At 39.2% G+C, this 51,993-nt stretch overlaps 1 protein-coding gene across 3 annotated transcripts; it reads right to left on the reverse strand.

Annotated features, from left to right (window-relative positions):
* Positions 1 to 16,557: 16,557 nt before the first annotated feature.
* Positions 16,558 to 47,740, reverse strand: LOC124153633 (fatty acyl-CoA reductase 1-like). Of its 3 annotated transcripts, XM_046526926.1 has the most exons (11): positions 47,600 to 47,740; positions 47,313 to 47,478; positions 38,072 to 38,131; positions 29,501 to 29,737; positions 28,636 to 28,893; positions 26,119 to 26,264; positions 23,795 to 23,904; positions 21,430 to 21,655; positions 20,105 to 20,377; positions 17,851 to 18,111; positions 16,558 to 17,426 (listed from the first exon to the last, which is right to left on the reverse strand). In XM_046526926.1, the coding sequence occupies exons 3-11, from the start codon at positions 38,093 to 38,095 to the stop codon at positions 17,330 to 17,332; spliced, it is 1,632 nt and encodes a 543-aa protein (XP_046382882.1). In that variant the 5' UTR covers positions 38,096 to 38,131; positions 47,313 to 47,478; positions 47,600 to 47,740; the 3' UTR covers positions 16,558 to 17,329. The 3 variants fall into 3 exon arrangements, with proteins under 3 accessions (XP_046382882.1, XP_046382884.1, XP_046382883.1); XM_046526928.1 differs by lacking the exon at positions 38,072 to 38,131; XM_046526927.1 differs by lacking the exons at positions 38,072 to 38,131; positions 47,313 to 47,478; positions 47,600 to 47,740 and adding an exon at positions 33,973 to 34,121.
* Positions 47,741 to 51,993: the final 4,253 nt, after the last annotated feature.

Consider the following 51,993-nt stretch of genomic DNA (forward strand, 5'->3'; position numbering starts at 1 on the left):
ACGGCTACCACCTGCATAACGCAAAGAAAAGGATTCTCCAACCACCAACCAATGGGAGACCAGCAATGAGAGATGGACCACCAGCGACCAATGAGAGAGCAGCAGCGGGATGAAGAGGCCTATATAAGGCGAAGAAATTTTCCGAGTTACTTCACCTTCGATCTGAAGACGCTGACTGCAATGTCAGCGAAACTGTTGTCACAAAAACCCAACGGACGCGGTGAAAACCCGAAGAGAATGCAGAGAACAAAAGATTTCTCGGGTCTCACACCGGGTAAGGTCCTCCATATCTCCTTCCGACGTTTCGATACGCAACTCGCCCAGCGTCCTCGGGAATTCAGGAGTCCGATTCGATCATTTTGTTTTTGGATTTTATCATTGGATTTGAATGAGACACGGACAGAATGGCATTGAATTCCTGAATCCCTGAGGACGATGGGCGAGTTGCACATCGGAACGTCGCGTCGGAAGGAGATATGGTGGACCTAACCCGGTGTGAGACCCAAGAAATCTCCACTGCCATTTGTCAAGAGTTACCCCGTCACTGCTTGAGTGCAGAGCGGAAGACGCTCCAAGTGCAGCTCACCGTCCGTCGATTAGGATGTTAAGCCGTGGTCCTCTTGGCGACTTTCGTTAAGATTCCGTAGGGCGCAATGGATCTGGCAAAGACAGCGCGAGTGTTTTTTTTTTCATTTCTCCGTGCCACTAGGCGGTATAGACTCTTGACGTACCGTATTGTAGCTTTTTGTTTTGAAATTCTCTATGCATCCTTTCTCTTTTCGCATCTATGACGACTGATCAGTGGCGGATTATTCAGCATAGTTAAACAAAATAATGACACAATAAAGTAAAATAAAAGCATTGTCGCAAAAATAAGGTATCAAAATAAAAAATACTGATCTTATAGAATAAACTTGCTTAAATACATTACATATAATAACACTTAATAGCAGGGATGCCGACTTACAAAAAATATTGGGGGGGGGCCAAACCGGGGATCTTGCCCAGGGAAATTTTATAAGTAGTGAGTTTTAAGTTTTTTAAGCATTTTAGAAGAGTCATATGATCAACATTAGAACCCTAATAACCATATCTCGATATCTGGACACTTCGGGGAAAATCGACAAGCCTGACATATTTATTCCTCACACCCGTAACGAATTTCTGAGGGGGCTCGGGCCCCCTCAGACCCCGTGGAGTCGGCGCCACAGCTTAATTTCCTAAAGATCATGTTAAATCGTAATTAAATCTGTTGAAATAAAATACCCTTTTTATCTGTATCATGATATCGATTCTCGATTTCCGAAAAGTATTGTCTAAGATATAAAAATCAATACCTTTTTGTTTGTGTGTTAGTAGGTAATATGCGCGGAATTTTTCCTTGTTTTCGATTCAGTGTTTTAGTGTTCACTGTTTTTAGAGCAGTGTAATTTTAATTTTACAAACAATTTGAATATAGGCCCCTCTTGATGGTGAGACTATAGGCTGAAGCATAGTTATCCTATAGGAAAATTGGGCCCTGACTGTCCTAATGATGACCTGAATAGATAACTATGATGTTGAAAGTGAGACAACCGAGGTTGATTCGCAAAAATGCTGATTCACCTTCCATGTAAACTAATCTTAATGAGTTAAAATCCCAAGAGGTGATCCCACGTTTGGCTTATTTTTTCATATCCACGATTCATTTTAAACTGTACACCATGGGCGTACCCAGCGGGGGGCCATTAGTGGGTAAGTGAGAATACAATAGAATCAAATCCCCCCCCCTAGAATCAAAAGTAAATTTAGTTCAAAACGAAATTTTTGAACAAATTTTCGTTAACTCCAAATAAAATTATAATAGTATTATACACGTAATCAAAATAAAAATAATTTTACCGAGCTAATAATTTTAAAAATAAATAAATCGCTTTTATAATTTTCTTGAAATTTTGGTTTCATAACCTTTTCTGAGTTACAAGTTGAACGAAAAAGGCTTGTTCCCCCCCCCCCCCCCCCCTCAATCCCTCTCAAGTTTTGATCCTGGGCACGCCCTTGCTGTACACCTGTGTGAGATGCTAAGATGAAGTATAATAACTCATTCACTGAAATTCTTACGGAGCAAGGAAAAATGGACAATTTTCCTGTTGCATTTGGTCCATCGATCGTTGGACTAGTTGCTTTACAGTTTTACTCATGATTGTAACACATTTCTTTTCACGACCCCGACTTCCGAAGGCCATGGTGGACACTGAAGATGTGAAGACATTAAGGTCGTAGCCAAAGTCACGTGAAGCTTTCGCCTCACTGGACTCTGGGCAAGGCTGTTTTTTTTCTAAATATCATGGGTTCAATAAAATAATCCGTCGCGTCGGCGAACTTTTCCAAAGTCAGACGATTTCCCTCGTAAGTTTTGGCGTTGACCAAACGAGGAATGTGCTCCACGTGGAAAATCAACAGCTTAGGCATTCTGTCGCAACCGAAGAAAGCACTGGGTCGGTAAAATTTCTCCGTAAATCGTCATCTCGCTCTCGGCAACCCATTAATCTCGGCATATTAACAAATATTCAACGTTTCCGAATGAAAATGACCACATTCGGAGAGCTTTCGGATCTTAAAAAAGAATCGTTCAATTAGTCATACATTGCTCGAGGCAGTGACGACGACACGATAGAAATGTACGGTACTCGGGGATGTGAGCAAAGTTAGCCATTATTCGCGCGCCGTACGCATTAACTTCCTGAACTTCCATGCAATTCCCGAGTATATAAGGAGATATTTCCCACTTATATTAATTAGCAATTACGATTTCCTTTCCCCATATATATTCAATGTCTGTGTTTCGCTTAATCTGTGACGTTAGCCGAATTTTGAGTCCAATCAAAATTCTAAATTTCGCAAATTCGTGTGTAATTGTGATGCAACGCATCAATTTGTGAAATTTTACTGTGCTCAGTTCTTATATCATGAGTAAGCTTGGCGCGTTTTTAACTAAGCAGGTCATTTGATTACTTCTGTTCATATTGATTACTTAATACCCCATGCATATTTATACGATGAAAAGAATTAGCTCCATTTTGCCAAAGAAAATGATCAGTTAACTTTTTTCTGTATATTTGGAATGGATTTCTGGAAGATAGATTGTGTTGATTCGACCAAATTGGATAATTTACAAAGAATACGTCAGGGAATTTACTCCGTATATCTTCAAAGCAACAGAGAATTTAAAAATGCCAGACATATTCTCAGGAGAGTTTATACCTGACTGATTACTTGAGAATTGATTTACATTTTCGCTCACGCGAAAACCTCTTGGCCGTTTTCGGGTTCATCTCATTTCTCAACAGTGATTGCATTTTATTCAGATTTTTTCCTCGGCGAAGGATAATGATGCAATACCTCCATCTTCACAGAGCCACCACAAGCCAATTCAACTCTTTTGATCGGACGTGCTTCTCTTCGCGTGTTCTCTGCCAATCAGATGGAACCGCTCGCCGAAAATAGAGGAAAAGGTAATTCAAAACATAATATTTCTCCTCATATCTTATCGAGCTCTTTATCGATCTGAGACTTCGATTTATTTTGTGCTCCAGTTGTTGTCAGCCGTATCGCATATTATTTGTGACTGCAATTCACGGACTATAATTATTTGAAGGGTCAGCGTTATCTTGAATAACAGGAAAATATTAGAGTCAAAACTTTCCTCAGAATGGAAGCCGAGGAGTGATGGAAATCAGTTAAAGGAAAAAGGCAGGGGTTGTAAAAGTGACATTGATATGTGATGTGATAAAGCAAAATGTGAGTTTTGTACGGGAAATCATTTTTTCATGACATTGACACTGTTATGCAAATAAGTGAAAATTACTGTTTTCTTTAATTTTGAATCTAAAATTTTACATATACTCTATTTTATATTCTAACGTGAGGAACTGACATAAGTAAGGGAAAATAAATTAAGTGTACACAGCAATGCCATTGAATCCTGTACTGAAACATATGGTGAAACTGACTGCGTAATCTTGATATATGTAGGTATTTCATTCATCATTTAATGCGGAGACCAACAGCCTTTTTGTGATCACTGGATGGTATGGTATTTGGAAGAGGCGACCGACAGCTGAGGTCATTTGCGCCATGAGGGAAGGGTATAGAAGGAAGGGTAGAGAGAAACCCGGCGTCGGCATTAGCCTGCTCTTAACGAAAAACGCCAAGGGGACCACGGCTTAACGCCCCATCCGACGTACGGAGTGTTGCGCTTGAAATGTCCTCCACACAACATTCAAGCAGGGATCGGGCAGTCTCTGAAAATTCTCTGCCGCTGCCGAAATTATAATCAAAGACGATACACAATGAAAGCAATTTTTATTAATTAAATTATTAGACGTTATAAACCTCCATGCTTATACTTAGTACTTAAAATTTTAATGTTAGTACAAAAACTCATAATGCTGACCTTTTAGACTGAGTGCAAAAAACTTCATTTTAAAAGTCTTATTCATATTATGAAACTCATTGAAAATCAGCTTTAAATATGTAAGAGTTTTCCATATGCGTAATGGGAAAACATCAAAAATTAGTTTGATTTTTACTGTCTGTTTTTATAGAAAATTGCATTTCTATAATAGTAAGTGGGTTTGCTATTGGATATACTATATAGAGTACATTCATCGCATATTTGGTTTGTTGTGTACTTATTCTTCACCCTTCATAGTAAGTGATGATCATTATTATATCAGTTGAGGCGGGCGAAGTTACAATCGCCGCTTCAAAAAAACATCAACAAGTTATTTTGGCGAGCCTTCTCGATTTCAGCAAACACGGCAGGTAAGTTTCGATGGCTCTTGACAACCCTCGCAAAGATGTTGACGCGAAAGAAAACTCTGGACCGCCCAAGAGTGTCTCCGAAGACCAAAGTGATCCAGGCAGTCGAGAAGGTGGCAGCAATTTCTTCCCCACTTCGGCTGATTCAGCGACTTCTCTTCGGAGCGAATGAGATAAGTCGGGAACGGGAAGTGGCGTGATGTAACGCGGAGGAGAGGAGACAACGGTTTCGTATCCCTCGAGGCATTTTCCAATCCTTTCTCCTCTCTACATTTTCTCAAGATCCCGCACAGGCATGTAACCAGGAAGGGGGCTTTAAGGGCTCCACCCCTAACCCTCCTCCCCCGAAATGGGAAATCCCCTGTGGCGACTACACGCTATACAACTGCTAAGGAGACAAATACCCCAGGGGCACCTATCCTCTGACACTCCGTTTTTCGGCATAGTTACATCAAATGTACCCATATCGAACACGTAAAAACTGATTTTTCGGGATACAGTTTTGTGTACTGGTATTATAACGTACGTTTTTATGTACCAAATTTCAGACGATTGTGTGGTTCAAATTTAACAAATACGATTTTCTGGATTACAAAATCTAGATACGAATGAATGGAATGTTTTTTAGTTACTACTTTGCACCTAAGAACGGTTAAATAAGGTTTGCTAATAGCCAACGTAACTTTCAGAATTATCCAAATGAAATATATAGCTAATTCAATGAAACATGTGGTTCAACAGATTCAGGCGTTATACTTAAGGTGGGAGTTCAACATATTTAAATAAAATCTGGTAGCACTTTTCCACAATATATTTTAATGCGCACTGACGCGTTTCGACTCATAGAGCCATCGTCTGGTACAAGGCACTGTATTACATATGAACATTACCTTTATACCTTTGAGAAAGGGGTGGGGGAGGATTTGATATGTGAGTAGAAGGGATGGGAAACAGTCTTACAGAGTGGAGACAGTGAGAAAAGATATAACTAAAGAGATACGGGAAACCCAAGGTGGAAGGAGGACTCTGGTGATAACTGTAGAATAAGTATATGACTAGACTATAACTATAATATGACTAGAGTCCTCCTTCCACCTTGGGTTTCCTGTATCACTTGAGTTGTATCTTTTCTCACTATCTCCACTCAGTACGCCTGTTTCCCACCCTTTCTACAAATATGTCAAATCCTACCCCAATCCTTTCTCAAAGGTTTAAAGGTGATTCGCATATGCAATACAGTGTCTTGTACCTTTGTTAGCCGAAACGCGTAGTATGCATTAAAATATTATGGAAAAGTGCTACCAGCTTTTATTTAAATATGAAACGTGTGGTTTTGTGATGGGTGAGAATAGAAAACAAAATATCAGTGCATGCAACCCGAATACCAGCAAAGTTCCTCCCAAAATCGGCGTACCCCGAGAGGGACAGGAGGGGGCAGCTGCCGTAGAAGCAAAAATCGCAAATGTCTTTAAGGAAAATAATATTTTTTCAAGCAAATAATTCTAAAAACTAATAAAGAGCTGTTACAGTTTCCTTAAAATGTTGATTTCATTCACCTTTTACATGCTTAAATCTTACCTACAACTTGAACAACCATGGCTGCCCCCCCCTCCCCCAAGTTTTGATCCTGGGTACGCCCTTGCCTCCCAAAGAAAATTCTGACTGCGCTCCTGAACCGGTTCTGATACACTGAGAGATGGTCACGTACACAGGTCCTGCGGGCGAAATTACACTGGCGTAGCGACCAATGCAAGCGACTGGAAAAGAATTAAATTCAATTCTTTCTAGTCACGCAAACGCATACGGACGCGTGTAGACCTAAAGGCCTGTGTCACTTACTCCGACAGGCCTATACGATTAGTAATGGTTGTTTCTTTGCGTAGAGAGTGTCGAGCGTCTTCGTGTTTACGCGCTTTCTTCATTAATCCGCAAATAATTACGATTACTTGCAAGATCTGACTTAAATGTTTTAGGAATATTGCAAGAAAGTGATTGAGCCGGTCGATACTTTAAGGAATTGCATTAAAACGGAAAAATAATTAACCTCGAAAAATTCCACTCCTAATAATTGATTCCTGTCAACATATCTTATTGTACAGCAGCATCATCATAAATGAGTTCATATTATAGTCCTTTTGATGAAACACGTTGACTGAAATAAATTACTATCGTAACATTGAGTGTAATTTTGCACTTGAATTCCTTTTGTGTAACCTTGTTGGAGTACCATCATTTGTCTTTGTGAGCCAATCTATTCACCAGACTTAGCGATTGCGCTTCTTTTAAACGAGGATGGATTGCGAAGTGGAATATGAAGGAAAGGAGACCAAGATTTCGTACCCCTCGATATGGCGATAGTGTTTTTCCGGCCCTCTTCCTCTCCACCTTCTCCAAAGAGGGTTAACAGGTGAGGAAGGAGGGAGGCTTGGGAGCTGGTCCACACAGTTATAGTAGGCGTCTGGCGGGGAGGCAACACGGGTCTTCCTTTTTTTCTCATCCGGTCCGCGGGCCGCAAGTGAAAGCGATCACCTGACTTCCGTGATGACGGCGAAGAAAGTTCTGCAAATGCTTTCCCCGGACAATCTTCCCCTCCCCTCCTTCCCAAGCGGAGTCCTTCCTCCTTCAATGTATCCAGTATATATCTCCCCCCTCCGAATTAGCACCGTCCCCTCCATGACAGAACCAAGTGCGTGAAAAAAAACCTGTCCCACGAGTTTTCCTCTCCGGGTTACGTTATGTTAAGAGGGAGGGTCTGCCGTTCCTCACTCTTTTAAAGGGGACCTTCTCCCATTCCCTCTCTCCCATTTCTCCTGGAATGTTCCACTTTCACTCTCCATGTTTTGATCGGCGACGTTGTGTTTCTTTTTTTTTAATTCACCATCAAGCCGCTCGTTGGGAAGAAAGTATCTCTCAGACATGCGTACTTTTACCGCACGGACCGAAATAAATCGTCTGCCTTCCCACTCGGTTTCTCAACGATGTTTCCCAAGGGTCCTGCATTTGATAACAACTGAACGAACTCTTTTCAATAATAACAGAAAAATATAGACATATTTAATAAATATTTATCTTGAATTCGTCATGAACAGCTAGCAATCCAAAGATGCCTTTGCTTACTCGTTTTTCCGATCAACTAGTATAATAGCACTCAATTATTCTTCTGATTTACCAAATAATATAATTATTTTTTTGCTTCTACAAATGATCATCATTTCATTCAGCATGAAGTCACCCGTTGGGAATAAAGTATCTGTAAGACATGTGTACTTTTAACGCACGGACCGAAATAATTCCTTTGCTGACACCATTGTCTTCCCAGTCGGCTTCTAAGGGATGCTTCCATACGGTCCTGCGTTTGATAACAATTTCCGCTCATTTTCCGCTAGAAACATTCATATGATTTGAAATCCCCTGAGGAAATTAACTTTGAAATTCAAAAGATAATGAAAAAGTTCAATAAATTATGCTAACCACTAAAATAATCATTTCGGAGTAATTAACAGTCGAAGAATTTCTCTTCTCTTACCATGTTTTAAAAGAACTGCATAACTGAACCAAATCTCAGTCAACTTTTAATATTTATTCACAGCAGAAACAGGTTGACAACCATATATTTCATGAAGAAAGTTATTATTTGTTGTGTATAGCGTTGAAATTTAAATTCATTATTTCTTTCCTAAACCACCGCGCACATTGTGGCTTAATCTCCATAGTCTTTTGCACCCGAAATCCACCTGATTTTTCAAACAATTTTTAAACTAACGCGCTCTGTTGGCAATGTTTGACATAATTCCGAATTTCAGCATATTTCGGATCTGACAAGGGGAGTGCCAGTGTTGGGCAAATTGAAGTTCGCAGTGGGACAGCGCGTGTTTGCAGAAATACCCCATAGTGTTACAATGCCCCAGACATAAGACTAGATGGTCAGCCATTCACGAGAAAAACGCTCCGAAAGTTTCAGTTCTACGATATATAATACCATGCGTCCACGCTCTCAGTCGAATGGCGTGGTACCCGAGGTATCTACTTAGCTAGTTCCGATTCCGATCCGATCCATAATTCCGATTTTTCAGATTCTTGTTCATTTCATTGATCAATACGTTAATTGAATATAACAATATTAGTATTGGCAATATTGTTAACTATGAAATTGATTGTTAATTGTTATTGTTAATTGAACAGGGACGAGGTATGCATTCACGAGAAAATTGTAATAAAATTCACTCGATCGTTCACCAACAGTCATCATCTCCTGTTTTTCACAAAATGATCCAATACGCATGGTTCGCGTCGAAACTAACCACAGAAAGACACATCTTTAGAAACGTTAACGAGGTCTGCTTTTCGCAGATATCCATAATAAATCGCTGCTCGTGTAAAAAAATCTTCATTCATTCGATGCGCAAATTGTTCAAACATCTTTTGTTCCAAGTGTTTTAATGACAAATATCATTCTGACTCAAGTGTAATTTCGGAATTCAGCGATAAAACGTACTGTTATTCATAGTCTTCACATTATGAACATTACTCTCCCATGCACACAGTTTTCAACATACAATACGAACGAATATTAGAAGGAAATAATTTGGTTGGAAAAGTTGAAAATGATGAAAGAACGAAAGTTTTCAACTTGAACATCATTGTATTTTTATTTTTCAATAGGAAAAAGCATATAGGTACTTTGAAAATGCGACGCACGAATTGTTAACAATATTGCATATATATGAGTGTTATTATATTCAATTAACGTATTGATCAATGAAATGAACAAGAATCTGAAAAATCGGAATAGGGTGGTTTCCTATTATTTTTTTATTGCTTTAATCGAAAGATTATTACTCCTGGAGTACGTATTTCACGCTTTTAGATTTTTAAATGACAACATCTATTTTTCGCGATTAAATGAAAAGTGAAAATTTTCAAGCGCGCGAAAACGCGACGCTTAGGTATGAATGCCGGGAAATATCTCCGTACGTCGTATTTCTGGTTCCCCCTCCCGCCCGGTGAGGTGACCTTGAGGCGAGGCTTAGCGCTGATACGTCGCAGGATGCTAGCGGATAGCTGAGTACCTTGCTGAATGGTAGCGTTTGGCTTAAAAAAGGTTTATAAATACCTTATCAAACGAAGAAAACTTTCCGAACTTAGCCAGTTTTAATAGGTGATTATTAAGACATGTTTCCCTGAGCTCTGTGCCTCATGCATGCATTGGTAACCTCAGACGATGTATAACTCCTATCCTCTCGTGTAGAAACTAGGTCCCTGTGACGTCATGCGGAGTGGAATCGCATGGGCGCCAATCTGGCCTTTTTCAAATGAGGATAAAATTTGACCCTTGCCATTCGTCTAAACCGGTATTTCAAAAACCAAATAATTTGTGTATTATGAATACTTTAATGGTGGGTAACGAATCGCAATCAATGCCTTTCGTTTTCTTTGATGAAGGAAACTACCCTAAAATTCGGGGTGAGGATTCGAACACGAAACCTTCGGCTTACTATTCCTGCCAGCTAAGTAGGTACCTCGGGTACCACGCCATCCAATTGAGAGTGTGGACGCATGGTATTATATATTGTAGTACTGAAACTTTCGGAGAGTTTTTCTCGTGAATGGCTGGCCATATAGTCTTTTGCCTGGGGCATTGTAACACTATGGGGTAGTGCAGCAAACACGCGCCGTCCCGTTCCGAATTTCATTTACCAACCCTAGCACTCCCCTTGTGAGATCCTGATATCACTCCACAAGTTTTGATAGTGAAAAGAAAGTCAGGGGCCCATGCAGTTAATGTCCCTGGGCTAGCTGTCTCTTATGGCATGCATGGAGGGCAATCGCCACATGGCAAAGTATTCGAGGAGGAGGTGGATTGGCCCCCTAAGCCTACTCCCCCCGGCTATGTGCTTGATTAGAAGTGCCGTCATTAGGTGGTGATTTGACTATCTTGAGTCTTTAATACTGTTCTGAAACCCACGGTGGTTTATATGTACGAAGTTACGATTAAAAATTAAAACCAAGTTATTTGTCATCATAAATGCCATAACTTTCAAGAAGTTAAGAGCGAAAAGGTTATTTAATACCACTTGGTTAAGAAGTCTATTTGTCAGTGGAAAAGTCCAACTTTCGCTAATTAGTGAAAAAGACCCACTAATAAGCGAAAATTAATCGCAGCACATTACTCTGATGAAATATAATTGCTTTATTAAACAATACTGAAACCCTATGTTACAAATGGAGGAAAATAGAAATAAGATACAATTTATAGACTTGAAATTTACCATTCGTAATTCAATACAAAAGAGATATACACCACTGGAAGGAGGTATATTTTCCATCACAAAATTAAACTGTAAAAATGAATGACAAGGTACGTAAGACAATTTTTCTGCGGCGAAAAACGACGAAACCAATAAAATGACGGCTATTCTAAATTTTTCGCAAACTTTTGTATTTCCCTCAGCAACGACCACCGATGTAGTCGTTTAATCTGCCGAACGAGTCCATGTAGGCAGGGGGATGAGGCAAGGGTAAAATGGTAAGAATTAGGATACGATCGTATGACCATGAGTATCCGAACAATTACTTCTCTATTGCATAATAAATTTGTGAAAAATATTCGCGGGGAAAAACAATGAGGGGACGAGGAAAATGGGAAACTAACAAGTCTGGGAAAGTTTAGATACCTAATAGAGATACCCAATCTCACAAATAAGCGAAGGGTACCTGCATAATTGAAAAAAAAGTTGTTATAATTTTTTACTTAGTCTCAGAGAACAAACCCGTAGGTGTAAACTTGCTGAACATAAGTACGGTACTCCAAAGGGGTGCAGCTAGGAATTAAGGCTTGGGGGGGTTTCAGGCGCAACTAATACTGGGGTGCCTGGGGGTGTGGTATACCCACCAGGGTAAGCAGGAGGTGCGGGGGCCCTCCACCAGAAAAAAATTAGAGAAATGGTTCAAAATATTGAGTTTTACGGCTTTGAGGGATGCTTTGTTAATCGTCACACTATTCTATGAGCAATACTAATCCAATTAAGTAAAATAGATTCATCCTAAAATTTCTCTGAGCTCTGGGGGGGATTTATCCCCCAAACCCCCCCCCCCCTCGCTGCACCACTGGTACTCCATAGTATCATTGTCGATTTGGCCTCAATAAAATAATCCATTGACATCAAAGTATTGACAACACAACACCTATTTTAGGAAAATTTTGTTTAGAATATAAGCACTTATTATCGCGTCTCCATATTGAAAGGAAAGTGTGCAATGTAAGGAAGGTGCGATATCAGAGGAGAATGGAGGTGTGAAGGTCGGTAGTGAAAGGGAACGAGGAAGTACTAGAAATAATAGTAAAGGGACGAAAATTTCTTGAGGATATGCGAAAGAGACAGAGGGTCTGACTGAAGCATTATGCGGAGACGGGATGGTAAAACCGCGTTGGATGAGCAGGGAGAAAGGAAGAATAGCATAGGATTCATTGATATAATGATCGGGATTTTGCCTTATTGCGTATTGAAGACGTAAGTTATATGTAGGATCAGGTACAGGCCGGGTGATTCGTAAAATGCTCATGATATCCTCCCACTAACATCAAGGGGGTACCCAAGATCAAAACTGGGGGGGAGGGGGCGGCAAGCCATGGTTTTTCAAGTTGTATGTAAGATTTAAGCATAGAAGAAGGTGAATGAAATCAACATTTTAAGGAAACTGTAACAGCCCTTTATTTTTTTTTAATTATTTGCTTGAAAAAATATTATTTTCCTTAAAGACATTTGCAATTTTTGCTTCTGGGGGGGCAGCTGCCCCCTCCTGCCCCTCGCTGGGTACGCCCATAACTAACATTACTATGTATTCCCCTTGAGTCCTACCCTAACTGGTTGAATGGGGTCTTTCACTCAGACCCGAATTTCTTTTTCCGTTAAAATCATTCGGTCGATATTAAAGAGAATTTTTTGGTGCAACTTACTCCCATACATCCCTACGTGGGCGGTCCTGCTTGATAGCCCCGCCCCCGAGCCCTAACACCTGTGATTTCTCCGTGTATAATCCATAGAGAAGTCAAGAAAAATTTAAGATGCGACTAAAATAAAATCTTCCCCATCCAATCATTCTCTCATGAGATATCTCCATGGCTTCTGGGTGCCACCGCAGGGGACTTGTTGGTGTCAAGTTTTGCAGGTATTCCAGCAGACTTCCCCAGGTCGAGTGAGGGCATCTCACTCAACCTGTCTGAATCACTCGGTTGGTATACCAGCGAAATTGTCGTCACCAAAAAATCCCTTGCGGTGAAACCTAGGAGACCTGGGGAAGTCTGCAAAACAACGCTGCGGAAAGCTACGAGTCGATTTCATTCTCTCATTAAGTGTAAAATAAGAAAAAGCGAAGTTGATGCCCACTTTTTACGTGCTGGTGACGTCATTAGAGTTCTATTCCACTCACTCGTTCAAGAACACTATTAAATTGAGGGAAGGAACCGTTAAAAAGAGTTTAACAAACAATAAATCATGCGCAGACCCTGCGCATTGCAGAGTAGTAGCTGAGAATCGGTGACGCACTGGCCATGGATTCGTGACGTCATTTACTTACCTTCGAAAGGGTTGAGGCCGCCAATTTTTTGCCACTAATAGATCGAGAAGTAGGTGAAAGATAGAAAAATAAATAAAAATACGGGTATCATAATTTAAAAACTCAAGACCATTTTCCCTTCGAAATCTTTGCTGAGGTTAATGATTTCATACTTTTAAACAGTTCATCACCTGTGATAGGGTCTTTGCGAAAGTTTACGAGTGTAAATGTATAGTGCAGATGAGATTAACTGTGTAAAGGGAAAGAAACGTGGGGAAAGTGAGCTCATGATAGCCAATTACCAATGCAGCATCTCGTAGTGGAAATAGAATCACGAGTCGAATTGAGCAATTCTATTCAAGGTGGGGCATGGATCATGCATTCGGATCTCACGAAGGAAGCATCCTCAATCTATCACTGACTAATAAGGCACACTATGATCTAAGGCACACTAATTCATCGAAAGAATAAGATGAACCTCAAAGTTGGCCGTGAAAAACGCGAATAGAGACTTGCTGGTGCTACCCTACCACCAAGGGTGCCGACTTACAAAAAATATTGGGGGCGGCCCAAACCGGGGATCTTGCCCCAGGGAATTTTATAGGTAGTGAGTTTTCAGCTTTTTAAGCATTTAAGAGGAGTCATATGATCAACATTAGAACCCTGATAACTCGAATCTCGATATCTGGACTCTCCGGAGAAAATCGACAAGCCTGACACATTTTTTCCTCCCACCCATAACAAATTTTTGAGGGGGCTCGGGCCCCCTCAAGCCCCATGGAGTCGGCGCCACTGGCTACCATCTGTGACATACAGATTTCGTAAAATTAACTCTTCCTGTCTCACCACCATCTGCTGCTCAACGCCGAAAGGTTTCGATGGGACTGTATATAACTTGTCGAGTTTCTTCCCTTGAGCCCATCTATCATTAATGAAATGCAATATCCCATTAAAAACATAACCCCATTAAAAACTTTCCCCCAGAGAACAAAAATATACATTGTGAACCATACGATAGCTGCTCCCCCTAGACGGAAAATCGCAGAAGTCTTTAAGGAAGATCAGGACTGGATCAAAATGAAAGTTTTCAACAAATTTTCTATAAAATCACCGTAAATTATACTAGCAAAAGAGATGCTACTAAAATAATGTTTTTCAAGCATATAATTTTTAAAACTAATAAAGCCCTGTTATAATTTTCTTAAAATGTCGGTTTCATTCACTATTCCCATACTAAAATGTTACAATTCAAACAACCATGGCTTCCTTGCCCTCCCTTCCCCCTGGCTTTGATCCTGGGTACGCCCTTGTTTGGAACTGAATATTGTCTCATTGTGCATAGCCCCATGCATCCCCAAATGAGAAATTTCTACCCTCTCTGCCCCCAAAGTTCATGTCTGAATTCACCTCACGGGTGGGGGAACAGCCTGATCTTCAAATCATTACTATGGATTCGATAGGTATTATATCCTCAATAATTACCGATAAATATTTGACGAGAGACATACCAAATTCAAACAATCTTTGGATGATTCAGCATAAAAAATTTTCTGTGGTTTGATTTCAAATTTTTCTTGAATCCTCCATAGATGAGGCATAGAGCCAGTCACAGGTCTAAGGGAAGATCTTGGGCTCTGGGTTATCAAGCAAGACCGCCCACGTGTGGGATGCATGTTGGTGCAAGTTGCACCAAATATTTTTCTGGAGTAAGGAATTCGGGACTACTTTTAAAACTAGTAACAAAAGTGCTCAATTGTGATTATTTTTTCCCAATTTATACACATATCAAAAGGTTGTAATTGTGGATGGATGATAAGCATTAAGTGAAGCATAGTGAAACATTCTGTAGTTATGAAGAATCATTCAGCCAGCCAAATGGTTCTTTCTTTCGGTCACATCTCTTCATACTCTTCCTTGGATGCCACTCCGTGCAGTAGTCTGATTGTCAATGGTGTTGTCCACTCAGACCTTATAATGAGAATTCAAAGGATGGAAGGGAAAGATGGGTTACAAAGAAAAAATATCCTCTTATTATTTTTGTAGTTCTCCCGCAAGTTTATAAATGAAAAATATGCAAAAATTGACGCCTGCTTTCCATAAGGTGGTGATATCATCAGAGTTCTGGTTCATTTAGTAGTCCAGGGAGATCGCCTCAATGAGCAAGGGAACAGCTCACATTAGTGAAAATAATAACGAACCACGCTACGTTGATATGAGAGACTGAGGAGTAGCACGGAAGCAGTGATCTGCGGCACATTAGTTCTTCACACCATCAACTCATCACTGAAAGTATCAAGGAAATATCAAGAATACATTTTTCACCAAAAATTGCTCGAGAAGCAGGCAATGGATCATGATCTGGAAAAATGTGTTTCTTCCTTTTTCAAACTCTATCAGCTTTTATCGGCTTTTAAGAAAATATGGTGAACCACTTCAACCATTCTCCACTACTCACCTAAGAACATTTGAATCCACTTATAACAGTAACCTAGCACCTATATGCCTAAAGGCCATATCAAACTGGGCATGCAATTGCACAGGTTGGAACTACATTAATTTCTCATTATGGCACTCAATTTCACTAATGCATGAAGCAAATTGGAACAGGCACTATTTTTCCATCTCATGCCCACGCATTTTTGCATGCGTTTTTGCGACCCACTTTGTACAATGTAATTTTGACTGCATCTCCATACACACATCAGATTGTGCAATTATGTGCCCCTTGTAAAATGGCTTAAAAGAGAATAGATGTGCGAACATTTTGAAGATAACTCTGCCCTCCAGAATAGTAAAATAGTAGTTTATATAATTTAAGATGTAGCTACCAGCATTGGATACCAGCTTTGGATAGTCATGATAAAAATTTTTGGCTGGATTGAACTCAACACCTCTGGGGTAGTGAGAAGCCAAGCATTGTGGGAGGGGCAGGTACCTCTGAGTTAACTGTAAACCAAAAATAACAGTGTATTTCTCCATCCTCCAAACACATAATGCTACCTAATCTCAGGCGTTAAGTTTTATAATGTGTCCAACTGGAAAACTTTTTTTTCTATATTACTGCACCTCACATTCAACATTGATTTTGCACTATAACCATCCTCTTAACAGAGCTTTAATTAACTCAAAGCATCTTAACTTGCGGGGAAAACTCAAATAGGTAATGGATTTAAATGAAAGAAACTGATAAACCATCAATTATCATTTTACAAGAATCTTTTACTTTGCTTTCTGTGTCATGCTTTGTCTCATTTTATTTCCATTTCATTGAAAAGCTAGCTGTTTTTAAGAGAAGGGCTGGGAAGAGAGAATAGAGGTGGTCAGGAATAGGATTGAAAGTGTTTGAGGTATGTATTAGGGTAGTGAAGAGCAGATTAACAAATAGAGAATTGAATGATAGATAATCAATGCTTTAGTGTGAATAATTTTCAATGAACATCAAACATTTTTACTCTTGATGAGCAACTATGTCTTCATATAATTATAGCACTAGTTATCTATTCTTCTTATCCCTCATTCCATATTTTCAATTCACCTCCAAAATACTTCTCAATAGCTTATCCTGTGTTGAAGAGTAAAAACTGGAATGCCCTGCCAGAACAAGGGGACATCTTTTTTAGGAAATGAAAGTAGGATGATAAGGGTGGTGGAAACAAATACACAAACATTTTTACGAAAGAAATGTTGTAGCTGCTCAAATGGAAATGGCAATAAAAAGAGGCGAGGATCTGATAGCAATGGATTCAAATCAGCACTTGCTACTCTACCATAACGCTCCCAAAGTCAGTCTAAATGAATGAGGAGGACATTTCACTCTTCACATGACATCGCAATGAGGCCGCAGAAACAAGCGTCCAATCCTGAGTGAGGGGATGCACAGCACAGAAGCCAAGGCAGTGGTGTGGAATTTTTTGTTCAAATGAGATCTTGGGTGATAATGGGAGGTTGCCTTGCAATGGTGATGATGATTTTACACAAAAAATAGCAGAGATCTCAGATGCGGCCAGAGGAAGAACAGCAGTAGGGCAACCAGAAGGAGTCGAGCAGATCGGTCCAATATGTACATCCTGATATGGAGAGAAACACACAAGTTGGAGTTACGACAGGCATGAGTCCCCAATGCAGGTATGTACCACTCCAAGGCATACTAACTTGGCCCTTTCTTTTTAATTGTTTGTCAAAATAAATACATGAGAGGAGTATAGCTACTGAACATGTCAGCGACAGTGGAATTGGTAAATGCTTAAAGAACATAGACTTGATTAGATAAGGCCATTAAATAATGCATCAAAATTTTTTAACTTAATGATTGAGTAATGAGAGCTAAAAATTATTTCTTACATGAACCAATCCTAATTGATTCAGTCATACTCCCCTCACAATCTCATTTCATATCATGTATGTATTTCTATTTGTTAAATGTGTTACCCATTGTTAATGACCAAAAAAGCTTAACACTCAATTTCTTAATTCTAACTTTGAGATCATTACCTTTGGAGATTTGCTTTGGCTGCAGGCAATGTAGAGTCTGGCTCATTCAGAAGGTAGCGTCTACCTCCAAGTATTGCATTGCGAAAGTATTCAACCTTATCGATGGCGCTGATGTCCAGGGCAAATAATTCACGGTCTTTTTCAAGTATGAGCTCTCTATTCAGTTCAATGAATGCCTTGCTATGAAACTTCCACTGATGAAGAAGATAATACTTCACAGCTTTGTTAGCAGTGTATATACGACGATGCAGGCGCCATAACCTACCAAGAATTAAAAAAGGAAAAGAATAGCAAAAATATAAAAATATGTAAAGTGAAATGTAGTTAGTGACAAATAACATTTTGGTAATATGCACAGGAGTACAGGATCGAATACCTAATACATATGTTGTAACTCTGTAAAACATTTCTACTGATAAAGTTTGATTTAGAATTGATATTCATACATTAGAGGTTTAATGGGTTATTAGCTTCTGAGAGGAAAAATACTCAAGAGAATTGAACTGACAAGTAGATAAATATGTAATGTTATGATTAATAATTCATTGTATTAATAAAGGAAGATCTTAGGAAAGAACTCCATTTATTATTACACTCAGAAAACATTTTATACCGATATACTTCTCTTAATGACTACTCATTTAAGAGGCTTCCACTTAAATTCTTTGGAATTGGTTGCCCTATCAATACCATCCATACATTCCCAGCTCCTTACGAAATATGATACATCCCCTTGACCAATGACAGTCACTTTGATCGAGTTTCATTTCGTTCGAGCTGGAGCCCTTTCTCCGCCTTTGTACGAGACTATTATGCACTTTCGAGTCTTTAAATCGTGCGCATGGCCTTCAGCAAGCTTCCCTCTTTTGACCTGTGTGCGCTGTTTATAAATAGCAGTATTTGAATGGAAATTATGGTGCGAAAACCTCTCTCTAATTTTCTTTGTTATTTTATCGGCCGATTCTTATGACTTTCATGAAAATCGGGCCTGCATTGAATGCGTTAAAACCTCTACCTAGCATCCTGTTTTACAAACATTTTCGACCCTGGTTTTGGAACCCCCCCTGAGCAAAATTCCTGGCTACCCCACTGTAGAGAGCATATAAGATTTTTTATAGAAAGACAATCCATGAACTTAATGAAATACAAAGGAAAGCAGTGAGCAGCTCAAAAACTGCAACGAGCAAACAAAGTATCACGCGGCTTATAAACATATTAGGGTGAAGGCCCCTTGGAGATAGGAGAGGGTGAAGTCTATGTGCTAGGCTTAGATTGCTTGAGCTTTTTAGAATAGATACCATTCAGAGCCACTGAGAAAACATCTTTGAACCTCACTACACTTTCTTGTTAGATTTTTCCAACGGAAATGATAGGTAGATATTTAGGGTAATATTTTGCCAAGTGGTTAGGTCTAAATAATTCCCCTTCCCTATAAAATAAGGACTTTCACAATTATTAAGTGAAACTCAGTATGCACTTTTCTTTTACATTTTTCGATTAACAGCTGGTGTCAGGGCTGGATTTACCCAAAGTTATGCTATAGGCACGTCTCCATTGAGCGCCCCTCCTCACTTGAGCCCCCCTTCTCCCCATTTTTATGATATGGCATAGCCACTCGCATGAGGTAAGGTATGAAAAAAGTAATAAGCAGATAAATGGCTGACAGCATAAGTTAACGCTTGAATTTTTACACATGGAAAACAGAAGCAATACAATTTAGAAAAAAGCTTGGAGTAAAACTACATGAAACAGTTAAACTTTTATGCAACTAAAAAACTTTATGAATACCCTTTATAAAAATAATGTCTGGCCTTAATTCATAAAACAAAAAAGAAGAGTTACCTCAAAAATAAAAACATTACTTACTTAATGAACTGCGGTAGCACGAAATAGTAGAACACACACTAATTTTAGAAGGCTCCCCTTGGATTGCGGCACCCCTAGGTACTAGGTATTTTGCCTTACGGTAAATCCGACTGTGGATAGTGTCCTAACACTCCTACAAAGGTGGCCGTAGGGATAATATTTATATGTAGTGGTAGGTAAGTATTAAAACAAAAGAAAACTGAAAAACACATTGGTGCAATGGGTGAATTCGTCTTAAAGTTCGCAGCATGGAACATGTTAAATAATGCCACCCTAACCATCTCAATATACAATGATTGTGAAATCACAAAAAGCATAGACTGAAGCATTTTTAAGTACTTGTGCCTTGACCATTTATAAAACAGAGCACATTATAATATCTTCTCACCTTGTTTTTTGGCCTGTCAACCACAGTCCTGTGTCAAAAATTATGGCTGGAATGAGATGAAATAACACCATAAGGATGTGGTACAGAAATACGGAAGTAGTAGCATAGCCTCCAGGATACCAAAGGATAGTATTAAATGGCGTCTCAGCAGTGAGCCATCGTCCCATTTCCTGCACTTCGCCAAATGTCACAGGCTTCACCCCCGAAGTTGCACAGTTGAACACAGGAAGAAGAGGGTCCTTCAATCCCTCTTCTGGAATCACCTCAGGTATTCTAAAAAGGAATGATATCTTAATCAATAGACATGGAAGAATATTCACTACACAACTGTTACAGATCTTTCTAATAATTAGAGATAGTCTCTGGGTGGTAAATAAAAACTACACATTTCAGTACAAAAAAGGGTTAAAAAACAGCATAATAATTCTGTAAAAAGTCTTATTATATGTTTGCTTTATGCTAGTGGGTGAGCTTTCATGAAATCCCAGACACTCTGGGAGGGCTTTGCTGATGGAGGAGGGGTAGTAACGAGGGAGAAAAAAAGGAGCAAAGTCAACGTTGCCAAATGTACAATGTATGCAATTTAGTCTCAGGTATTAACTGATAAAATTCTGTTCATGCAACTGTAGAATTTTTCAGCACAGATCTTATCCTTGATAACTTCTTTCCTAGCTGGCACAACAAATATGACTAACAGAAACATGCAAAAAAATAATTTGATCACTGAATAAATTTAAAGGTAAAATTTCCCATCTTTTCAGCTCAGTAATTGCAAATATTAAATACTAGCAAGCCACCCGGCATTGCTCAGGAAAAATAGTACCCTGAGAAGTGGAAAACTTGGAACTTGGAATTCATCGTCACATAGCAGGATTTTTAGGCACGATGAAATGCAAAAAATGGAAAAAAAAACAACTGCCCTTGTGTATTGATGAAGAAAACTGCAACTTACAGTTGCATTTATCAGAAAAGCTACCAATGCTTTACATAAATCAATAAAATCAGGTTCATGGTTCAATAGTTGAGGCTAATATTCTCCAAAATCGACATGTCTCTGAAGAAAATTAGTAAAATAGAAATGGGCTATTAAATTCATTGTAAAAAAGAAGCACAAGTCTAATCGGAATTGAATTCATTGATGTTAACCAATATTTATTGTACAGAGGTCTTCATATTTATTTATTTACTGTATGAGTAAAATTATCTTAATGCTCCTTCTCAAAGCCATTTTCGTTGTATTCTCTAATTTTACAACTCTTTCCAATAATTTTTGTATCCATTTTTTCCTTTTTTGAAGACAATAAGAAAAATCTGCAGACACTCACACTTCCTTTTGTGGTGTTAATGCTGGAAATTTTGATGAAGTCGCTCGATACCAAGCAGCACCTATAACTCCTTTAACACATACGTCAACAGGGCAGTAATCAGCAATAAATGACTCATTCAAGAGTACAGTTCGCACAACTCCTTTACCACTTGCTATGAGTAAACCAACCGGTCCATTGAAGTTATCGAGCCAGCCTGGCAGTGGTTCCTGAATTGCAGATGTGACTGTAAGGAAACACCTAAACTTTATATAGATACACACAAAAATCCATTATGATTACTGACATTTACCTTGAAAATGCATGCGGTATAAAAAACAATTAAGTTAGTTCCTTTAAAAAGTTCACTTTTAGAACTTCAGACCTGAATTCATATTCCAGTTTACTTTGACCTTGACCAAAAAGGGGAAGTGAAAACCTTTGTGTACCGAGTATGAGCAAGGCTTTGTCACTGCTAACTTAGCTAACCTACTGTAACTACTAACCTATCTATAAGGCTCTCTCAACGGAAGGTAGTATTTGGCAGCTTAAAAGAGTCAGATGTAAAAAGTTAGAAGCATATAATTATTATAAATTAGAGATAAGCCAACATCAGAGTAAATTAGTTTAAATAAGGACATAAAATATAAACTTGTCCTATCACTTAAGTAACCAAAAATAAGGACATCCCATGATATTTTATACTAAAAATATATGCGAAATTATAAAGAATAAGAAAGTAAACATTACTAGTAGATAGTAAGTATTACAGCAGCTCTAAGCATTAGGTTTTAGATGGTAGGTAAACACTAAAAAAATTCCTTACTTTCAGGTAGTACGCAAACTACCTGAATGCACCCACTTATGTCCCAGCGGAAAACAGCAACTATCAAAAGTTTTGCATGACAGCTGGTTCCCATCAGGAGCATTGCAAATACATGACTTGTTCCAAACCCACAGCAAGTCTTTCATAAGAGTTGTAAGAGGCGGCTGTCATCTTCCTTACCTCATTTCCTTTCCCATCCGAACTCAGCGATAACTCCTTTCCTTTCGGCTCCCACAATTCCCCCACCACCCAACCCTGACAGGAAGCTCACATAGCCACGTAAGGTAAGACATCTTTCTTAAGAACGTGAGCCGCTACGCACCCGAGAGAAACGCTTACCAGAGGGAGACAACAGTTCGCAGGGTCAGTCGATGTGTGTATTCAAACAAAGGAAGAATAAAGTGTGCTTTCTCCGATATGTGACTTCTCCCTTCTTCTGCGCAACTTTCCTTACACTCCTGCGGATGACGAGGACAAGAGTGCCCGGCAACTTACAGAGTGAAGAAAAGTCTTCCTCTCTTCCCTACTGCTAACTCCATGCACAATGTACCAACTAAACTATGATGAAACTGGCCCCCCATTGGTTCAAAAAAACTTGGGAGCTTGAGAGAGCAGGTGCCTAAAAGGTTAACTGAATTCAATTATTAATACATAAAGTTGAGGACCTCAAATCCGGAAAGCTTGGGACCAAAGGGTTTCTGGATTTCTGGTCTTCGTGGTATATTTTGCTAATGAATTCATTTATAAATGCATTCAGGCTCTTGTGCTTGATATTTGAGATCCCTATGTGTCCCCACCTAGGTTGTTGGCATATGTTCATAGCGTGTGGTAATTTCCCATTCTTCCCAGAACAAGGCTTGGAGAGTGGTGCCACAAGGTGGCAAGTCGAAACACTATGCAGAGGAATTTTCAGACGTTATGGATTTCTGGTTTTCAGGGTTTCTGGATTCCGAATTTGAGGTCCTCGACTGTCTTTGTGGGAATGGTGGGTTTTCTTCATTCTTCACCAAGTGAAGTCCCTTGCACGGTGTCATGGCCCTGAGCCCATGTTGTTCATGTTTCCCTTCACATCTAGATGCCAGTATGCAGATATGGAAATGCCATGTTTGCTCTGTGCCATGCACTCAGATTCTTCCCCTGCCTCATAAAGAGGAGCTCACAGAGAGTGTCCAGAAGGCTGGTCCTCATTTGACAGAATTTGAGGCATTTATGCTTTCCTAATCACAAAATGACCAAAAAGGAATTTACATTTGCATACGACCTAAAATCTGGTTAGGTACTTTTAAATGATGGAAACACATGCTAGCACCCTCACCATAAAAAATCCTAGATTCACCTCTGGCTCATTTAGTATAGACATCTTGGCATTTTACAGCATGTTAGTGAGCTCTTCAGAAGTAATATTTTCGAAATCTTATGCATCAATATGTTAAAAATTTGAAAGAGAAAAACTTTGAAAAATAAATGTTGTTGCTTATTTCACAGCATCCACATATTCTCAAAATGCATTGTTATGGGTTTCAATTCAATAATTAAAGAGCTTGTTCTCCCTTAACTCACCTATTGATGGTCGGTAGATGAACAACGGCAACTTATGGCGATACTCATATACCACTTGCTCACTCAATCCCTTGGTAAATCCATATGTATTAGGCAGCTTTCCAACAATTCTGCAATGAAGAAAACAAACCTAATCAAATTCAAAAGGGTTTTAACAAAGAAAGATCCCCCAGGAACAGCTCTGCTCTCAAAATGGACCTAACCACAGCACATGGGAGCATGTAAAGTTTTTACTTAACTTTGTCCAACCATGATATACGGAAATAAAATTTGCTTTGTGTGTTTCACTGAGCATTTATTAACATATACCACAGTTTCAATACTTGCTTAACTTATTACATGGTGATAAAACAGCATGGAAACCATGGTCCATGTTAATAAATTCATATTCAGTTCGGAATTTTATAGGAAAATGAATTTTATTTCCCTGAAAGAAAGAAAACAGAATCACAGCTTGCAAAATGCAATGTATTAACCCTCCTCAATATGTTCAATATGCTGGTTGTTAAAAATAATTTCAATTAAAATAATTATAGCCCGCATGCAGCAGTCCCCAACCAGAGGAAGCCAGCCGACCTATCAGTCTCAAAACATACTACACTTACAGAGCAACTCCTTCCCACCAAAGGCAATAGCAGCAGCAAGCCATTACTCAAATCTGAATTCAATGGTGAATAAGTAAAACAGTTTCTTTGAACAAATAAAAGTTTAGCTCAGACATAGTTTGACTTTTCTATTTGTCTTAGGGACCACTTTCAAGAATCTTGTAAACCACCTTTAGCTTGTTGTTTAGCATGGGTTGTGAGTTACAGCTCTAATGTATACATATATGTATGTATATGCTACTATAGCAGCTACAAAATATCATTTGAAGTACATTTGTAGTAAAATTAATCCATACATAATGAATTATTTTTAGTAGATATTATGATGGAAGTAATCATTACAAGTAAAAATTTTACAGATTTAAAGTCAGTGACATTTCTAGTGGTATTTATCATTTTTCAAGCTTTACAGCCATAGTAGATTCCTTACTTTGCCAATAAAATTCATCACCAGATGAGTAATGTAAATATATTTTTGATAGGTACCTACCTACCAAATATAAACATAGAATCAGTAGCGTAGCCAGGAATTTCGAGGGTCCTGAACCAGGGGGAAAATTTTTGAAAAACAGGATACTAAGTAGAGGGTTTCAACCTAATTTTAGCACTTTTCATTCGAAATTTTTCGAAAAAACTTCATTTGTCAAAGAAATATTTTGAAAATTCATGACTTTTCAATATTTTTCTCTTTTATGAAGGAAAATAATTCTGTTTTTATATTTTGGGGGGAAAATAATTGTTTTTATTTTTTTTTATATTTATATTCCGTAATAGGTAACAAGGAAGGTGATAGAGCATTGATTTATTAACCGCAAAAATGTTTTTGTCATTTAATTTCCTCATTTGCCTAGACATAGACAAAGTTAGTAGCCAAATTTTCCCTCTGGGTACAAAAATTTAAGCTACTCTATGATACATGTTCTTTAATATTGTCATATTTCCAGGAAAGATCTCATGAAAACATGGAAAAACATGTTTTACAGCATAATCAAAATCATTCAAGCTCATGGGGACAGGGGTGCAGCTAGGAATTAAGGCTAGGGTGGGTTTTAGGCACAACTGATACTGGGGAGGTCGCAGGGTGTGGAATACCTGCCAGGGTAAACAAGAGGTGCAGGAGCCCTCCACCAGATAATTTTTCAGATAAATGGTTCAAAATATTGAGTTTAACGGCTTTCTGAGGGATATTTTATTAATCCTTGCACTATTCTATAAGTAATATTAATTGAATTAAGTGAAATGGATGAAACTTAAAAATTTTCTGAGCTCTGGGGGGGGGGGTTTTACCCCCCAAAACCCTCCCCCTCGCTGCGCCACTGCATGGGGTTACCATTTCTGAGGCCGGGTCTACAAGTCACTGAATTTGTACTATCTGTTCTTTACTTATGCACTGAAGGAAGACGTAAAGGAAAGCTTTTAATTGTGATTAGTATGACGAATCCACCAGGTTAGAATAGGTTCTTGAGGTTTAAGAAGAGAATGTCTTCTGCTGCCACTCAAGCTGCATGAGCTATCAATAGTAAAACCTTACGGCTCCTGCAGAATAGGAGAACCATCAAAGAGATGGTCCAGAGGCCTGTATGATATAATTAATTCAAAATCCAGATTTAATGCAAAAATATTAATGGGAGATCAGCCTAAGAGATCCATAGATTTCTCTCTAGATTATGAGCAATACAGTATAATACTACCTTCATGAAATGATTTAGCTTTACTCACTTGTGAGTGATAGCTGACAGCTCAAAAGAAGAGAGGTTTTCTGTGGCCCAAATGATGTCTCTCCATTCGGCAGGGGGAGGGTACAATGCTTCATCCAACTCTCTCCTTTCCGTGTGGCAGTATGCAGTGGAAACATGGGCCATTACCTAAAAAATACATTCTGTCATCAAGTATGTACATATTCAAAAATAATCCCACAAAATTAATCAACTTCGCCAAAACCTGAAGAAACTACAGTCTTTCTCCTATGGTATTTAAAATCGCATTTACCTTATTTACTCGTGTGAGCTACGCCCTTGTTTATCCTCCGCACCCTCATTTTTGGGCCAGGAAGAAAAAACACTTCCTAGCACTTTTTGGGTGCAGTCTAATATAGGTATTCGTAATTCGTTGCTAAATCGATAAATTTACGTTACCGTGATTAATAAGGTTAAAAAATGTTAGAAATTTATTCCTGAAAAAGTTTCCTAGTTCAATACTAAACTCTGAAGAAATAAACGAAAAGAATTTGAGAGGGGTCATTCCATTTCAAATCACCCAATATGAATTAAATTTTTGCTCGACATTTTTAATTATCCTGATTTTTTATCACTGGTTCCCAACAAGTAGACAATCACAAAACACCATTTGAAAAAATTTAGAAGCTATACTTTTTTTGGCAGTCATTTTAAAAAGGGTGGCTGGGCAAATTTAGCTGAAAAGAGTGGTCTGCATAAAGTTTAAATTTGAAGCTATTTTAAAAGATATCAGAATAATTAAAAAATCAGTTCGTTCATCACGAGAAGAACTTTTGGAAATAATTTTTTTTTTTTTAATTTTCCATCTTAAAATACAGTCAGTCAAAATCTATCCGTAAAAATTCGGGAAAAATTTGTCAATACGAACTTTTAACACCATAACCACCCCTAGGACAGATTTAGGGGGGGATAAAAGGGGTCACAATCCTCCCAAATTTTTCAAATTTTTAATAGTTAAATACTTTTTGCATCTTTGTAAAGGAATGAAGGGAGTGTATATGCAAATGCATGGCTAAATGTCCTAAACGTGAGAGAAGTTTGAATAATATCTATCATTGAGCGTAGGATTCGTAGGAAATCCTACACATAATTTTACACGTGGAAATGACCCTCTCTCCCGGGCAAAGGCTCAGCGAGGGGAGGTTTTGGGGGGTTAAACCCCCCCTCCCCCCAGAGCTCAGAGAAATTTTTAAGTTTAATCCATTTTACTTATTTGGATCAGTATTACTTAATCAAATTATATAATTAATCAAATATCCATCATAAGGCCGTAAAACTCGCCATTTTGAACCATTAATCTTACAGATTTTCTAAAAAAGGGCCCCAGCAACTCTTGCTTACCCTGGCGGGTATGCAATACCACAACACCCCTAAGTATTATTTTTGCCTAAAACCCCCCATAGCCTTAACTTTTCGCTGCGCCCCTGCTCCCGGGGGGTATTCGGGTTTGGTAATAGGCATGTTTCTAGTGTAAGCTGGGATTGGGTTGGTGTGCTGGCTATAATGTTGGCTTCCCACCCCATGGGCTCGGGTTCAAATCCCGGCGGTGGCCGAGAATTTTCAGAGACTGCCTGATCTCTGTTTGAATGATATGTGGAGGACATTTCAAGCAGAACACTCCGTCCGTCGGATGGGAAGTTAAGCTGCGGTCCCCTTGGTGCCTTTCGTTTAGAGCAGGCCAATGCCGACGCCGGGTTTCTCTCCACCCTTACTTACCAACCCTCATGGCTTAATTGACCTCAGCTCTCGTTCGCCGTTCCCCACAAATCAAGCCCTCAACACCTTTTATCTCCTTCATGGTGAAACAAAACCCAGTGCTGTTCCACAAACTTTTTATTATTAACTGTCAACTAGTTTCGACGTCTATACCGTCATTATCAACACTAACAAACAAGCTGTCAACTAGTTTCGACGGTATAGACGTCGAAACAAGTTGACAGCAATAGTAAAAAGTTTGTGGAATAGTACCTACTGGGTTTTGTTTCACCATGAACATTTCATCGTTCCACCAAGTAACGCCCAAATCAGTTCATTTTATTTTATTTTATCTCCTTGTTTAATTAGTACTGAACAATGGAGCGAGCGCTTTGGCGCCCTACGCGGCCGAGTTCGTTTATTAAGGCCGTTTTACACGGTACACGGAATTGCGCAGTCTGACGTACGTGCGAAGGCGCAATCAAAATTGCGTCGTGTAAAGCGGTGAATTGCTAGAACACATGCGAGAATGCGTGAACGCGAGACGGCAAAATAGCCCATGCTCTAATTTCGTTCATGCATTCGCGCAATTCCACGCCATTTTAGAAATTAATGCAGCTCTAACCTGCGCAGTTCCGTGTACCGTGTAAAACGGCCTTTAGGTACCGCTTTGCGGCCCTGGGGGAATTCCATACTCCTCTTACCCGGGTTTAGACCCTTCCCCCCCCACCCCCAACCATAATGGTACATAATTTTTTTTTCGCCTCGAGCATTCCAGATATCAAATTACGTGAGAAAATCTAACCTTGAGGTTCTTCATTTCCATGGCCAGTTGAAGAGCGCGGAGCGTGCCGCGTACGTTCATCTTTACGGCGTCGAGGAGGGTGTCGTCGAAGCGCACGGTGGCGGCGCAGTGGAAGAACACCGACACCTCGTCGGTTAGTTCCTTCCGGTCTTCTTCAGAGAGGCCGAGCAGGCCATCCGCGGTGACGTCACCCGCCACCGCCACCATCTTCTCCTGCCAGCCGGAGTGACCCTCTGAAGCACGGAGCCGGTTGAAAACCTGCGAGATAGACGTGTGAAGGCCTGGTTATACGGAGCGTAAAACCATGAGAGTAAATCTGTTAATGCATGAACGATTTTTGTGGACAATGTGCGATTGCATTTGCCAAATTAGAACAGGTTCGATTTTTTATAGATGCATCCGCACAAGTTGGGTGGTTACATGGTGCATTTTCACGTTCATTAATTTAGACGCTATCTTGTACAGGTTGACGCATGCCCGAAACTACGGCGGGGCAGTTGCAACCTCCTTAGTTGCAATTTCACGCGCACTTTATTCGGCGGCACCAATAGGCAGCGGTTTCTCGTTCAATGTTAATTTTGCCATTAACGGTAGTGGGGGTGGTCTTTAGTTGATAATCGACTGGCATGCGTTGAATGTGCGGTTTACGTGATTTATTGCCTCAGTTACTTATCGCTTCCGTGTATTCCCCCGTTAAAGTAGAAATCGATGACACGTAGTGCCGCGAGATGGTATTTAAAATGGCGCGCGTTAAAATTTTAACATTTTACATTTTAATCCGCGCGGAACGACAAATATTCTTGCGGCGCACTTGAGGATTCTCTAATGCATAACTCTAATGTATTATCGTGGGTTCAAGACTCACCGTCTGTTCAATCAATCGCTTCACTCTCTCCTGTGGGTCGAGCCCTTTCTTGGGTCGTACGAGCAAGTAAAGTTTCTTGACGCCCGGGCACGAGTGAAGCAGCTTCTCGACGATGGCCTTGCCGATGTATCCCGTGCCTCCAGTAATCAGCACGGACCTGCCCTTGAAGAATTCAGCGATCGACGGAGGACTTTTCGGAGCAAAGTAGACGGGTGAAGTCTGCATAGCGGTCGTCATCTGGAATAGAACAGGTAAAGCGACTGCATAAAGGAGGCCCAATTCCATCTCACAGAAGGTTTATTTTTGTTGCCACTTTGGCCCCACTTTAATCGGCTTTCAAAAATGTCCGCGGCGAGGTGATGAGTGCAATGCGATCTACTTTTTTCGAATATTTTGCAATATAAAGCTTCTAATTGCGAGGCTTAGAATTTAAGAGTATGAATATGATAAATTACATCATCATATATACATAAATTTCGGTTGAACACCGCTGATTATACCTTATTTCCCAATGACACTTCCATCTCACAGAATGTTTATTTCTGTTGCCACTTTGGTCCCATTTTAATCGGCTTTCAAAAATGCCCACGGCGCGCCGTGGGCATTCCGCGGGGTGATGAGTGCAACGAGATCCACTTTTTTTCAAATAGTTTGCTGTATAATTTTTGTAATTGCAAGTAATAACATCGAAAAGTTATGTACTTCATAGATCATATAATACTGTTACATTTTGGTAAACACTCCTAATTATAACTCATTTCCTGTTCAAACTCGAATCAATTTGTGTGCCTGCGACGCGAGTGGCGACTTCAGTAAACCCATTTAAATGCGTGGTGGGTGACAACACATTTAGAGGCCGACTTGAAGATCTTCTTTTGTAGTTTTCGTAAGAGGAGGCATGCAGCGTAAAATTTGCTTTGGGAGAAGCAATTATGGGATTCCGGTGGCCCATCCTGATATTTTGACGTCTGATGAATGTAAGGATATTTTTAACTAAAATTCGTAGTTTTTTCCACGGAAATCGCAGGCAGTGACCGCGTTCAGTAGCTAGCAATTCTGATCAGGGGTTTATTTTAATCTTTAAATTAGTATTCGTCTAATGTCACATAGCATACTACTTGTTCATGACCACGGTTACGGCCTACGTCCTTCACTGATAGCCTGCCTCAGTAAAACATCACGGTTGCCTCCGCGCTTTCACCGACTTTAAATTTGACAGAAATTCCTTCCAGGCTACCTTGAAAAAGGTAAACCAATGAAAAAGGTTTTGGGCGTGTAGTGATGCTTGCTTTTCTGTCGTTGGATCCAATTAATAATTTGATACTGGTTAAAAAATATGTCCTCGAAAATTATTTTTAATGTTTGGAAATAGTTGAGCAATGTCTCTCCTATTTCCTTAACAAAATTGGTCTTACTGCTTTTACTTTTTCGTTTTTGCTACAAATGTTTTACGGCGACCGAAGTAGTGTTTCTGATGATTCCGAAATGATTTCCAAAGCAGTCTCTGTATCGAAATGCCGAACAAATTCGGGCAAATACATATAATTTTTGCAACAAGTCTTCTGCCGTATACCAGAGTTTCATTAATGCCCTCAACTATCTCGTAAAAGCCAAAATCTTAGATTAAACTGGTAAAATACTTAATCGTCACATTAATTTCTAGATATACCTGTGAGTATGTCTTCAATACCACTCGTTTTCCAGAAAACGTCTCCACGGATTTCGACTTTTAGAAAATATTTCACAACCATTTACAGTAATACCATGCATAATATTGTAGAAGTCTAAAATGCTGTAAAGAATGGCTATTTTCCACTTCCATTTTCCATTTCTAATTTTGAGTGTTCCCTCCTATTAGGTGGGAACACTCAAAATTAGAAATTGGATTTCGTTATTTTAAACCAAAAAGATATGAATGAAAAACACATGCGCCAAATTTCAGAGCTCAATTTCAATTTTTAACCGAGATAAGTGGCTTTAAAGGTCCGCTAGGAGCTTTGGCCACGCCCACGACGCGAAACGTATTTCTATTGGCTGACGCCGTGTGACGTGTGAACCTCATGAATGCCGCGGGAGTAATTCTTGAAGAAGCCGTAAACACATTTGGTTCGTGGAAATAGTGGCCAAAATGTTACCATCATGGTGAAAAAAAAGGTTAATTTTGTTCTGGCCGGTTATCGAAATGTACTGACATTATCAACCGAGGCTCGATAAACAATTTCTTTGCCTTAAAACGAATCATTTCATTGAAATGAAACTTCTTAAGATTGTTTACAGTTTTGATAGAGACAGTAATCACGGCAATTGTAGTGGATGCTTTAATTTGTCGACATACTATCGTAAAATCCTTTACTTATTAATGGTTTTTAGTTTCCGGATGTAAATTATGAAATAAATTAAAAATGTGCTATAGGTATAGCTGTTTTCATGCTCTCTGAAGTGAGGAAGTTCGGGTTTCTCTCCGTTTCTGTTAGGATTAGCATTCAAATTTCGTTGGAACAGCATTTTTAAAGCAGAGGTCTCGCTTTGGTCAACTGTGCTCCTGATATTTCTTCAAGTCAGTTTCGCACTATAAAAAATGGTAAGCAGTTGTCATCAAAATGATAGAGGAACGCAGAGATGGGGATTTTTACGTGAAAATATCCGTTAGTTCCCTTATATTTACATCTGAGTTACACGTACAGCCACTTTTAAAAGTTTTAGAACAAAGTTTGTGGCACCACTTATGCTTCTGAAGAAAAGTTAGTATCCTATACTACTTACGTAGTTTTCTGCTGTGCTCCACTAACATTCCGCTTGTGATTGAATATATATATATATATATATATATATATAATTCTTCCTTTTTATAATACTTATTTTTCGAGTACTTTTATGTTACCGAGGCGGCCAAGTGGCCATCGATATGAACTGTGGAACTGTGGTAAAGGTTGAGGGATCGGGACTGTCTTTCATAATTTTTTCCGATTTTTCTCTCGTTTTCTTTCTTATTTACAAGTTTTTTGTATTCGTAATTTCGCTGTCATTACTAATTCGTTTTCATTGAAGCTATTGAAATTTTTTTAAATCAAGAAAAAAAGGTGAATACAACCATGACGTTGGCATTAACGTACAGTTTGAAGTCTAGCGAGAGGAGTCACACATTGCATTGTATAATTTGACACTTATTCTTTTTCGATTGATGATAGTTCAAACTATTTGCTAGTATTCATTCAGTACGCATTCGCCTTTGGTTTCTCTGTTTTGCTGTAAGATTATAGAAGTTAAAAAAGGAAGAAAAGTTATTATTTACTATTTGTGCTTCTATTTATAAACCTGGCGGCACCGTGACTCAAATGTGCTTATTTCTGCTTGTTGTGAGTAATAAGATATCGTAGTATTTCCTGGAGTACACATTTGTGATTATGATGTATTAATTTGTACTATTTGACACATCACCAGGTGAGCGTCAAAGACCCTTTCCGTTACAGTAGTTGGCTTTTAATGCGCAAGATAGAGACTAAGTGTGAAAACCGGGGTAAATATGTAGTAAATGCACACGAAATAATCATTAAATTCAACATAAATTGAAACAATGATATATTTGCAATTAAAAAGTAAAATTTCCCGTTGAGCGCGTATGTATTTAAGCACATACGAACTTTTGCGATGTGTGGCCAAAGACAACAAAAGGAGTAGGTAATGGAAACTAAATCCCTTTGAGAAGCAGAAGAGACTTACATTAAAATGGCCCTCACAAATTCTATAACAGCCCATCTCTGAAGGAATACGCTGTCGTATCACCGCCTATCTCGGTCTGGGTCGTTTGGCACAACAAAAAAATACTTTTCTCGTGTTTGACGAGATGTAGATTCACATTAGGCACACAACAGTACACGTAAGGTTTCCTCCCACTCATTTAAAATTCTCCGTTTCATCTACCATTTATTTTTACTCGAAATAACGCCTACGATAAGGTACTCCTTATGCAAGCAATCCTGAAATCATGAGGTTCACACGTCATCAACATGGCGTCGTCCGAGAAATACGTTTTTAGCGCGGAATTCAAGTTGAAACTTCAAACTCTTCTAGGGGCGAAATTATTCAGCGCTCAGTGGTAAAATTTGGTGAGAGGCTTTCTTACACCCATTACGTTATAAATCAAGCATAATATTTGGTAGTGTAATCCCTTCTAATTTCCGACTAGTGAAAGTACATTTTGTGACATTATGACGTTGATAAAGCGTTGATTTTTATTTCCATGCCACCGAAAACAGCTCAATACGGCCTTTTACATCGGGGTTATTAACATGCTAACAGTTCAACGTAACGTAAGTTTAAAGAAATCATACCCTGGATAGGGGTAACATAACCAGGCGGGACTCGAACCCACGACCTCCTGTTTGGGAGGCGAGGACCCTGCCGCCACCGAGTCTGGCAACTTCGAATAAAATATAAGAATAAAATTGTATTTCAATTAAAATGAAAATTACCTTTTGAACCAAACGCCGCTTTTCGTACCAACGATGCTCTCTTTGCGGACTCGGAATCGAACTGAATGCAGAGCGGCGGAAATGGATCAGCAGCGCTGTGTGGGAGGACTTGGAAATGTTGAGGGGGTCATCGCCACGAGTCGAGCACTGCCATTGTTTCACTGACCCCTTAAGTCAATAGGTGGCCCTTCCTGAATTCATAATGCCTTGAGAGTCTGAAAATCTCAATCCTCAGGGTGACCCAAGTCTCGAAAGCAATATTGCAGGAATTATTTTCAATGTTCTTAAGGCTTGTTTACACGATACATTAACACGTACAGGTTAATGTCTAAATGTATGAACGCGAGAATGAACGCCAAAATGCACCGTGTGCGAATGCATGCACAGAAAATAGAACCTGTTCTAATTTGGTTCATGCATTCGTACATGTTCCGTTCCGGTCCACAAAAATCATTCACGCAAACGTACATTAACTCGTACGTGTTAATGTATCGTGTAAACAGGCCTTTAAAGAGCAAATTAGTAAAGGACTACCTGGCCAACGTGTATTGCCTTGTGTTACACTTATTAAGTTCGATTACAGCGGGGAAAAATATTTCATTAAAGTCATCAAATATGTAATTAGTTTGTTTTAAAGGGAAATTTAACAGTAAGTTGTTGTTTATTTTGTGCAAACTCCTTTCATGCCTTTCTCGTTGCCCATAATTTATTAGATGCACTTTTTATTACGAATTTCCTAAATTATTTTGACCTCATAAAAATTCAACTAACAGTACCAATCCTGCAAAAATGATTGTACAAAACTTCAGGATGGTAAACTTTTGTAATGAATGAACTTAAATTTATATAAGTAATGATTATTAACATCTAATATTATTTGGCACCGATTATATTACAATACGAAGTCTCAAAAAATATTAATATTATTTCAGTTATTCATTTCAAATACTTTTTTCGAATATTTAGACGACAGCCTCAGGCTTTCTGATTATTCGTAAGGGAGGTACAGGGAAATAGCGCCACAGTCTCTTCACTTACGAACGTACAAGGGGATTCAGTGACTAACAATCGAGATAAAGCAATTGTCTTGAATACATTTTTTCATAGCGTTTCATTAATTTCAAGACTATCATATCAACGCCTTTACCATAATTCAACCAAGAACAGATGCCGCCTATCTGTATTTCAGACTGTGGTTAAGAGCAATAAATCTTCAGGCACTGATCTCATTCCAGCTGGAGTATATAAGGAATCATCTTCATAGATAGGCTCTTACGTGAAGATAGTGTTTGAAAAATCCCTAACGGAACGCATATTTCATAAAATATTGGAAAACAGCGAACGTCACGCCTATATTTAAAGATGGAAAAGGCTAGTAATTACAGGTATCTCTTATTAAATCTATTCCACAGTACCATATACATTAATTAAAGAAACGAAACTAAAACGAAAAGGCAAAAATTACATTCTAAATGTTCTGCAGCTGCTCTCCCTGATTTTATTATATGAGATAATAAACCTTAGCATAGATGCGTTCGTAATAGATGACTGATTTCATTGGAAAATAGACAGCTCTTGAATGCACACAATAGATTCAGTCTAGTTTTGTCTAGGTTCAAACAAACAACTCATTTTAGAATGTAGTAAAGACAGCAAAATATTGTTGATATCTATAATTTTCCCTACCCACCATCTCCACCGTGTTTGGTTGGCATCTAGCTGGGTCAAACTGATGATAATTATTATATTATGATAATTATAATTTACAAGTCTGCTACCACTATTAAATTGCTTTGCCATAAAATGCAAAGCAAAGCAAAATAATATAAGTAGCAGCCCTGAAAAGAGCTTTGTTATTTAAAAGATGCAGCCATAAGCGTTGTCAGTTTGTTCGTTTCCTAAACATTTTAATGAAAGCACCAGTGAGCTTTCAACAAATCACGAAATAGGTCCTCCGTCGTGGAGAGCCTGTAGCGCCAAACAAATTCGGTCAGGAACGTTTCCAGATTTCCCTCACACAATCTGCCGATCCTCCTCCTCAAGTCACTCTTCATCACCGACCACACGCTTTCCTTGTTTTGCGTGTGGGTGCTTCTATCTCCGGGATGAACAATATTCTGAGAGTGGTTTGCGGCACTGTGGATGTACCCCAAACTCTCCAGACCGGCGTACCCTCGCCACATGTCTGTTTTTAATGCCGTTCCCTTTTTTAACGAATTAAGTTATTGCTTGGTTTAGAGTGGCGGCAACCCGTTTCTCAACGACGCAGGGGTACGTCTCCCTGGTCAACGCCGCCAAGGATCCTCTTCGTTCGGCAGAGACGACCGCGATTGTACTTTCGACGTCCGAAAGCGCTCTCGTCGATCTCGACCACGTGCCCGGGACCACCGATCTCTGCACTGGTTTCCTGGAGCCAAGTGAAGACCATCTTTTGGACGGCACCGACGATGCTGGATACCATCCTCTGATGGATGCCTACCTCTCCAGCAATGACACTGACTGGATAGTGGTTCAATCCAGCCTATGACCACGGCAAGGACGTCTTCCGGTCCAGTGCTAAAACCATTGAAAAATGGTTCCCACTGTGATGGAGGAACATCTCCGGCATGTAGTCAAAGGGTATTGGTAAACAGGCAGCCTCCCCTTCCCCTTCTACCCGATAGTTCGCTCGCTCACACAGACGCAGCCAATGGTGCGTGGAGTAAAGCCGCAGAGCACGAAGAATGGCACTAATCACACCACCTTGATGTGAGCTTTAAAGGCAGATATGCTCTCACGGAACTCCATCTCACTGGTTTGGTAGTTCAATTGAGAGTAATCTATTGATGAGTTATAACGCTGCCTTTAAGGTCTCTTATTGATCGTGGAAAAAAAGACATCAATGAGAACCCAAGGGGGGTTCTTTGAAGGTTACAACCACCGGGGCCGGCACCCAGTACTACAACTCATACGCTCGCGCTCCCGGGGAGGGGTGTGGAAGGGAAGGAAAAAAGGATAGGAGCCCGACGACGCCTTCGGAGTAGGGATAGAGATGGAAGGGAAGGATAGGGAATACCCTTGCCGCTATCAGAGCGACTAGGGCCCATTACTAGCGAGACCATGATTTAATGTTTCTACAGAAAGGAAAAAATTTCCTATGAGGAAGGAAAATTTCTACGATTTTCCGTAGATAAAAAAAGACATTCTGAATGTCTGTTCTACAGTGTATCTATCATATTTTATTTATATGACCGGGACTACTGTATTATACTGGCGTTAGTAAGATGCCAATACCTTCGTCACAAAATACACTGGTCTTGAGTAGTAGAGTAGTAGAATTGAGGATTAGGGTGCGTCGACGGCTAGGTCATTTTGCACCACTACTCAATAATTTAATTCAAATAATATAAGAGTAATAGAATAATAATAAAGTTACAGTACACTTTATCAAAATAGCATTGCCGGGTATGCTTACATCTTATTAAAAGACTTCTTTCCTTGAGAAAAAAATTGTATTTTTTATATTAGTAGAGTGGTCTCATGGAAGGTATACAAGGTCTTCCCTATAGTAAACCATCTCCAAGCGGCACGGATTTTCTCACACATTGGATATGCCGAATGCTTGTATACAGGGCACCTACACTCATCACACTGAGGAGCTTGCTTCTCTTCGGTAAAGAGAAAGGCGTGAGTTAAATGGCAGTGCCTATCGTACACCGGACACGCTGAAGGCGTAAAAATACACGGACGCTTTGGCAAAATTCTGTATTTAAAATTATTCAACGCCTATACTCCGAGACACTGAATCAGCATGAAACATAGAGGTCAAAGGAAAGAAAAAAACTCAATTTATGGTATTAACCTAGGAGGAAAATAAATCGTCAATTTAGTATCACCATCTCATTCGACAATAAAGAAGTAAAACAAGAAGGTAGTAGTAGTATTTTTTTTAGGGTGCCTCGACAACTAAGGTCATTTGCACCACACTGGTCTTGAATTTATCTAATAGGTTTAATCTATTTCCAGTCTAGAATTCTATATTTCAGTTTAGAGATTTCCATTCGATTTTATCGTAGAGGTGGTAAAACTAACAAGACTATCGTAAAGAATTTTCACGTACCTGGAAGCTCCTCTCTGAACGCATTCCAACAGTGTGCTCCAGCCTATTTCATGAGGATTCCTGTTGAGGATGAACAGTCCTATTGAAGTATATATCATTAATATCATCTATTTATCTTTTCTACCATAATTAGTAGGTATCGAATACTTAAAATATATTTTCTCGAACAACTTAATGCGATTCTTTGGAAAAGTATTTCTATTCCCAAAAGTTCATTTGTACAAATTCGTTAAAATTTAACTGTATTTGCGAAGTCTCACACAAATCGTTCATAGCATTCAGATCTTCCTTCAGCGTAATTCTGATGCACTCGTTTATATCCCTGTAAAACACTGCATCGTCCGCGAAAATTTGAATTTTACTTGACCCAAGGCAGTATTTCATATACGTGTACATTAGATACGTACTTCGAATACATTGGCATTTGTAATTTCGAAATTATTATATGATATCTTTTGTATTTGAATTAAAATTACAGAAGAATGGTAGAATTTTATAATTGAAATAATAAAAATGCAGAATGATATGCAGAATCCGCAATTAACTGCAATTCGATTTAAAAAAGTAAGACAGGATTTTAGGTTTTCGGTACTTTGCTTAAAAATTATTCCAGCTTTTGTGTTATCGCGATGACAGGTAATTTTTTTGTTACCTGCTTGAACCCTATGCTAGTCCTGACTGACCCTCATCAAGCTGAGCGTCCAATCGGAATTTCCGACCTCGCCTTTATTCCCGCGACCCTCCCAGAGCAATGCAAATTGCACAATCATTCTGGATGGTCATTAATGGGGTGCATTTTTCTCGGCACTCAAGTCTCGTTATCTACAAAGTACATAGCCGTTATGGCTGAAAGAGGATTGAGTTGTAGATGAATGCCTTTATATATGACAAATATCTTGCCAAATTCAAAGGGTACATCTCAATACGATAGTTAATGTATCCTTATGATTTTTTTCAATCATTTTCCTTGAGAAAATATGTAAAGGGAGTCGCAATCACCGTCTAAAACTCACTCAGCCTAGCCACCTCTACGGTGTTTGGCAGGGGGTGATCAATCATTAACATGCAGCATACAAGACGACCATCATATGCACACCGCACGGTCATAAAAGATGACGCATAATAGCAAAAAAATGAGTGCATATTCATACAAAGACAAAAAACTGCCAATTACTATAGCAAATTCATGCTACCGAAGATTATCAAAACGAAAAAAATGGAAATATACATAAGTTGTCCTAGCAGTGATGCCATTAATTTTTTTGCTTATGACACCTATGTTATCCTTAATATTATGACGCAAGAATTACATTTTAAATCTCTCTGTTTTGCAATATATTTCTTTAATTTTTTTCTCGTGATCGTGTCTACCATAGGACGACGGTAAACGAAGGATATGTTTATCTTCATCTAAGAAAAAATCTTCTCCGATTTTGCCAGTCTAATTAGTCTATAACTCTATACTTTGTTCTACGCTCCTGAAATGATTCCCACCCTTACTCGCCAAACATTACGGCAAGGTTAAACTTTTTGTCATAGAAGTTCATTACTAATCTGGCCGCCCGACACTGTACCCTATTGATTTCTGTTATTAGCAATAGTTCATAAGGGTCCCACACGCTAGCTTAATATTTCAATTCTTACTCGATTCAAGCAGCTAATCTCTTTATCATAGGGTGGGTAGTGGTAGAACTATCAGATGAATGCATCCTTTCATTTCTTCCCTTTCAAAAGTAGGGTGTAGATTACTCCCGCAGCCCCTGTGCCATATGTACCGTAAACCTTGCGAACGAAATGTTCATATCCATGTGCATCCTCTGGTGCATGTTGGTGTATGAATTTAATGGCATGTATTCTAAATTGGAAGTTATTGTTGACACAGAAACTTTGCGCGCTTCATTTTGAGAACATCTGACTAAATATCGAGGGTGAACTTAGAAGAACTTGGGTCTTAATGGCTTCTTTGAATACTTGTGTATTCATATGAGAAAAAATCTGGTCCATGTTGGTGATGGTTCACCTCTGCTAAACACCTTTGCAGGTAGATTGCAGGGTAATATGTAAATATGGATGTTTTGCATACACCATGCACGCACTACGCACATGCTTTTTTTCATACAAATTCTCACAAGTAAGACCCTCGTGTGCCTTTTTCATTTTAGAGTGGATTACTCTTCAACGCTGTAGAGATTACATAACGTAAACACACTTGTTCCATGCGTCGCGTCGTACAATGGGCTAGAATCGAAAAAAGCTGGCCAAAACCTCAAAATCGATTTTTTTGAGCTAGGAAGTTGAAACTTCGCATACACATTCTCAAATGAATTGTGCATTACTACTCAGATTATTTTGGTCCGGTGTTTTCACTTTAACAGTATATGTGAGGTCAAAGTTGAGCAAATTTAGCGAAAAACGACCACCCTCGAATTTTTCTGAAAATTGCCGACTTCATCCTCGTGCAGTGGTTTTATAAATAGTTTTATCGAATAAACTGTTATACCATCTTAATTGGCACTTCTTATTCTTTCATTTGAAGGGTTTTTAAAGATTTTGTTTCATCAATAACCATAGATACATAACAAAATGGCGGAGCCTGTTTTCAACCCATTTTTTTACATAAACGTAGAAAAAAAGTAGACATTGTCACCGGCTTACACTAAGTAACTTATATCATGTCGTTCTTTGAAGCTTCTATATTGTGAATCTAAAGTCAAACCTTGCACAAATTTGCAACCCCGAATTTTAAATCGTTTTTTCGAACGCACGGACGACTCCGGTTCTGGCCGGCGCGGCGGCGGCGGAGAGTACGGCGACGCGGCAAGCGGGTGGATGCAATATGGTCTCATTCACTTTTATGTGTGGATAACAGATATATTAGTGACAGAAAATAATCACCAGAAAGTAAAATTAATAAATATTGCTACGAATGACTCTCATTATGCAATCGCTGGGCACTGCAAGAGGTGCACTGAAAGGTTTCTTTCTTTGAGTGCATTCCGTGGAGAATGGACTTAAATCGCGTGCTTTAAGTGGGGAAACGTACTCTTTTACTAACTAACAAGCTCTATTTCTAGGCAATAGCCCTCGATGATCCATGGCCTCCACTTCCTAACCTGCCATACATATTGAAAGGCCTTCTGACAACGGTCGTTTTATAGTATTGTTGTAGTGCCGAACCCTTCGAACTTGTTTTTGGTTTGAACTCCTGCTAGCTTTAAAAGTTTCGGAAGGCATATTACTCACATCGAATAATGTATTCTTTCTAAGAAATACAGTTCATTTTAATCTATGTCTTATGCTCAATTTAAAGTATTGATTTAAATCTCTTACCTATATATCGACGTCATTATTCTTAATAAACTGCGCTGCTGACAAAATGGTTATTTTTCAGAAATATTTTACCATACAAACATAACACAAACAAAAACAACACAATTTACACTTTTCCCAACTAACATACTGCAATAAGCACTGTCAGAAATAAAAGATTACTGTTTTTCATTCACTATATGACGAGTTTTTATCACTTTCATTGTCTGAGCTAAAGCATAGTTTTCCTTTTTCAAACACAGATCCATTACATTTTTCGGCAAGCTGTGTGTTTCCTCCAGTTTAATTGGCGTAATTTTTGTCATTATCAGTTATGACATTAGGAGTTGTCTTCGGAATAAATCCCTATTTGTGGCCACTCGTGCCATTTTTCTAGTCAACCATTCACGGAACTTTCTCACGTCCTTATACCGTGCCTATATTGCTTCCCCTGACAGTTGTCGCAATTAAGAATGGACTCTTTTGCAATGTCAGCTCCGTGAATGAAGACCTTATGTACGGTTGGTGGCATAGCAAAATTGTTTTTAAAGCGCCAGTAAGAGAGAGAGAAAATTAAATTATTTGGAGAGGAAATCTAGAATAATTGTGATGGCTTTTGAATACTCGTGCCTCTTTCATGCTTCGCCAAACGAACAGCATTTTTTACCTAAGCAAGAAGGCACAAAGGTGCTCACGAGCAATAATTCATGAGACATAGGCCCTCGTTCTCACGTGCGATTATATTGCGCATGTCCTAACTGCTGTCAAAGCCGTGTTTGCAAATTAATGTGTACTTTATATTCGACGCGAAACTTGGATCTGTGGAAATGCACGTTAAGATTCGAGTCGCAGTAAGATTCAGAACCATTTTTGGAAACTTCTTATGTAACCTCTGCTACAATTATTTCACTCGGGTAAATGAAATCATATGCTCGCGTCACTCTCTCATAGCTGGGGTTAATATTATATCCCTGGCATTTCAGATTTTCGAAGACCCTTACACCGAAATTGTGTGAGCTGCATGGAAACAATTACTTAGTGAGAGGGCCTCTTAATCTGACATAACATAATACTTGGTGTTGCATTTTATCCACTTAGCGAGAGTTCTTCTTGCCTCCGAGGATGGTCACTGTATCTTCCTTTTGCATTCGTTTTCCTCCTATTCGTTCTCTCGATACAACCCTGAAAACATGAATTGACGTCCATCTGCACTGGCTAAACTAGAGCAACATGTAAATTGTGCTGCATAAGGAATAGTTATTAATTGCTTTAAATCAAGAATATAAACTAAATAACCTTACTGGATAAGAATAATGAACTCTTCAAGCACCAAGACAGTACTTGATTTGGGAAAATTCGGCAAAATGAAGTACTGTATTGAGCCATTTTCCATCAGGTTTAAGGAATATATTAATTGTTATTGTTAAAAAGTTTATTAGTAAGTAAAAGAGTCCGTTTCCCCACTTAAAGCACGCGATTTAAGTCCATTCTCCACGGAATGCACTCAAAGAAAGAAACCTTTCAGTGCACCTCTTGCAGTGCCCAGCGATTGCATAATGAGAGTCATTCGTAGCAATATTTATTAATTTTACTTTCTAGTGATTATTTTCTGTCACTAATATATCTGTTATCCACACATAAAAGTGAATGAGACCATATTGCATCCACCCGCTTGCCGCGTCGCCGTACTCTCCGCCGCCGCCGCGCCGGCCAGAACCGGAGTCGTCCGTGCGTTCGAAAAAACGATTTAAAATTCGGGGTTGCAAATTGGTGCAAGGTTTGACTTTAGATTCACAATATAGAAGCTTCAAAGAACGACATGATATAAGTTACTTAGTGTAAGCCGGTGACAATGTCTACTTTTTTTCTACGTTTATGTAAAAAAAATGGGTTGAAAACAGGCTCCGCCATTTTGTTATGTATCTATGGTTATTGATGAAACAAAATCTTTAAAAACCTTTCAAATGAAAGAATAAGAAGTGCCAATTAAGATGGTATAACAGTTTATTCGATAAAACTATTTATAAAACCACTGCACGAGGATGAAGTCGGCAATTTTCAGAAAAATTCGAGGGTGGTCGTTTTTCGCTAAATTTGCTCAACTTTGACCTCACATATACTGTTAAAGTGAAAACACCGGACCAAAATAATCTGAGTAGTAATGTACAATTCATTTGAGAATGTGTATGCGAAGTTTCAACTTCCTAGCTCAAAAAAATCGATTTTGAGGTTTTGGCCAGCTTTTTTCGATTCTAGCCCACTGTGCGTCGCTTCGTTGGCCCCAAGGTTGAGAATGACGTCTTCGGTATAAGTGAATTAATTCGACTGCTTTAAACCCTCAAAATCCGCCTAATGGAATAAATAAATCCTTCTCGACGCAGGTTATCTATCGGAGACTATGTGGGACCAAGAGGAATGAATCATGTGCCTTGTGGTCACTAATAGCAGCCTCAGTTCTAATTACGCACTCTGAAATATTCGCTGCCAAGAGGCCCAATATGTTGTCACCCAGGTATGTATATATATTTGCTGAGTCAAGGAATTGAGCTGAGACACGGGGTCATCAATGAGTCGTCACCATAGCGAGTGAGGCAATCAGTTCTATTAATTGAGACACCGCTGATATCCTTTGTAGTACGAAGAAATTTTGACACTTTGAGAGATTTTTTGTTTTTCAGTAACAGTAGTTAGTGACAGAGAATACTCAGGTAAATTAACTGAAGCCTCGGCGTGTAAATGAGCAGTGCGAGACGGCCAAATCATACTCGAAACCACAGAAGAGTCGAGATTTTAACTAGAATAGTTTTCGGAGACATTTTCGGAACCAGTTTCCACAAAAATCTGTCCCTATGGTGGTTATTACAGTCGGGATGAGCGTTTGCGTTCACGAGAGGACGAAATGTTTGTAAAATGGTCCAGGGACGCCGACTTACAAAAAATATTGGGGGGCCCAAACCGGGGATCTTGCCCCAGGAACTTTTATAAGTAATGAGTTTTAAGTTTTTGGGCATTTTATAAGAGCCATATGATCAAAATAGGGTGGTTTCCTATTATTTTTTTATTGCCTAAATCGAAAGATTATTACTCCTGGAGTACGTATTTCACGCTTTTAGATTTTTAAATGACGATATCTATTTTTCGAGATTGCGAAAAACGGCTCTGCAGACTTCAGGTTGCTCGCCATTTGCTCGCTTATTATACACTCTGGAGAGAACTTGTTTTGGATATGGTTTAAGCTAAGATTATTGTTATTGGCAAGTGAAAAAAAATTATTTGAAAAGCATTTGTTAATTAGTTATTTGCGCTGAAAAACACAATAAAACGCCTGTTTTCTCGATGTAATTCTACCACGTAGAAAACGCGATTTGAATTTTTTTTTCGGGAAATGAGAACATTCATCCTTCTTCTTGGAAATAAGATACGTTTCATCAATGTAATATTTGTAATAACAACACTATAGCTCAATTTCCCGAGCGTGTTTTCTCAACGTCAAGCGCTTACGATCTTTTCTTCCATGGCGCTGCTGTATGATCCCCCACTCTCGGTGAAAGAGCTTCTCACCCCATAGCAGTCTCTCTCACTACCTCCCCTCCATCGTCTCTTGTGTCCCCTACATCTGTTTTTTTTCCTCTATGCTTTCCTCGACCTAAGAAGCCCGTCTGACCCGTGGTCGGGCCCCAGCAGGCCAACAGTTTTTTTCGTTATTATCCGAAGCCCTGTGTTCTTGTGTTGCGAGCGGCATGTTTGAAACGGGGCTAGCGCGAGTTTTCAAGTTTTCTGTTCTTATGCATGGAAAGTGAAAGGAAATCAAAGAGGAAGCATATCTTTTGTGGGAAGGTGGAAAAGAAGTACTAGGAATAATGGTGAATGTATAAATCCTTTTTAAGTGTGCTACATTATTAACAGTTAGTATATCTTTAGACACGTATTTTCATCCACGTAAAATCTGTAAAAACGTGATGCAGCTAAGAAATAGACTATCAAATTATTTTAACCATTTTAGTCATTACAAACCTGCAATAATAGGTGTTATTTACACTACAGAAGGAGAAACTGCTTTAAAGTAAGTACCTACCTCTCGATAATTTATTGGCTGTGACTATAATATATTAATATTTTGTAACCAAGCATTGAAAATAAGATGAATACAGAGAATATACTGCACATTATTAATTAGATTCTAGGTTGCACCATTGCCTTTTAAGTTCTTTCTGACGCTATCCAAGAATAAATATTTCACCGAGTAGGTAATATAACGTGCATATCTTCATTTCGTGTCCAAATATTTTCAGAAGCCATTCAAAAACACCCCCGGAAAACATTTTTTTCTTCGTGGCCCTCTCAAAATATTTTATGAAAACATGCGTTAGAAATTTTCAAATTGACGCCATTTCTCCTTTCCCCGCTGAAAATTCTTGAAAACAATTGAAGATTTGCTCCATTAAATAAGCTTTCAAATGCCGCAAAAATCATTGAATTATATGCTTTCTTGGCCGAGATATCTCTAGCCTCTAAAATTTCTAAATTCTGGTGGGCCTCTAGCGGGCTGCAAAGGCGGGAAAGTTAGTCCCGTTTGATCCCAAATCGAATAACTTAAGTATTACGGAAAAATCCCGGAGACGGGACTTTTCGCCCTCTTATTCATTTATGCCTTTTAATTACGTTTAACTTACCTTCTCGAGCTTTTGAAAAGAAAAAGAACTTCGAGAGGAGGAAGGCTGATAATCGTATACACTAGGTACGCTAACAACCCCTTTTTTATTGCTGTATTGCACCCGCGCACGCGGTCTTGAAAAATCAAGCGACTTTACATTTTTGCGACAGAATGAGCTGCATTATTATCGGTTCCAAGATTTTGACGAGTTTTATGTTTTGACATTGCAAGCGGCCTTAAATACCAAATTTCGCGTGTTGTTGCAATATTGAGAGACATGCCAGATAATATGGTTAATACGGTAGGAAATACAGTCCTTTTCTGAAATACCATGACCTCACTCCCCAACCCAACCCACGCTAGTAATTCTTCGCGAGAAAGCTTTTAAAACACGAAGAAATGTTGTAGGTATCCTCTTAGGCGGATCCAGGGGGGGGGCACGGGGGCACGTGCCCCCCCCAGACCCTCAAAAATATGCAAGATTTTTAATACGGTCCCATTATCATTGCATTCGTTTTGTATTGCGAGGTATCCTTGTGCCCCACCCAGAACAAAATCCTGGATACGGCCTTGCTTGTGCCCCTCCCAGAAAAAAATCCTGGATCCGCCCCTGGGTATCCTTTATGTAAGCATCATGTCCTTACGACCCAACCCAACCCACTCCAGCAATATCAGACTCAAGCGAATACAAATCGCTACATCCTCGTATTAACAAATTTAACCTATCGCAAAAACCGCATTTCAAATTACTACATCACCAATTTATCGATATAAAATCGGCTGTAGCAAATGATTTAGGGCAGAAGTGAAATAATTTGCCGGCCCTATATCGGAAAACTAGAAAAACGGCGAAAAGAACGTAACAGGGTACGGAAAAACTTCCGATTTTTGTCATTTTCAGATACTAATAACAAGAAAAATATTTATTTCCACAGGAAGTATTGCACATATTTGTAATCTCCCATCCGCCAACTTTTACTCTATGCGATAATTCTGTCTTAAATTGCAATTCATCTACGATATTTTTATTACTTATGTCAACTTGACGGTATGCGAAAGCTAACATCTACCGAAAACGGACGGCATTATTCTGATCAGCGTCAAGCACTCCCCCACTGCTGTTAGGTACTCCTAACAGCGTAAATTAGACGAGTGGTTATAACCACTCGTCTAATTTACGCTGTTAAGCAAGCAAAATATTCCATCGTATACGATAGAAATCTTGCTATGGAATATTTTCACTTCACTTAATAATAATAACTACCAACGGATACTTACTCGGAATACCCGTACAGGCAACTGCTACGTGACGAGCAGCATTACCGAAGTAGTCATCAGCGACAGCCATCGATACAATTGGGCAAGTGAATACTGATTCCCGCATTAGATTTGAAGAGCCGGTGCAAAGAATGCTTATCCATGGCTTAGATACTGGAACTGCGAACTAAAATGGAAATGGTTCAAGCTCATGAAAATGAATTAAAGCACGAACTGTCACCGCTGGAGCATCAGGTATGCACTCGAGAAATAAAAGAACAGACAATCACCTGAAAATTAACCCTTACCAGTTGCGATAAAAATGCGTCCAGCATTGGACCAAATGATGGATTGTTTTCTCTCAAGTAGTTCAAAGGAAACACAGCAGCAATAAGAGTCATTTACCCTTCTTGATTTTTCCATCACAAATGCCCCTCAAATTCACTCTGAGCAGCAATTGAGTGAAATGCTCGCGCGATCGAAGCGCCGAAACGTGGGAGGGAAACGAGGGAAACCACGGAACAAATGATAAGCGTTGCGCAACTCAAGCCAGATTTCAATCATAGTACATAAGGACCATATTCAAAATGCTAAGATGAAAGTAAACGTAGCATTTCAATAACTGTCAATTAAACACCATCAATTAAAAGCCTTACAATAAATAACTATAGTACATTCTTAATAAGCTGGTGAATTATAGTTTTCGAAGTATCCATTAACAATTGTATGCCAGAAGAAAGTCAACAAGGTCTAGGTTAACCAATAGGATCTGAAATATGTAATCTACCTTTCAATGTAAGAGGCCAATTGATTATATGGCAGCTATATCAATGTAGAGCAACTTTGCACAATCGATTATTTGAATGTAATCGACGGGGAAAAAATCAAAAGTTGGCGTACTCATGCACTAGTAGGTAAAGTAATATATTGATTGCTGCTGAAAATTGATTTTAATTAATTGTAAGTAGAATCTCTATTTTACCACATTTACCTCTGAGACCAATATTCCATAACCGACAGGTATCGATAATTAACGAGAACCAACTTGCGCCGGTTTATGTTGCGCATTCTTGACGTTCACGACATGATAATTTGAAATCATTTCATTCTGCTTAAATAATCATTATGCATGTATGAATCAGGCGCGCTGCAATCAAGCAGATACCAGACACCATCTCCCAACGTTGGTCCAACGGATCATAAATAACCGTGCGCAAGGGCGTATCCAGGATTTTTTTCTGGGGAGGGGGGCACCAGGGTCTGACGCAGGCAAACGGTATATTTGGGTACTTCTCATATTTGGGATTAAAAATTACAAGCAACAATTACTCAATGAAATATGCTCTGCACTTTAGTATAAATTCATAAATATATGACTATTTTTAATTTTTTATTAAAATTAAATCGTAAAGTTTATTAATATTTGTATTAAAAATCTCGGTTATTTTTAAACCGTATCGGGGGGGGGGGAGGGGCCCCCATTCCTCCCTCCCCCTAAATCCGCCTATGACAGTGGGAATGGCACCGTTTCCCAACGTTGGGCCTGCAGTGGTAAATAACCAAACCATTCCCCAACCGAAGCACTGTTTCGCAACGTTGGTCTAATATCCTCGACAGTGCTTCATGGGACTTTTATTTTCACGTAAAAAGGATTTCATCGGTAGCTGAAATCAGTTGGTAAATAAAAAAATCATGAGGAGTATGCAAAGCATTCAGATAATTTCCTCTGATTACAGCCATAACTTCAAGTCGGTTAGCCAGAAATTTGCTTTGGGATGGGGGAGAAGCTCAGGTATAATATGCTGGTTGCCTTCATGTACTAATATTTTGTTGCCACTTTGCTTGCAGTCATTGGAAAACCATATATTTCGTAAAATGACCAAATAGAAGTAAATATCATTTGCTGAACGCTAATAGTTAAAGTCACCCTTAGTTACTGGTGGACATTATGAAACGTAACTTTGCCAAAAAACATGATGTTATAGTGCCCCTGGGCTAGAGGTTTCTGCAGCAGATGTAATGTGCATAGTCCCCACACCAGGAAAAAAATATTTCAGCAGGGCTGAAGCCCCCTAAGCCCATCTATGTGCCTGCTCGTTGATTCAACCCCAAGGCTCCCCAGTAGCTTACCAAATTGGGCCAATGCTGGACCAAGATGGCAATGTTGGATTTCATTGTGCGTGGACTGCCAACGAAAGCTCATAATGGCCCAATAATGACTACTCCACAAAACTCAATATGCTATAAGCAATAGCTACTGCATCTCGCTACACTGCGATACCTCCACTGCACAAGTGCTCAACAATCACCCACCGAATCAAATCCGCTCATCTGGGGACCCAACAATACCCATGCCCTAAGCTAGAAGTAGCTAGAGCACAAATGCTCACCTCCAAAGCTTGGAGATTTGCAGGTGAGCGTTTGTACTTTGGCTACCGTCAGCTGAGTGCATGCATATTGTTGGGCTCCTAGATAAGCGGATTTGATCCTGTGAGCGATTGTTGAGCACTTGTGCAGTGAAGGTATCTATTGGTTACCCCATGAAACTCAATATTGGCCACCCCATTACATTTATAATGAATAATCACAGAGTTTACTACATCATATTTGTGCCTCAGTGCACATGTTTTCATAGTAGCTTTCCCACTCACATAGACCCACTAACATGAGTCCATACATGCCAATATTTTCATACATTTGCTGACTGTCATGGATTCCCACTACGAAGTATACCTACTAACCTTTTAGAAATGATTCTTTAGCCATCTTAATGCCAACTACTTGGAGTGGCATTGGCGAGAAATGCCTCAGGTATTTAAATATCAGCCCATGGTACTTAGAGGGTTAATAGACACAAAGTTAAAGAATAAGTGTACAAAACTATATGAATAATTTAATGATATGAACAGGTTGCCGAAATATGTGTGCAGTTATCATAGCATTTTTCAAGGAGAAATTTTTGGGATTTTTCAAACTTCAATAATTTTGGTCGTAACTCCTGATTTTCATAAGTTGGAAAGTCAAAAGTCAGGGACCCACAAGTATACATTATTTCGGGGCACTACAAGGGAATGCGGAGATTATAGGACTATCAGCCTAATATCACATGTGGCGAAAGTGGTACGGAGGATATTGAATAGACAAATGGAGACGAGGGAAAATGATTATTTGGGCGAAGATCAGTTTGGTTTTGGAAAAAGGAAGTCAACTCGTATTGCAATTGCAATAATGAGGTCCCTCATCGAGGGGAAATTAGAATATGACCAGGACGTATAAGTCTGTTTCGTGGATTTTGAAAAAGCTTTTTATAGGGTGAACTGGGTAAAGTTAATGGATATCCTCAAGAGAATAGGTGTTGATTGGAGGGATAGACAACTAATTGGTAATCTGTATATGGCCCAGACAGTGAAGGTAGTGGATGGAGAATCTGGGTGGCCAAGCATTGGCCAAGGTGTGAGGCAAGGCTGTCGTCTATCCCCGCTGCTTTTTATCGTATATGCCAATGAGATGGTAAGAGAAACGTGGGACAAGTTGGAAGCTGTAGTGAAAGTGGGAGAAATGATTTTTAAATTGGTAAGCTTCGCGGATGATCAGGCGATTAGCCGGTCAGCGAGGAGACTGCAGGCTCTAGTGGATGCGTTAGACGAGCGGTGCGAGGAGTATGGGATGAGGATTAATCACAAGAAGACTAAGGTAATGTGGTTTTGTAAAGCATCACAAGCAAGGAATGTGAGACTCAAGATAAAAGTAGGTGGGGAAAAACCTGAGCAGGTAGAGCAATTCAACTATTTGGGCAGTACATTAGAGGAAAACGGACACAGGAGCAAGGGCATCAGGAAGCGAATTGCATCAGCAAAGGAGGCATTCATGCACAGGAAGGAGCTTCTGAGAGGATTGTTATGTAAGAGTTTAACACTTTGAGTGCTGGCTGCTAAATTTAAAGCCCTACTGAAAAATCCAGCCATTTTTACTATTTTCGTACATTTTTTTAAATCATTAGCGTCAAAAAATGTATTTATATCGATGTGCATTTCAATAAAAATGGACTTTGCTCTTCTTCATGAATGAGTTGAATTACATTTATTGATATTTTTAAAATATGTATATAATTTAACAATGAAAACCTACTCTTTTTGAAAAAGAAAAAAGTTGCAACATATGATGTACTGCCATAACATGCATAATCATTTTTTTAATATGCTCAATTTGAACTATTTAAAGCATGGAAATAATAAAAAAAGCTTTGTTCCAAGCAAAGCATTATAAATCCTGGATGACAAAAATGGTCAATGCACCCTCAACGAACAGTCCATTGGACCAAAGAATTTTCGCACTAATTGGCCTAAGATGAGGATGCCGGTAGCTACAGAGGACTTTCCGTTCTCAAGACATAAAGTGAACTCTTTTTCCATCGAGCAGTTGATTTTTGAAAAAACAGAACCCCTAAGCAGTAAACTGGAAAAGTACCATGGGCGAAATATTACGGCTTCACGCATACAAAGCCAATTAATTGGAAAGACGTAATATTACGTCCATGGCAATTCTCAGAAGGATTAGCAGGACGTAATATTACGTCCATGGCACACAAAGTGTTAAAGAAAAGGTTAGTGAAGAGTTTGATCTGGAGTGTAGCTCTCTATGGTGCGGAAACATGGACACTGAAGAAAGAAGACGAGAGAACATTGGAGGCATTCAAGATCTC

This window comes from Ischnura elegans, chromosome 2 (assembly GCF_921293095.1).
Source record: "Ischnura elegans chromosome 2, ioIscEleg1.1, whole genome shotgun sequence".
Classification (NCBI taxonomy): Eukaryota; Metazoa; Arthropoda; class Insecta; order Odonata; family Coenagrionidae; genus Ischnura; species Ischnura elegans.

What these genes read in the sequence shown, in the direction of transcription:
- LOC124153633 (XM_046526926.1), bottom strand. Translation starts at nt 38,095, where the DNA reads ATGCGTTCAGAGAGGAGCTTCCAG. An exon ending in CTGTCAGCTATCACTCACAA is followed by an intron (nt 23,905 to 26,118) that starts GTGAGTAAAGCT and finishes TCTTCATTGCAG; the next exon opens with AATTGTTGGAAAGCTGCCTA. An exon ending in TTGACAGGCCAAAAAACAAG is followed by an intron (nt 18,112 to 20,104) that starts GTGAGAAGATAT and finishes AATTCTTGGTAG; the next exon opens with GTTATGGCGCCTGCATCGTC.